This window comes from Elaeis guineensis, chromosome 13, assembly GCF_000442705.2.
Source record: "Elaeis guineensis isolate ETL-2024a chromosome 13, EG11, whole genome shotgun sequence".
In the NCBI taxonomy this organism is placed as follows: domain Eukaryota; kingdom Viridiplantae; phylum Streptophyta; class Magnoliopsida; order Arecales; family Arecaceae; genus Elaeis; species Elaeis guineensis.
The window spans coordinates 49,213,570-49,285,658 of NC_026005.2; the positions used below are offsets into that span (position 1 = coordinate 49,213,570).

The 72,089-nt window shown below is 43.1% G+C and overlaps 3 protein-coding genes across 10 annotated transcripts; 1 reads left to right on the forward strand and 2 right to left on the reverse strand.

Moving 5' to 3' along the window:
- Positions 1-26,440: 26,440 nt before the first annotated feature.
- LOC105033109 (uncharacterized) lies at positions 26,441-40,921 on the reverse strand. 8 transcript variants are annotated; one of them, XR_012136517.1, is made up of 5 exons: positions 39,840-40,908; positions 39,700-39,751; positions 38,625-38,926; positions 27,274-27,404; positions 26,441-27,156 (listed from the first exon to the last, which is right to left on the reverse strand). XR_012136517.1 is itself a non-coding variant. In XM_073248156.1 (4 exons), the coding sequence occupies exons 1-4, from the start codon at positions 39,918-39,920 to the stop codon at positions 27,026-27,028; spliced, it is 390 nt and encodes a 129-aa protein (XP_073104257.1). In that variant the 5' UTR covers positions 39,921-40,902; the 3' UTR covers positions 26,441-27,025. The 8 variants fall into 8 exon arrangements, 3 of the variants coding, with proteins under 3 accessions (XP_073104257.1, XP_073104256.1, XP_010906064.1); XR_012136516.1 differs by having other exon boundaries at positions 38,625-39,751; positions 39,840-40,921; XR_012136515.1 differs by having other exon boundaries at positions 39,700-40,907.
- Positions 34,882-36,625, reverse strand: LOC140853388 (uncharacterized). Its single transcript, XM_073248000.1, has one exon. The coding sequence runs from the start codon at positions 36,610-36,612 to the stop codon at positions 34,894-34,896; it is 1,719 nt and encodes a 572-aa protein (XP_073104101.1). The 5' UTR covers positions 36,613-36,625; the 3' UTR covers positions 34,882-34,893.
- Positions 40,922-48,538: 7,617 nt separating the features above from the next.
- Positions 48,539-51,113, forward strand: LOC105033110 (transcription factor MYB83). Its single transcript, XM_010907763.3, has 2 exons — positions 48,539-49,262; positions 49,899-51,113. Exons 1-2 carry the CDS (start codon positions 48,964-48,966, stop codon positions 50,551-50,553), a joined length of 954 nt encoding a protein of 317 aa, XP_010906065.1. The 5' UTR covers positions 48,539-48,963; the 3' UTR covers positions 50,554-51,113.
- The last annotated feature ends 20,976 nt before the right edge of the window (positions 51,114-72,089 follow it).

Below are 72,089 nucleotides of genomic sequence, written 5' to 3' on the forward strand. Positions count from 1 at the left end.
TGTGGCGGACTCCGTGCAGTACCATCACTCCCTGACAAGCCGCAGTGGCCATAGCCGCCCTGCTCCACTTTCTGTGGCGGACTCCGCACAGCTCCACTATCCTCTGGCAAGCCACAGTGATGGCCACGAATCTGCTCCACCTCCTGCGACGGATACCATGCGATTCTCCTGACAATGGACGCTGCTCCACCCCTCGTAACAGACTCCACGTGGCGGGTCAAGGTAATGCCCACGTATCTGCTCCATTATATTTCGCAATCAATTCCCCTGACCATGGGCGGCCCACTACCAGGCGGTTACAAACGTCGCCATCAGTCTGTTGCCTCCCCCGCCTATAAAAGGGGAACTCAGATACGTTATTCTTTAAGCTCTTTTGCCTTATCTCAAAACTCTGCTAAACTCTCCGTTCGAGCATTCCATTCTTGTTGAGGCAGAGAACTGACTTGAGCGTCGGAGGGTCTTGCCGGAGCAACCCCACCTCCGGTTTAGACTTCCCTTGCAGGTCCCGGCGGCGACCGCGGCTTCCTCAACTCCAGCTTCTCCGGCGCAGGCAGATTTTTGCACCAACAGGATTGGCGCTAGAAGAAGGACCTGTGTCTTCGCAGCACCCTTGTTCTTGAAGGAGCGCTCAACGGAGCCATCTCCGGCCATCTCTCCGTCATCTACTCCTAATCCTCCCCCGCGAGATCGACACCCGATGCCTCCGCACAGGGCGTCCACCCGGCGGTCCACGGCCTCCGCGGCCAGATCTCAGGCTCCGGCCTCCCCTCCCGTTTCTCAGCCAGCTCCTCCTCCCCCTCCGGCGATGGCGGTCGGCACGGAGCAGTTTGACTTGCTGGCACAGCAGGTCAAAGGCCTCGTCGAGGCCGTACAGGCAATGCAGCAGCAGCCGCCGCAGGCGTCGGCGCATCCGGAAGGGGCATCTCCGGAATGCCAGAACCCGACGGCGGGGCGGGCCACCTGGGCCAGCCGCCCCGTCCTTCCCGGGAAGGCGAATCCAACGGTGGAGAGCCCTCAATCGGACCACGACTCCACCCCTGGGAGATCCCTGCCCCCGTTCTGCCAAAGGACCCTCGAGACTTGAAGTCGAGAGGATTTTCTGGACCGGAGGCTCCAGGAGATGAACCGGCGGATCGAAGAACTCCGCCATGCGCCTCCCTCTTACGGTGAGGATATCTGCACTGACCCTCCCTTCTCCCAAATGATTATGCAGGAACCGATCCCGCCGAATTTCAAGCTTCCTCAGTTCGAAAGCTACGACGGGACGTCGGACCCGATCGATCATCTGGAGGCCTTTCGAACGATGATGCTGCTCCACGGTGCTCCTGACGCCATCTTGTGCCGGGCTTTCCCGTCTACCTTGAAGGGAGCAGCAAGAAATTGGTACTCAGCTCTGAAGCCGGGTACCGTATTCTCCTTTGACCAAATGAGCCACCAATTCGTGGCCCATTTTGTCAGCAGCCGACGTCCCCGAAAAGGTTCGGAGTCCCTCATCAACATCAAGCAGAGGGAAGGGGAGTCCATACGGGCCTACATCAACCGCTTCAACATCGCGGCGTTGGAAGTCCGGAACTTGGACCAGTCGGTTGCCATGGCCGCCCTGAAAGGCGGCCTTCAGAAGAATGATCTCTTATACTCCCTGGAGAAGAAGTACCCCAGGGATTTCGCTGATCTGCTGGCTCGGGCTGAAGGATACGCCCGAGCGGAAGAGGCCTTCAGAATGAAAGATGAAGAGACTGCGAGGGAGCGCCAGGCGGGAAATTCTGGTAAGCTCGCAGTTGAGAAGAGGCCAAAGGAAGCCCGGCCTCGCTCCCGATCCCCTCCTGGGCATAACCGCGCCCATACTCCCCCCCGGGCGCGCAGGCAGAGGAGCCCGGACAACAGGTTTCGGCGGGGTTCCCCGCCAGGGAAGTTCCGCAGCTACGCCCCCCTCAACACCTCGAAGGCCCAGGTACTGATGGAGGTCAGGGAGCTGCTTCCTAGGCCGGAGAGGATGCGCACGCACCCCGGGAAGCGCAACCCCAACAAGTTCTGCCTCTACCACCGCGACCACGGCCACGACACCGAAGAATGCATCCAGCTCCAGGACAAGATCGAGGAGCTCATCCGGCGAGGCCGACTCAACAGATTCATCCACCGCAGGCCTGAGGGTAGAGGAGACCGGCCGAGAGCCCTCCCACCGCCCGAACCACAGAAAAGGGAGGAGCAGCCCGGGGACCGGCCTCCTATCGGGACCATCGACTCCATCGCCGGAGGGCCTCAAGGAGGAGCGGGAGAACTGTAAATGAGGAGAACCTCGTCCTGACATGAGCAAAGTCAAAGGCCCGGTTCTTTTAGACCGGATGGGGGGAGAGGCCTTACAACGCCCTAATGTGCCCCCACAGCCCTGTTAGGGACAGGAGGAGAACCTCGCCCTAACTTGAGCAAAGTCGAAGGCCCAGTTCTTTTAGACCAGATGGGGGGAGAGGCCTTACAACGCCCTAATGTGCCCCCACAGCCCTGTTAGGGACAGGAGGAGAACCTCGCCCTAACTTGAGCAAAGTCGAAGGCCCGGTTCTTTTAGACCGGATGGGGGGAGAGGCCTTACAACGCCCTAATGTGCCCCCACAGCCCTGTTAGGGACAGGAGGAGAACCTCGCCCTAACTTGAGCAAAGTCGAAGGCCCGGTTCTTTTAGACCGGATGGGGGGAGAGGCCTCGCAACGCCCTAATGTGCCCCCACAGCCATGTCAGGAACAGGAGGAGAACCTCGTCCTGACATGAGCAAAGTTGAAGACCCGGTTCTTTTAGACCGGAGGGGGGAGAGGCCTTACAGCGCCCTAACGCGCCCCCACAAGCCAGGCTGATAACGAGAACCTCGCGCCGGCTCAAGCAAAATGGAAGACCCGGACTCCTACGGGAGCCAGGTTCCGCCACCAAGGTAAGCTTCGCCCGGACTCCTACGGGAGCCGGGTTCCACCACCAAGGTAAGCTTCGCCCGGACTCCTACGGGAGCCGGGTTCCGCCGCCAGGAAAGCTTCGCCCGGACTCCTACAGGAGCCGGGTTCCGCCGCCAGGAAAGCTTCGCCCGGACTCCTACGGGAGCCGGGTTCCGTCGCCAGGAAAGCTTCGCCCGGACTCCTACGGGAGCCGGGATCTGCCGCCAGGAAAGCTTCGCCCGGACTCCTATGGGAGCTGGGTTCCGCCGCCAGGAAAGCTTCGCCCGAACTCCTACGGGAGCCGGGTTCCGCCTCCAGGAAAGCTTCATCCGGACTCCTACGGGAGCCGGATTCCGCCGCCAGGAAAGCTTCGCCCGGACTCCTACGGGAGCCGGGTTCAGCCGCCAGGTAAACTTCGCCCGGACTCTTACGGGAGCCGGGTTCAGCCGCCAAGAAAGACTTCGCCCGGGCTCCCAAGAAAGCCGGGTTCCATCCGCTACTTCGCCAGCAAGGGTTAAGAATGGTGGCGAGGCTTGGCCACATGACGAGATCGGATGGAAGGGAAGAGTCCCTTCCCACGACGACCTCTAAGCCAAACAGGCCAAACGACGAGAAAGGGTCAACGAACGATAATATTGGTGCTACGCGCGGACAAGGTAACACAAAGTGCTTTTTCCTCATTTCCGATATATGTACTATAGGGCCAGGACGGCCAGAGAAGGAGGGACAAAACGACAAGAGAAAAAGGGGCAGCTACAAAAAGAGGGTGACTACAAAAGGACTCTAAGGAGGTCCTGCTCCCTCTAACCTAGGGTGATCACCTCCATCCCTCGACCAGGACTGCCTCAGGCTCTCCACCGTTTCCTCTAGTTCTTCCTTCTTTTGCAGCATATCCTGGAGTGCCTGACGAAGTCGCCGGCCCTCAGCCTCCGCTTCCCGATGCCACTTCCGCAAAACTTCGGACTCCGCCTCTGCGTCCGCGATGGCCTTCCGCTCAAGCCCCAGTTGGATTTTTACTTGTTGGAGCTCGGCTGTCTTCTCCCCAAGGGAGACAGAAATCCCTTCGACGGTGCCTCTCAAGGCTTGGAGCTCTTCGGTATCTTGGGCGTTAGCAAGCTGCGCCCTAGTGACCAACTGCCCCTGGAGACGAACAACCTCGTCTGTCGCCCGACGGAATCTCCCTTTGTACTCTTCTACCTGCCGGCGCCAGCTGGCCCGCTGCACATCGTGGCTCACCTCAGCATCTTGAAGCTGCCTCTGGAGGTCGGAAACTTTTTGTGACCATATCTGCTCGTCCCGCGCTGTGAGCCGGGATGAGTTTCCTTCCAGTTGGCCGATCCTCCTCTTCGCAGCTGACAGCTCCACCTTTAGGGCGCTGATCCTGGCTTCTTGAGCCCAAGTTCGGTCGCTGGCACTCTTCGTGCATTCCTCGAGCTCCTTTGCGAAGTTCGCCTTCCTCCGGCTGTAGTCCATGATTGCTTTCACTTGGAGACTCCTGAAGTGGGCGGCCTCAGCGGCGGCCTCGGAATAGTATTTTTTCGACTTGCGGAGCTCGTCCTCCAACTTTTTCAGCTTCTTCGTCAGGTGAAGGACCTCCTTTTTTAGCCGTTGGATAGTTGACTTCAGTGGGACACCCAGGGGCAAGGGGAGTGCTTCGGCGGGACACTGCCATCGGAAGAAGCAAACGTCAAAGACCAACTTATTACAAGAAGAAAGGCAAAAAAGAAGGAGCGGGGGGAAGGAAAGGCCATCCAATAAGAAATTCAACTTTATTAATTAATTTTGAAGACAAGCGGAAAGGAAATATGGCGACAAAAGAAAGATACAAGATCGGAGGTCTCAGACCTCGGGGGCGGGGGTGGAGAGCTCGGCCCGGGGGGCGCGACTACGGCAGCAGCAGACGGAGGGGCGGCCTCGTCGTCAGACTCCTCCAAAAAACCGAGATCAAGGTCGGGGTATCGACTGGCCACCCTCTCCCGGCAGAGCTCGAACCCCTTGGTGAACGCCTCCAGGCCGAACTGGACGTTCAGCTCCCTCATCTCTGCGGAGGCCTTGAACTCCTCCACCGCAAGGGTCCTGGCCTCCGAGACCAGAACCGGAGTTTGCTCGAACAGATGGGCGACCTCGGCCTCCGCCTTCCTTGCCGACTCCTCCAAGCTTCGCCTCTCCTCCTCCCGGACTCGTCTTTCCTCTTCCCGATCTTGTCTCTCTCTCTCCAGGGCCTCCCGGAGGGCGGCCACCTCGGCCGTCTTCGCTTGAAGACGAGCAACCTCGTCTTGGCAGCGCTCCTCCGCCCGAAGAAGATCCCTTCTCATGCGGCCCGACGCCTCGACGTAGGCGAAGAGCTGGTGCCCGATCTGCAGGGACAGATAGAGAATCACAACGAAGACCGAGCAACTGTGCCAGTAAAAATCCGCTTACCTCAAGAAAGGACCCCAAGGTGTCCTAGGCCCGCTGCTCGGGATCGGCACGGTCGATCCTCTCCACGACATCGGACAGAATGCAACCATCGAGCAGCCGACGAATCAGAGCCTTGTCGTTGAAGGGGTTCTCCGATCCCCCCTCGGAGCAGACGGACTCGTCTGCAGCGGTTCGGTGACTGCTCGGCCGGCGGGCCACCGATTTTCTCCTCCTCCCCGCGGCGGGCGCCTCCGCAGGGCGGACCTCCGGAATGGGGACCCCGATCGGCGGGCTCCTTGAGGAGGCCCGGGGGGCCGCTGGCTCGGCATCCGAAGGAATGTCGATTGCCGGGGTTGCCTGGGCGGGGGCGGCCAAGCTCGTCTCCTCCACCCTGGCCCTCTTCGCCGAGCCAGAAGTCGTCGCTCCCTTCCTTTTCTGGGCTCTCATGGCCTTGACGAGCATCCGTGTGGCTTCGGCGTCCATTGCTAAAAAAAAAAAAAAAAAAAAAAAGAAGGAAAAGAAAAGAAGAAGGAAAAAGCGGCATCGATCAGTCCAGAGTCAAAAAAAAAAAAAAAAAAAAAAAGAGAGAAGAAGAAAGAAAAAAGAGGAGAGAAAGAAAGAGAGAGAAGAAGAAGACAAGAAAAGGAAAGATATATACTTGCTGGATCCTGAGGGCTCAGGCCGATGTTGAAAAGAAGCTGCTCCCTCAGTAGGTTCGGAAGAGAAGGAGCGGGGTAACTCAGGAGCTTCTGGGCGGCCTGAAGGTCGTCCTCTCCCAGGCTGGGAGCCCGGCGGACGGAATCCCTCAGAGACCCCCAAGGGGGCAGGCCCAGTTTCAGGGTCGGACAGTAAATGAAGAGAAATTTTCCCTTGCAGTTGTGAATCGAAGAAAGGGCGCCCTTCAGCAACCCCTTCTTACCGAACTGGAGGGAGAAGTACCACCAGTCCTTCGCTGAAGGATGGCGTTTGAAGGTGTAGAAATGTCTGAACAGGGAGAGGGAAGGCTGGACCTCGGCTATGTGACAGAGAGAGAGAAACCCTATCAAAAATCTAAAGGAATTCGGGACGACGGAGGCGAGAGAAATGTCTAAGAAACGAAAGAAGGCGGCAACAAAGGCAGGAAGCGGAAGCCGGAGTCCGGCACGGAATGCCTCCTGGTACAAACAAAAGCGACCAGGAGGGGGAGCGCTGGCCCGGTCAGAGGGGCCAGGAAGCTCCAGGTCGTACTCTGAAGGGACCCCGTACCGAGCCCTTATCAGGAGAAGTTCGTCCGGAGTCGACGAACAAGGAATGGCGCCCGGTGCGAAAATCGGGCGAGGCCCTGCACCGAACGCGGGTTCATCCGCAGAGACAGGGGCCCGGGGGTTTGAAGCAGAAGAACTCCCAGAACTTGCGGGGGCAGAAGAATCGGAAGATATTTTTCTTTGGGGGAGAACCTAAAGGACCCTAGAAAAGCAAGACGAGAGGGGAGGGAGACACCGGAGGTCAACTCAGAAGAAAATACAAAAGTGAAAGGAGGAGAGGACCCTAGGCGGTAAGAAGAAGAAGGTGGGCACTAACCTATCTTGCTCTGGAGGCCTGGGGAGCGAGAAACGGAAGGCGCCTACGGCTCGAGAGGGCGTTCGTTAGAGCGGACTCTCGGGGAGATGACAGACGCCAGCAAGAAATCAGAAACGGAGTGGGGCACCTGAAGGGGGAGGACGGGTTTAAATAGGCCCTGGGATCCGGCGCCATAATGATCTCGAATCCCCTCAGGCCAGTCCGCATCCGACGCGTGTCCCACTCCCCGTGGCAGGCGGCTGAAGGCGGCTGGCGGTTGGCAGGGTCATAATTGCGCCGTACCTAGGCCAGTGTACCTGCGGGGTCTTCGAAGCGTCCTCTCGTACCGCCCCAATTTGAAAAGACTCCGGCACGCGCTCATTTAATGCCAAAATATCTGGGAGCGGCGGGGCGCGAGATTCGAAGGGATGGTTCCGGCTGTACTTCTGTGTACTTTCTTCGTTTGAAATTCAAAACTCGGATGTAGGGGGACTGGTGTTGGGTATAAAATACCCACAGCCGGAACCCACGGCAGCTCCGCCCGGACTCCTACGGGAGTCGGGCTCCACCGCCATCAGCGAGTGCAGCTCCGCCCGGACTCCTACGGGAGCCGGGCTCCACCGCCATCAGCAAGTGCAGCTCCGCCCGGACTCCTACGGGAGCCGAGCTCCACTGTCGACATCAGCGCAGCTCCGCCCGGACTCCCACAGGAGCCGGGGTCCGCTCTCAGTATCGGCGGCTGGTAAGCTCAATCCGGACTCCTATCAGAGCCGGATTTCACCCTTAACTTTGTTTACAGTGCAGCTCCGCCCGGACTCCTACGGGAGCCGGGCTCCACCGCCATCAGCAAGTGCAGCTCCGCCCGGACTCCTACGGGAGCCGGGCTCCACCGCCATCAGCAAGTGCAGCTCCGTCCGGACTCCTACGGGAGCCGAGCTCCACTGTCATCAGCAAGTGCAGCTCTGCCCGGACTCCTACGGGAGCCGAGCTCCACTATCGACATCAGCGCAGCTCCGCCCGGACTCCCACAGGAGTCGGACTCCGCTCTCAGTATCGACGGCTGGTAAGCTCAATCCGGACTCCTATCAGAGCCGGATTTCACCCTTAACTTTGTTTACAGTGCAGCTCCGCCCGGACTCCTACGGGAGCCGGGCTCCACCGCCATCAGCAAGTGCAGCTCCGCCCGGACTCCTACGGGAGTCGAGCTCCACTGTCGACATCAGCGCAGCTCCGCCCGGACTCCTACGGGAGTCGAGCTCCACCTCCATCAGCAAGTGCAGCTCCGCCCGGACTCCTACGGGAGCCGAGCTCCTCCACCATCAGCAAGTGCAGCTCCGCCCGGACTCCTACGGGAGCCGAGCTCCACTGTCATCAGCAAGTGCAACTCTGCCCGGACTCCTACGGGAGCCGAGCTCCACGTCGACATCAGCACAGCTCCGCCCGGACTCCCACGGGAGCTGGGCTCCGCTCTCAATATCGACGGCTGGTAAGCTCAATCCGGACTCCTATCAGAACCGGATTTCACCCTTAACCTTGTTTACAGTGCAGCTCCGCCCGGACTCCTACGGGAGCCGGGCTCCACCGCCATCAGCAAGTGCAGCTCCGCCCGGACTCCCACGGGAGCCGGGCTCCGCTCTCAGTATCAACTGCTGCTCCGTCAGGACTCCTACAGAAACAGGGCTCCGACCGTTACCGAGCTCCAGTCGACAGATCCGCGCCTCCTGACAGGCCCTCAAAATGGCCACGACCCTGCTCCACTTCCTGTGGCAGACTCCGCGCAGTACCATCATTCCCTGACAAGCCGCAGTGGCCATAGCCGCCCTGCTCCACTTCCTGTGGCGGACTCCGCACAGCTCCACTATCCTCTGGCAAGCCACAGTGACGGCCACGAATCTGCTCCACCTCCTGCGACGGATACCATGCGATTCTCCTGACAACGGACGCTGCTCCACCCCTCGTAACAGACTCCACGTGGAGGGTCAAGGTGATGCCCACGTATCTGCTCCATTATATTTCGCAATCAATTCCCCTGACCATGGGCGGCCCACTACCAGGCGGTTACAAACGTCGCCATCAGTCCGTTGCCTCCCCCGCCTATAAAAGGGGGACTCAGATACGTTATTCTTTAAGCTCTTTTGCCTTATCTCAAAACTCTGCTAAACTCTCCGTTCGAGCACTCCATTCTTGTTGAGGCAGAGAACTGACTTGAGCGTCGGAGGGTCTTGCCGGAGCAACCCCACCTCCGGTTTAGACTTCCCTTACAGGTTCCGACAGCGACCGCGGCTTCCTCAACTCCAGCTTCTCCGACACAGGCGGATTTTTGCACCAACACGGTGTATGAGCAACTAGGATTAGAAAAACTTCAACCTACTGGGATCACATTACAGTTAGCCGATAGATCTCTCAAGATCCCTAAGGGAATGGTCGAGGATGTTCTGATAAAGGTTGAAAATTTTATTTTCCCTGTAGATTTTATTATTTTAGAGACTGAGCCAGTTGTGAATCCTAAAGGACATATACCTGTCTTTTTAGGAAGACCATTCTTAGCTACGGCCAATGCTGAAATCAATTGTCGAAATGGTCTAATGAAGTTATCCTTTGGGAATATGACTATTGAGCTTAATGTTTTTAACTTAGAGCAGGAATCCTCTTCTCATGCTGATGTCAATGTAGTCCAAGATGGTATTTATGAATCCATTGACATTAGTGATGATGAAGTCGACCTAGAGTCTAACTCCTGGTTAATCCATGAGTCTGAGGATGTCAATGAAATACTTAAAGAAAATCAGATTAATCAGGAATCGACACTTCCCACTGAACCAATCATTGATATGGTGAAATCATCACCTAAACCATCGATAGAGGAAGCACCCATTTTAGAACTGAAACCCCTCTCAGAACATCTCAAGTATGCATATCTAGGACCCAAAGAAACTTTGCATGTAATTATTGCATCAGACCTAGATCCCAAGCAAGAGGAGGAGTTAGTGTCAGTTCTAAAAGCAAATCAAGAAGCAATAGGTTGGACCATAGCAGATATCAAAGGAATAAGCCCTTCTATAGTTCAACATAGAATATACTTAGAGGAAGATGCTAAACCAACAAGAGAAGCGCAAAGAAGGCTTAATCCAGCTATGAAGGATATAGTTAAAAAGGAGATTCTGAAACTCCTAGATAGTGGAATAATTTATCCTATTTCTGATAGCTCTTGGGTAAGCCCAGTTCAAGTAGTACCCAAGAAATCTGGAGTAACAGTGGTCCAAAATGATGCAAACGAACTTATCCCAACTAGAACCCAAACGGGATGGAGGGTCTGTATAGACTATAGAAAGTTGAATGCTACGACAAGGAAAGATCACTTTTCTGTGCCATTTATTGATCAAATGTTGGAAAGACTAGCCGGACAAGAGTTTTACTATTTTCTTGATGGATACTCCGGTTACAACCAGATCCCCATAGTCGCTGAAGATCAAGAAAAGACTACATTCACCTGTCCATTTGGTACTTTTGCCTATAGACCAATGCCTTTTGGACTATGTAATGCACCGGCAACCTTCCAGAGATGCATGATCAGCATGTTTTCAGATATGATAGAACGATTTTTAGAAATTTTTATGGATGACTTTTCTATTTTTGGCCTAACCTTCTCCGAGTGTCTGAATCACCTACAATTAGTTCTAGAACGATGTAAGGAGAAGCACTTAGTTCTCAACTGAGAAAAATATCAGTTTATGGTCAAACAGGGAATAGTTCTTGGCCATGTCATTTCTAAAAAGAGGATTGAAGTGGACAAGGCCAAAATAGATCTAATTGCAAGTCTTTCACCACCTAAATCTGTGAAAGAAATATGTTCATTTTTAGGTCATGCTGGATTCTATAGAAGGTTTATTGCCAACTTTAGCAAAGTAGCACGTCCACTGACTAATCTTTTGACAAAGGATACCAAATTTGAATTTACTCATGAGTGCTTGGAATCTTTTGAATTTTTAAAAAAAGTATTTGTATCAGCTCCAATCATTCATCCTCCTGTCTGGTCTGAACCATTTGAATTAATGTGTGATGCGTCCGATCATGTTGTGGGTGCAATCTTAGGTCAATGGATAAATAAGCTGCCTAGAGTGATATATTATGCAAGTAAAACCTTAAATGATGCGCAGCTTAACTACACCACAACTGAGAAGGAGTTCCTTACCGTTGTCTTTGCTTTAGAGAAATTTAGATCTTATTTGGTTGGGACCGACACCATTGTTTACATCGATCACTCAGCCATTAGACATCTCCTAGCAAAGAAGGATGCCAAGGCACGCTTAATCAGATGGATTTTGCTCCTTCAAGAATTTGACCTAGAAATTAGGGACAAGAAAGGCACTGAGAACGTTGTAGCAGATCATTTGTCCCGAATTCCAGTCGCACCATCTAGTGAACCACCCATCAATGAATCTTTCCCAGATGAGCAACTCATGTCTGTGTCTACTAAACCTTGGTTTGCTGATATTGTAAATTATTTAGCCATAGGTAAGATACCTTCTCATTGGACTAAGCAGGATAAATATAAATTCTTTGCCTAAGTGAAGTATTTCATTTGGGATGATCCTTATCTTTTTAAACAATATCCTGATCAAATTATTAGAAGGTGTATCCCAGATAACGAAGTCATGAATATTTTATCTTTTTGTCATGATCAAGCATGTGGGGGTCACTTCGCGTCTAAGAAAACTGCTGCTAAGGTTCTCCAATGTGGTTTTTATTGGCCCAATTTGTTTAAGGATGCTCATGAATATTGTAAAAGTTATGCTCAATGTCAGAAAATGGGTCGAATCACCAAGCGACACATGATGCCACTCAACCCAATCTTGGTAGTTGAAGTTTTTGATGTTTGGGGGATCGATTTCATGGGACCATTTTCAAATTTCTTTGGAAATGAATATATTCTAGTAGCAGTTGATTATGTTTCAAAATGGATAGAAGCAATTGCATGTAGAACACCCGACAGCAAAATGATCATTAAGTTTCTTAAAGAAAATATTCTCTCCCGTTTCGGTATTCCTAGGGCAATCATTAGTGATCGAAAAACCCATTTTTGTAACCGACTTTTTGCAACATTGATGAAAAAGTATAATGTCACCCACAAATTGGCCATACCATATCATCCTCAAACTAGTGGGCAAGTTGAAGTGTCAAACCGACAAATCAAACAGATCCTGAAAAAAACTGTTAGTGTCAATAGAAAGGATTGATCTTTGAACTTAATTGATGCACTTTGGGCATACCGAACCGCTTTCAAGACCAATCTAGGAATGTCTCCTTATAGGATTGTGTTTGGTAAACCATGTCACTTGCCTATTGAGATAGAACACAAAGCCATGTGGGCCATCAAACAACTAAATACAAATTTGAACGATGCTGGAAACCATAGGAAGCTTCAGTTGAATGAATTAGAAGAACTTAGAAATAAAGCCTATGAAAATGTAAGGATATACAAGGAACGAACCAAAGCATTTCATGATCAATCAATTATGAGAAAAACTTTCAATATCGGACAAAAGGTGCTCTTATATAACTCTAGATTACATCTGTTTCCAGGAAAGCTTAGGTCTAGATGGACAGGACCATTTTTAGTAAAGGAAGTCTTTTCACACGGAGCTATTGAGATAGAAAACCCAAGTAATGGTGTTATCTTTAAAGTTAATAGTCAACGATTAAAACCATTCTTGGAATTACCTGTCGAGACTGTTGAAGATGCCATGGTTCTTTATGAACCAACTTATTCTGATTAAATTGCTTCGAGGTTTGGTCTGGCTGAAGACATAAAACTTAGCGCTTCTGGGAGGCAACCCAGCTTATTTAATTTCTAATACTTTCTTTGTTTTCAGTTTGCTTAGGACAAATAAATTAGATAAACTCCATTGGGGACAATGTCGGTCAAGTTGGGGGGAGAGCTTGAACAAAATCAGGTGTTATCATTTCCTTTTCCTTCCACTATGAGTTATTTTTTGTATTTAATATATTAAAAAAAAAATTGAAATAAATTAATCTAGAAAAGAAATAAGAGTAAGTTAGAAAGTATTTGCTAATAAATGTAGTGAGTCACGGAGAAGATTAGCTGGTTAGACTCTTGGTGGCCTAGGTCATTTAAAGACTATTAGCACTTCCAATTGTACATGCACACTAACAAGGTAAAGTAGGTGTTAATTGTAAGGCCAATTAAGTATTTGAGTATTATTTAAATTAGATAATTTTCTCTACACCCCAATTGAAGAAATTTGAATTTAAGGAAAGAGCTACCTGCCTAAAATAAAATACAAAATACAGAGTAAATGTGGATTGCCCTAAGCCTAGTAACCGGATCTCTTCACCAAAGTCAAGTGTTGAGATTCGCGTCAAATGATGGTGGAAAGGCCAGGATGCTCAGCAAAAAAAAAAAAAAAAAGTGTGAAAGCTACCTTAGTTCTTTGTTTAATCTGGGGTGTATAGAAAATTAATCGAACTAAGTTATGAAAAATGATACAATTGGCCTGTACAAGTTAATACTGAAATACTAAGTTAGTTATCACTCACACAAGTGCTATAAAACTTTAAGTGTACTCTAAGAAAGCTCCTAAGTAGACTGACTACCGATTCTAATTCGAAGCTCATTACTTAGTAATACTAGAAAACTTCTTGAATTTCGATCTTAAATTAATTTGCAAAGGAAGGATCTTTTTGGAATATGATCTTATTTTGGTGCATTGCTAAGGGACTAGCAATGATTAAGTTAGGGGGTGTGATTTATGTCACAAATTGACATAAAAAGTATCAATTAATATCTAAATTATCTAACTTTATTAGGAAATTGATACTTGTTATTATATTTTACAGAAGAAGAGGTCATCAATAGAAAGAACAAGGAAAGAGGATTCCAACGGTGTAAATTTTACGTAAAATAGAGTTAAATTGACCCAGGAAGTGAAGAATGAAGAAAGAAGACTCAATTGGGTCAAACCCGAGTCAAATCAGATCAAAATTGATCAAAAATCAACTGATTTAGTGATCTGGTTAGCCGCCTGGTCCACAGCAACAGGCGCCTGGACCATGGATCCATCGGCGCACCATAAACCAGCCAATCAGCGAGTCTCGGCTCACCGCAACGCATCACGAGCCCGATCCACGCGTGCGGTCCAGGGCTCATGAGGAGAGAGAAGAAGGTCCGAAGGGCAACCTGGTAACTTCACATCACTCGATGGTCCGATCAAGATCCAACGCTCCATATTTTTGCACCATCGGACGGCCACCATCGCAGCCGGTCAAGATCCAACCGTAATCAAGCCAATTGCAAGAATCAATAAACACTAGGACAACACGGGATCCTTCTGCAGCGCGATCCAACGGACGAAATCTTCCAGCACCTTGATCGAATGGTCCGCGACGCATCCGACCTGATCCCATCTCTGCAGCGTGATCCAACGGCAGCGCTTCACCCAGATCATGATCTGACGGCCCAGAATCGCTCCCGGCTTGATTTATTAGATGAATTGGGTCCTTTAGATGAAGATCGGACGGCTGAAACAATTTCTAGGGTTTTTTGATGGATTTAAATGCTTTTTGAGCGAGATTTGAGCCCCTAAATCCTCTTAACAGCCCTCTAAAACCTCTTAGTCCCACATCTAAAGTTTTAAAAACCTTATAACCCCCAAATGCCTATAAAAAGCCCCCAAAGGCCCTTATTTTAATGATCTTTTCCTTCCGATCAAGCTTGTAACCCTAGATAGTGGGATTTTTAGCTTTCTTCTCAAGCCTCGAGCTTTGAGATTTTTGTAATAAATTTTTTATATAAAATCTTATTTTTATGCAATTTTATCTCTTTACATTATGCAATTTATTTTTCTTGCAATTAGGATAGTTTAATTTATGTAATTTAATTTTATGCAATTAGGTTAGTTTAAATTATGCAATTTATTTTTCTTGCAATTAGGATAGTTTAATTTATGCAATTTAATTTTATGCAATTAGGTTAGTTTAAATTATGCAGTTTAAATTTATGCAATTAGGATAGTTTAATTTATGAAATTAGGATAGTTTATTTTTCTGTATTTAATTTTTGCAAGTAGATTTAGATCATGTCTAGCTAAGCATCCCTTCTAGGGTTTGCGATGAAGCTAGATCATGAGTAGGGGTTTTACATAGGGTTCTTTCTTTTTCTTAGGATTTCTTTTTCTTCCTCTTTTGTCAAGAATTTTTGATGAACTACAGTTGGATCAGAGTCCCTTCATAGTTCATGCTTGATTCAGTGCATAGGAGGAGAAAACCCTAAGGGATCCTAGTTACTACTCCCCTGTAAAGAATCTTGATGGGTTATCGTTGGACTTTAGTCCCTTCATAATCTATGCTTGGGAAAGACAAGAGGAGTAGTCGTTAGGATCAATAAGAAAAATTCTAGGTAGAATTCCCTAATCTAGATCTAGTGGATTCAAAAACCCTAGATCCTTAGTCTTATTATCTTTAGCAAACAACTTTCGATTTTCGATTTTCGTTAAAGCTCGCTTGAGCATAGATTTGAAAATTATTTTTAAATCAAGTCTCTGTGGGATCGACCCGTACTCGCTGGTCGTGCTACTCTGCATACTGTGCGCTTGCGGTTTTATTTACAAATTTTAAGATTTGCACATCACTTGCCTCAAGATTTTGAAAAAGGATAAACATCTTTCTGCCGATCTTAAGATAAATCAATTGAGTGCGGCGATCCTTCCATTGAACTGTTGTATCTCTTTCTTGAAACTAGGATGCTTCATGTTGATGATAGCTTTTATTTTCTCGAGATTGGCTTCAATTCCTCATTGTTACACGAGAAACCCCAGAAGCTTTTCAGAAGTTACTTTGAATGCACACTTTATCGGATTCAGCTTCATCTGATATCATCGAAGTGTGCCGAAGGTTTCTTTCATATCTCGAACATGATCAATAGTTCGAGGACTTTTTACCAGCATGTCGTCCACATAAATTTTAATATTTCACCCGATCTATGTCTTGAAGATTTTGTTGACTAGCTGTTGGTAAGTTGTACTGACATTCTTTAAACCAAAAGGCATTACTTTATAACAATAAATATCTTTGTCGGTTACGAAGGCTGTGTGCTCTTCATTTTCGGATGTCATCTGAATCTGATTGTAGCCTGCAAAGGCATCCATGAAGCTTAAGAGTCGGTGCCCCGAAGTTGCATCAACTAATTGATCAATCTTTGATAAAAAAAATTATCCTTCGGACAAGCTTCATTTAGATTTATGTAGTCGATGCATATTCTTTATTTCTCATGGGCCTTTTTCACCATCATTATATTGACGAGCCAATCGGGATAAGTAGCTTCTCTGATAAAGTCAGCTACGAGGAGCTTGTCAACTTCTTCGTCGATGACTTTCTGTCTTTTAGGAGTAAAAGACCTTTTCTTTTGTCTCACCGGCTTAATCTTTAGATCGATATTTAGCCGATGAGTTATTACCTCCAGAGGAATACCTGGCATGTCAGTAGCCGACCAAGCAAAAATATCGACGTTCGCTCTGAGTAGATTTATTAGCTGCTGCCGCTCCGGATCAGACAGTTGCGATCCAATTTGGACCGTTTTCTCAGGATCCTCTTCTTTTAGTGGGATAAAAATCAGTTGTTCGACTGGTTCACCCCTCTCTTCATTTTCTCTTTGGTCCAATTTATCGATGAACAAAGAGTCTTTAGATTGATTATTTTGTGTGGAAACGAGAAAGCAGCATCAGACAAGTTGTTGATCTCCACGCATATCTCCGATTTCATTTCTTGTTGGAAATCAGACTAACAGATGATAAGTTGAGACTACTGCTCTCAGGGTATTCAGTCTAGATCGTCCGAGTATGACATTATAAGTCGAGAGAACTCGGACAATGGTGAATATCACGAGAATAGTACTCTATTGTGCTTCAACTCCTATGGTTAATGGGAGAGTGATTTTTTCTTTCACAGTAACCGCATCTCCAGTGAAGCCGACTAATGACGTCGAGACTCTCCTGAGTCGATCAGTCGGCAGTCGCATTCGAAAGAAAGTCGAATAAAATAAAACATCCAACAAGCTTCCATTATCCACTAAAAATTTTTTTACATCATAATTTGCTATCATTTTTAAAACAATGATAGCATCATCATGGGGAGTTTATATTTTTCGAACATCATCTTTCGAAAAACTAATTACATTATCGAATCATCATTTTTTCGCCGACTCTTCTTCGAAAGTTACCCTCTAGTTCTTCTATCATTCGAAGATCATATTGATTACTCCTGTCGTTGGTCGATTGTTGAGTATCTCTTCAGCTTGCGGCTGAGGTTGTTGGTTGGTGGGAGGTTGAGTCGAGCGATCACGTCGGAATTTTTTGAGATAGCCTCATTAAATCAAGACTTCTATCTCATCCCTGAGCTGGATACACTGTTCGATATCGTGACCGTGATCATGATGGAACCGATCGTACTTCTTCTTATCTCAGCTCCTCAATGGTGCTTTCATTGGTGGGAGGTATCGTAAGTACTCCTCTCCTTTGATCTCTATCAAGATCTACGCATAGAGAGCAGAGAGAGGAGTGTAGGAGTCATACCTGCCATAGTTGTTTGGCTTCAGACTCCGTGTCAAGGTGAAGCTCGCTTGTTGACAGTCGGTCTACTTGATTCGGTCGGAGCTTCACTTTTCTTTTATTTCTTCTTCTGACCTTTTCCGTCTGTTTGGCGTTGGTCAGAAGCAGCTTCATCCGTGCGAATATACTTGTACGTGCACTCCAAAAGTTCAGCATAGATCTGAGGAAGAGTCTTATCTAGAGAGTAGGTGAATCTCGATCCCCTCAAACCTCTCTTTATGGCCGATATAACCATATCTTCATTGAGGTCCCTGACCTCAAGTGTGACTGCATTGAAGCGAGCCACAAAGTCTCTCAATATCTCTGTCTCACCTTGCTTGATTGAGAAGAGATTATCGGATGTCTGTCGCGGCCTTCGACTAGTATTGAGTGGGCCACAAAAGAATGCTCAAGCTACTCAAAAGAGTTGATGCTCCCCAACTGAAGTTCGGAATACCAGGCTCGATCAGCTTTCCGAAGAGTTGTCGGAAAGCCAATGCATAAGAGGGCGTCGGTTGTCTCCTGAATCATCATGAGAGCCTTATAGCTTTTCAGATGGTCGATCGAATCAGTGGAGCCATCGTATGATTCTATTTGCGGTATCTTGAACAGAGAGAAAATTGATTCATCCAAGATGCGTCGAGAGAGAGACTGGGCAGTGTGAAAGTCATAATCATTGGAAGACTTTCGATCTTCCATCTGAAGTCGAGCAAGTTGACGATCAATTTTTCTGAACTTACGTTTGTAGTCGTCGAGCCATCGTTGCTAGAAAACTCTAGAGATAGAACTCCCTGAAGAGCTTGAAGAAGGAGAAGCAGAACGTGTCTGCGGCCGTTTCTCCTTCTTGATACTATGTGCACGAGAAGGAGAATACTGCGAATGATGGGCAGCACGGTGGGAGTGCTGAGAATGTGGTTGTCTGTCTCGATGAGAGTGTCGAGATGGTCGCTCCAGAGATGAGGAGGGTGAGTGCTGTGGAGGACAGCGGCTGTGCTTAGATGGCACTGACTGAGCCACCAGCTGCTCCATCGACGACTGCTGCTGCTGGGTTTGCTACTGCTGGAGGCTTTGGACTACCTCCGTCAAAACTTTCATTTGTTGCATGAGTGCAGCAATTTGTGTGTCTGTGGTGATCACAGGATGCAAAGAACTGGGCTCTACCACTGGAGGTGAGGGAGAAACATATTCTCGACGGGAAGACTGCCTCACCGATCTAGTCGAATGTTGAGCTCTGATTTTCGGCATGATTGATTGTAGTCTTCTCCTATCTGATGCGTCAATCTGTTGCGGCCAATCCCCTATTGCGCCCGTCACCGGTGAAGAGCACCTATAAGATGAAGTCCTCACAGACCGAAATTGTGTCTGGCGGGGACCCTTCGATGGTTAAGTCAGAGAGGGAGTTGGTGAACAGCAAATAAAGAGAATTTGAAATGGCAGAGTCTTCACTCAGAATTGCTTTACCCATGCTGCTCATTTACCTCCCTTTTATATATGATTCTGATGTAACCGTCGAGCACGTGGTCTTACTTCTTATGGTGCTAAATTATCGGGCTATAATCGTGGAGTTAATGGGTTATTTGTGCCACTAATGACCGTAACACGTAGTCGATAATCATTTATAACGGTTAGATATGTTGTGAAGATAGATCGACTATATATCAGTAATAGTGATAAGATGGTAGTAGATCCGAATAAGCATTGGTCGGTAACTCTGATATGTTGATGGTCTTTGATTAACCAAGTTGTCAGTTGCTGATTGATAGGGATCAACTGTAGATCAATGAACTGATTGTAAGTCGGTGTAATGTATTCATGTGGCCGATGTAGAGTCGAAATCGGGGGTCGGTTGACTTGTCCTAATAATATGGAGAAATTAGTATCGGACTATCTATTGGGTTAATCGTTTGGACCCGGTCCCTGTTCGAACTTGATTGAATAAGCTTGTTGGTTATAACATTTGGGTCCAAATTCAGCAATTTTCTAACAATGACGTTTAGGTTATTGAATTATTAGTCATAAGCTTATGGATACGCCAATGGCCTACATACAGTCTGTCCAGAGAAAGCACTTGTTAAAAGCAGAGAATCAGATTTAAAATTGGTTATCACTATTATCAAATGTCTACCTAAAAAATGGTAGAATGAGTTTTTTCATTAATTATTTGATAGTATTGGAAAATATTATGATTGCTTCTGAAAAAGCCTTACAAACCTTCGATGGACTGACATGGTTTTCCAACTGGTACACAAGATAGCCCGTTATTTTTAGTAGAGAATTAATAAGAAGGAAAATAAAGCTAGAGAAGTTCCCTCATGAAGATTGAAGTTAGAGCATCGAAATCCACCATTGGATCATCCACTGGTTGCTTTGAGATGGATGGATGATGGAGTTTGTTGCTCTTTGAGATCCATGTTGTGGGTGATCCAATGGTAGATTTGTGCGAAGAAAGATGAATCATTCTTTCTCTCTACATTGCAATGGCTTTCTCCAAAGAATATTTCTAAAAGAGATTAGACAACTTCTAGAGACCGCTATCACAACCATTGTACTCGTTGAACCCTTGAATCCGAAGAATGCACAGATTGAATGGAAGTCATGTGGGCCTCCCACTAGGAGGCTTGCTGTGCCAAAAGTAAGAAAAACCCCATCTCTCTTTCCTTTTTGTTTTGCGACCCCATGTCCCTACCATGTGACCAATGTTAATTGAATTCAAAGATATCAAATAAAGGAAAGGGAAAGAACACTTGGTAAAGCTCATTTTTTGCTAGAAGCTGAGGGTATTTATACTAGACCAATGACGATGGACTAGAGCTGACTCGGGAAGAGTAGACGCAGTTTCGGGAAAGCCAAGTGGCTGCTCCTCTTAAATTCAGGATTCGACACTGATGTGCAGGGCCGGCCTTGGGGCAGGTCGAACTGGGCGACCGCCCCAGGCCCCAGGCCCTGCATTGATATTCCAATTGGGTGCAAGGATAGCTTTCTACAATATTATAACAAGAAAAATAATTATATAGGTTAATGATGGGTTTTACATACTGCTTAACGAACATATCTATAACAAATTATTGCATGTAGATTAATTTTTCAATGATAATTAATGTTTAAAGTATGTTAATTTTTAATAAAGAAGGCCTCATTTTTTTCATTTGGCCCCAGGTCTAAAACATGTTAGGACCGGCTCTGCTGATGTGGTATGGGGTTGATGCATTGCTTTCCACCTCCTAGGGGGAGGCCAGTAAAAGATGAAAAGGGAGTGACCCTAGGAGAAGAAGAAGAAGAAGAATCATGCTATCCACCCAGAGATGATAATGTCGAGAAAGGATCTAGAAATATTTTCTTATGCATGAAGATTGAAGCTAGAATATGCAAATCTACCATTAGATCATCCACTGGTAACTTCAAGATTGTATAGGTAGAAGAATGATGGAGTTTGTAGCTTTTTGAGATCCATGTGGTGGGTGATCCAATGATAGATTCATGCGAAGCAAGCCTTCTTTGTCTTTACACTGCAATGGTCATTGGGCTGGTGCATCACTTTGCGCCTCACTGGGGAGCTAGTAACTGATGAAAAGAGGGTGACTCTAGTAGAAGAAGAATCATACCGTCCATCTAGAGGTGATAATGTTGAGAAGGGATCTAGAAATGTCCCCCCATAAAGGTTAAAAATTAAAGAATATGAATCCATCATTGGATCATTCATTAGTCGCTTTGAGATTTGTGTAGATGGATAAATGACAAGGTTAGAAGCTCCGTGAAATCTGCGTGGTGAGTGATTCAATAGTGGATTTGAGCAAAAGAGGGTGAATCCTTCTTTCTCTCTACATTATGATGGCCTTTAGGCTAATTCATCCCAATCATGCCTCGTTAGGGGCAGGTCAATAATTGTCATGTCCCAGCCCAAGGCTCGAGCTGAGTGCATGACAGACAGTCATATGTTCTTAGGATTCAACCGTAAGGGACATGCAAGTCCTACTTTTTTTCTTCAAACATTTATAGTATTTTAAACTCAGAAAATGGTAGAGTACTCTTAATAATAACGAGAAAATCTAATCAATTTCTCTATAAAAATATTAATCGTAAGTCTCCTAGATCTTAGACTCATCATTGCTCGATCCCAAGCCCCACGTGCTTCTAGATTTGAGAAAAAAAGAAAAAAAATGAACTTTATAAACTCAATGCATTTTCAATATCTCTAAGAGATTAAGCATAATTAAATTCTTTTTTCAAATATAGCAATTGAAATAATAGATGTATATACCAGTATAATTTTAATTTTTAAAAGTATGCCATGTATAATAGTAAAATATAAAATTCTCTCTCAATTTTTGATGATTACAACTATGATCAGTCCCATGATAAGGCTCAAAAGAAGCGATCTCTAAAATACATAACACGTGATCTATTAGTATATACCAGTGATTAGCTCCATTGGTTAGACTCAGAAAGGAACTAACTTTGATTCACATGATCATGATTAACCTAATAATAAGACAAAGAGATTAATCTTAAAAATAAATATGCAATGCATCGCATGTGCCAGCAATCATCTCCGATTGGCTAGGTTCAGAAGGACTAACTTTACCAATGATCAGCCCCGACTGACTATGTTTAGGAGAAATTATTTTTTAGTCATGTGGCTGATGATTAATCCTGTTGGTTAGATGCAGATCATAATCTAATTAAATTTTTTTTTTATAATCTCCGTAATAACCAATATACTTATTCCCATAACATTTTTCAAAATATTTTCATATTTTATTTTTAGAAACAATAAAATAATTTTTAGTCAAAAGTTCATAGAAACGTAATACCATGCAACATAGAGAAATAAAAAGAAAAAATTACAATAATATCAAGGTATACTATGTTTGATCTATAGTTTGGAATTTTATTTTATGCATAAAATATGTATCCTTCCAAAGGTTCAATCTTCTAAATATTATAATTTTTGTATAATTTCAAAAATAAATAGTAACTTATAGTCATTTGGATCTAAACTTTACAATCTTTGACTCACCACCCAATCTCTAGATCTGATGTTTTTCCAGTGAGGAAGGCTCTAAACAAGCAATTCACAATTTTTATTAGCCTTCAGTTCGAGAAAAATTAGGGTGAATAGAGAGAGACTTTCAATCAGACCTAAATTTGGACCTAATTATGATTTTTCTCTAGGTGGTCCAAACTGATCATCAGAAGATCAATTTAGACCTAATCGAATTGGGAGATCTCTTATTACTAAAATATTTTTTATATTATTTAGACCTAATCGACTTGGGAGATCTCTTATTACTAAAATATCTTTTACAATATACATACATGCATGCATGCGCGTGTATATATATATATATATATATATATATATATATATATATATATATATATATATATATATATATATATATATATATATATATATATATATATATATATATATATATATCAGAAAAGAAGGCTTTAGTGCCAATAAGTTGCTAGGTACCTTGACCTTAGAAAATTTTCCAAATTAGGGTTTTACACCATAAATGCAAATTAAAATTGAATGCCTTCTTTTTCTTTCTTTCTTCTCTCTGTGTCCCTATTTCTCCCTTGCTGTCTCTTTCTTTCTATCTATTTCCCATAGCAACTGTGGGGGCCTAAACAGAGGTTTCCCCATGGTATAAACGAACTGAGAGGAGAGGTGGCATGGTCCGGATGGTCGGCGACGGTGGCCTGCGAGAAGGTGGCCACGGCTTGGGGTGACTATCTGATTGCGGAAAAAATGGGAAAAAAAGGGAGGGGCGTCACCCTTTGCTACCTTAGTGGCAGCGCTCTCAACTAAGGAAGAAACAAAGGAAGGAGAGCAGGGGGTCTCTGGAGGTGATGGTGGCGGCAAGTTGTGGCCGACAGTAGAGGATTTTGATGGCAAAAAGGGTGATGGGTCAAGGATAAAAATAGAGAATAGAGAGAAGGTGGGAGGTTTTGAGTGGCATGTTGACTGGCAATTGCATTTTGGCAATTGCCTGAGATAAGAAAGAAAGGAAGAGGAGGTGGAGAGGGGTTTAATGGTGGATTAAACCGAGGAAGGTGGGGTTCAATAGGGAGAATTTGGGAGAGGATAGGCTCGATTCAATGGCGGCCGTTTGATGGTTGTGACAAACCCAACGACTGGTGGCTATTGGCATTGGCCGCGACATCCGCAACAGCCATGATTTTATGGCTTTATTCCCCCGAGAAATTCTTTATACACCGCATGTGGTGTAGAAAAAATACAATATCCATCTAATTGATCATGAGACTATTATTTTCTAATACGTATTTAATATCTATAATTTTTTATTTAAAATTTTAAATAATAAAAATATTTTTTTTCTCAAAAAATTATGATATTTTATCGTCATATTACGACTTTCTACTCATAGAATGTTATAATTTTTTTTTTCAAAAATTATAAAGAAGAAAGGACATCTTCGTTATTAAAAAATTACAAAATTTTTAAATAACGAAAGTACTCCTCGTTTCCTTATGATATTTTATGGTCAAGTTATGACTTTTTGTATGTAGAAAATCATAATTTAACCGCAGGATATCATAATATAGCTTCAGAATATTATAATTTTTTCAAAAGAAGATGAATATTTTTGTCATTCAAAATTTCAAATGAAAAAGTAGAACTGCATGCATTAAATATGCATTGGAAGATGGTGGCTACGTGGCCCAATCAAATGGGACAGTATATTTTTTTCTACACTGCATATGATGTACAAAGAATTACTCTATCCCTCCATGATAGAAGATCAGGCAGCTTCAATCTCCAATTTTTTTTTTTTTAATTTTGGGCTAACGTTGATCTAGCCTATCGATTTCAATCCAAAACGGGCATAAAATGTGCTGGATTTCACGGTAACAAATGAAAAGGGGATGACTCTAGGAGAAAAAAAAGATTCATGTGGTCCATCCAAAGGTGATAATGTTGAGAAAGGATCTAGAGATATTCCCTCATAAAGATTGAAGCTAGAATAGGCAAATTTACTATTGGACCATCTATTGATTGCTTTGAGATTTATGCAGATGGACAAATGACAGAGTTTGGAGCTCTTTGAAATCCATACAATGGGTGATCCAATAGTGGATTCATACGAAGAAAGGTGAATCCTTCTTTCTCTCTTTCTACAATGCGATGGCCTTTTGGATGATGCATTGCTTTATGCCTCGCTTGGAAAAGGCTAGTACCAGATGAAAATTGGATGGCTCGAGGAGGAAAAAAAGAATCGTGCTGTCCATCCAAAGGTGATAGTATTGAAAAAGGATCCAGAGATGTTCCCTCATGAAGATTGAAGCTAAAACATATGAATCCACCATTGAATCATCCATTGATTGCTTTGAGATCCAGACAAATGAATGGAGTTTGAAGGTCTTCGAGATTTGTGTGGTGGGTGATCCAACGGTGGATTGTGCGAAGGAAGGTGAATCCTTCTTTCTCTCCACACTAGGATGCCCTTTTAGTTGATGCATTGCCCTGCGCCTTGCTTGTGGGGTCGGTAATATATGAAAAAGTAGAGAGGAGGGCTCTAGAAGAAGAAGCAGAAGAATCGTGCCGTCCACCTAGAGGTGATAATGTTAAAAACAGATTGAAAGATGCTCTCCCATGAAGATTGAAGCTAGAGAACACGAATCTACCGATGGATGGTTAATTTGAAATCTCTGCAAGCAAATGAATGATGGAGTTTGTAGCTCTTTGAGATCTATGTGGCGGGTGATCCAACGGTGGATTCACATGAAGGAAGGCAAACCCTTTCTCTCTAAATTGCAATGACCTTTTGGCTGATGCATCACTTTGTGCCTCACCAGCGGTAGGCCGGTAGCAAATGAAAAGAGAGTCACTCTAGGAGAAGGAGAGGAATCATGCTGTCTACCTAGAGGTGATAATGTTGAGAAAAGATCTAGAGATATTCCCTTCTGAAGATCGAAATTAGAGCATGCAAATCTGCTTGTGTGGCACATCATTGAAAGAATCTGTCGTGTTTCCCTATTGTCCAGGAGGCAAGCGCCGATGTCCCAGCGTGTTGCCCTTAAGCAGCATTCTTTGCCACAAGCTCTTCTCCATGATGCGGTAGTACTGAGAGCGAAAGGCCTACCACGTAGGACAAGAATGGGGAAGTGACAACAGCTATGAGGATAAGGATCACGGAAGTGCATGCATTAAGTAATTACTAATGACGTGGGGCCAGGCATTAGTGAGTGATAAGAGAGCCAGCTATGGAACACCCTCCTTGATACATATTTATATTGTCAATATTAAACTTTAGGAGCTTTTTTTTTTTGGTTGCCATTTCTTGTGCAGTCTGAAGGAAGATGAATGGATCAGGTCTATATGAGATAGAATTGTATGGAATAAATGTCCAGAAATGGTGTACCTGCATATAATTGTAGCACTCTCTTCCAATTGATTCCTTTTCAGCAATGGCAAAATATACCAAGATAGGTTAATGGGCAATATGTGATGCATGGCTATCGCATCAGATGTTTCAAAAAGTTTAGATCTATAAACTAATGAAATTTCCAAATTTAGGTAAGTTGGGACATAATTTTCCTAAACTCACAAGCCATTCAAGTCAGCATGACCTGAACCAACATAGTTGATGTCAAACCTCTCTCACTGGTCTCTCTATTTTCTTTTTATAGATAACAGTTTAGACATAAATTATAAGCAAAAAAAATAATTTTAATACTTGATCAGAAACTCTGACTTCATGATAGAGCATACTTATGCATAAGTATGAAATTAAGCATCAGAAAAATTAAAGCACAGAGATAACTATCAACCATAATGATAATGGTAGAGTAGCCCAAAATGTTGAAGGAGATGCACCACAATCACAGAGTGATCCACCTTCAAACATGAGTTAAGAATTAATAATGTAACAGGCTTGCAGACCTTAATCAGCTGCTTTGGTGCACTCTGAGAACCTAAGGAGGCACTTATTGGACAAAGGGCTATACAATAGTAACATTAAGCTCAGGTAGGTTCTTTCATGCCATTTATTGATGGGAAAAAGACGAAAAAGAAAGACCGATCAACAACTGAAGAAGGAAAATTAGATGTGCTCAATGCAATATAGCTGCTCATCCTTAACAAGTGATACATGTACATATAGATCCACAAAGTTTGATGCACATGATGGTTATGGAAACACAAATGGTCATATCATAGCCTTCCAATCTATGTAAAGATCTCTGAAGCTCGCATGAGAGCAGAGGCAAAAATGGTAATTGATAATTATGTGGCTGGAATGGCAAAGGGATAACTTCTTAAAACTTTAACTGAAAACTTTGTTCTCATATAAGCTTCTAAACTCTGTAAACTCAATGGTTAAGCATGCTCCATCGTAGCCATGCATGGCGATACAGTGATGTTTAAGCCTCTTTCAACACTAGCCATACATTTTTTGAACTTACAACTTGCAACACTAAGAAATCATCTTCCCATTCACCAATTTTCCCTCTATCTGGAAGCAATTCCAATTGAGTGCCGATTTGTCATCAAGAGCCTTGTAAGCCCACCTCTTTGTTTGTCTCAAAGAATATCCTCTTACACCTCAGTTCTTGCATTCTGTGTCGAACGAATTATATCCAGCTGTTCATCCTTTATTGAGTTACCCGTTGTTTCTACTTGTTGGATAATCAAGAAACAATAAGCATTGCCTGTTTCCTTTCCCTGATCTTCAAAAAAAAAAAAAAAATTGTTCCACTGTTTCAATTTCAGTTCATGCATCTATAGAATCCTCATTTGGAAAAAAAAAGAAGAAAAATTGCATGGCTCACACAAATGGTATTTACCATTCCTCCTGGAAAGAGAAGAAAAAGGATTAACAATTGGAACCCAATAATTGAAGGAACAATCCAGAATCTCGTTAAGATGTGACTCTTGGACATGTAGACTGGCTTGAACCATTGATATAATCCTCTCCCTGGGTGGAAGAAATAGGAAATAAAATGATCGAGTCAGACATAAATTATCCAAAACTCAACCTAGTGCCTCATCTAATAATGGCAGAAATATTAAGTTTCTTCAGTTTATTTTTTTCTAGTAAGTGTCCAAAACAATGATGTTGGTGCAAAAACCCGCTTGCGCCGGAGAAGCTGGAGTTGAGAAAGTCGCGGTCGCCGTCGGGACCTGCAAAGGAAGTCTAAACCGGAGGTGGGGTTGCTCCGACAAGACCCTCCGACGCTCAAGTCAGTTCTCTGTCTCAACAAGAATGGAGTGCTCGAACGGAGAATTTAGCAGAGTTTTGAGATAAAAAAGATGAGAGCTTATAGAATAACGTATCTGGGACCCCTCTTTTATAGGCGGAGGGGCAGTAGCCTGATAGCGATGTCTGTAACCGTCTGGTAGTGGGCTGCCCAGGGTCAGACGGAGTTTGTTGCGCAGAGTAGTGGAGTGGACCCGTGGCTATCACCGGGGCGTGCTACGTGGAGTCCGCCGCGGGGAGTGGAGCGGCGTCCGTTGTCGTGACTTGCCAGCGGGTGGGAGAATCGCGCGGTATCCGTCGTAGGAAGTGGAGCAGGATCGTGGCCGTTATTGTGGCCTGCCAGGGAGTAGTGGAGCTGCGCGGAATCCGTCATAGGGAGTGGAGCAGAGCTGCGACCGTTACTGCGGCCTGTCAGGGAGTGATGGAGCTGCGCGGAATCCGCTGCAGGGAGTGGAGCAGGATCGTGGCCGTTATTGTGGCCTGCCAGGGGGCGCAGATCCATCGGCTGAAGCTCGACAGCGGTCGGAGTCCGGCCCCTGTAGGGGTCCGGACGGAGTCCTCCTTGCGGTTGGGGTCGTGGGTGGAGCCCGGCTCCCGTGGGAGTCCGAGCGGAGTCCCCTGCAACTAAAGTCAGGTGCGAAGTCCGGCTCCCGTAGGAGTCCGGACGGATCTTACCGGCAATCGAAGTTAGCGACGGAGCTTGGCTCCCATGGGAGTCCGGGCGGAGTCCCCCTGCAACTAAAGTCAGGTGTGAAGTCCGGCTCCCGTAGGAGTCCGGACGGATCTTACCGGCAATCGAAGTTAGCGATGGAGCCCGGCTCCCGTGGGAGTCCGGGCGAAGTCCCCCTTGCGGTTGAAGTTGTCGGCGGCGTCCAGTTCCCGTAGGAGTCCGGACAAAGTCTGTCTGCAGCCGTTGGAGCCGAGGGCGAAGCCCGGCTCCCGTAGGAGTCCGGGCGGAGTCTTCCTGCGATTAAAGTCAAAGGCGAGGTCCGGCTCCCGCAGGAGTCCGGACAGGGCTTACCAGTAGTTGACGGTGAGGACGGAGTCGGAGCCCGGCTCCCGTAGGAGTCCGGGCGGAGTCTTCCTGCAATTAAAGTCAAAGGCGAAGTCCAGCTCCCGTAGGAGTCCGGACAAGGCTTACCGGCAGTTGACGGTGAGGACGGAGCCGGAGCCCGGCTCCCGTAGGAGTCCGGACGGAGTCTTCCTGCAATTAAAGTCAAAGGCGAAGTCCGGCTCCCGTAGGAGTCCGAACAAGGCTTACCGGCAGTTGATGTCGAGGACGGAGCCCGGCTCCCGTAGGAGTCCGGGCGGAGTCTACTTGCGGTTGAAGTTGTCGGCGGAGTCCGGCTCCCGTAGGAGTCCGGACGAAGTCTGTCTGCAGTGGAAGTTGTCGGCGGAGTCCGGCTCCCGTAGGAGTCCGGACGGAGTCTGTCTGCAGCTGTTGGAGTCGAGGGCGAAGCCCGGCCCCCGTAGGAGTCCGGGCGGAATCTTACTTCAATTAAAGTTAGAGGCGAAGTCCGGCTCCCGTAGGAGTCCGGACGAGGCTTACCGGTAGTTGAGGTTAAGGATGAAGCCCGGCTCCCGTAGGAGTCCGGGCGAAGTCCTCCTGGAGCTGATTCTGCTGAAGGCTTCGGCTGTAGGTATTTTATACCCAACACCAGTCCCCCTACTTCCGAGTTCGAATTTCGAATGAAGGAAGTACAAAGAGATGGGCACAGCCAAAACCGTCCCCTCGAATCCTGCGCACCGCCGCTCCCAGATATTTTGGCATTAAATGTGTGCATGTCGGAGCTCTTTTTCTGGTTAAGGTGACCTGAAGAGTCTTTTTGGAACCCCCGCCGAAACGCGATCCCAAGCGTCGCGCTACAAAAATTTACGAACGGTCAATCCTTGATAGCGATGAGGGGGACATGCGGAACACGTGGCATGCCTCAGTTGGCCTAGGTACACCCGCTGCCATAACTGTGCTAAAATCCGCTGGCTATTTAAACCCCCTACTCTTCCTTCAGGGTTTCATTCTGCCGAGAGGACGGCACCTTTCTTTCGTCTGAGAGCCTAGCTACTCAGCTACTTCCCCCGCACCGGTCCTTGCCGTCTTCAGCCTCCCGATTCTTCTCTAAGGGGTTCCCACGCCATGTCCTCTACCCCGGAGGCCATCCTCGAAGGGATGTCTAGGGCTTGGAGGAAGGCGAGGAGGAGAACAGCGGCTGGTGAGGATCTCCATCGTTTCAAAGGGGGCTCAAGGAAGAATTCTTTCAACAACAGGGGTTTAATAACGGGGGCCGCCGATAACGGTATTCTGCCCGAGAATTTCGGAGTAGCAAGGCGGGGTGATACCGGTCAAGAGGGCAGAGCTGTAGTCACAAGCTGTGGCGGGATCCTTGATGCCGTCGGGGCTGAGGGATCGGAAGCGGTCGGCGTCGACGGTGGGGCAGTAAAATTTGTTGCGGGGACGGTGGAAGTAGCGCATGCCGACCTTGCCGGAGCATTTTAGACGGTGGCTGCCACGGAGCATTCGGAGACGGAGCATATCTCTGGCGTCACCGCTGCTTCCAAGGTGACTCCGGCTCTTCTTGAAACAGGTCTTCGTCACTGCTGCCGTTGCCCTTACCGCCCCCGAGAATCTATCCCACCCTTTTCCCCCTAGGGTTGGGACTTCGGAGGTGGAGCGAAACAAGTCGGGGCGAAAGTCGATGAGCCCGCCACACGCACTGGACAACACGGCTGGGAAGGACGGAAATGGGAAGAGAAGTTTGCAGCTTGGAGCGGCCTCCAGTGCATTCTTTCCAAGCCGTGTTCGCGAGACTTGCAATGATGCATATCTTTTTTTCCTTGACCCACCGGGTCTTGTAACGTATATCTTGTTAATTGAAAAATGAAAAGGGGATTTTGTTACCTTGTCTGCATCTTGCATCGAATAGTTGTCTATCGAACTCCTTCATTTTCCTTTCCTCTTTCTTCCTCCTTTTCTTCTTTTCTTTTTCACGTCGTCCTAAGGTCATCGACGACCTCTTTTATTCGTGTAGGGTTGTTATTTACCGAGCTCCTTTTCGACTTTTACGCCGTTCGAAGATACCTGGTTGTCATTTTTCCGTTAATGGCCGCAGGCTCGCATGGGGCCATTCGGGCCCAGGGTCCCTCCCAGGGCTTGAATTCGGGGATCCGAGCCTCTGTCACCCTAAGTGAGTTGTCCTATTTTGCATCGAGAGCTTCCTTGAAAGCTGGGACTCCCATCGGGAGTCCCAATCCTTGCTGTGACAGGGTTTTCTATACCTCGAGTGCTGTTTGTTTTCCAATCGTCACTGTTGCGATCCATTGCCTTCCTTTTTCGCTTGGAGTTTTTCTCCGCTGAAGCCGAGACGAAGTTCGGCTCCCGTGAGAGTCCGGACGGAGAATCCCTCTTGAAGTTGGAGTTGTGGGCGGAGCCCGGCTCCCGTAGGAATCCGGGCTGAGTCCTCCTGCGATTAAAGTTAGGTGTGAAGTCCGGCTCCCATAGGAGTCTGGACGGATCTTACTGGCGGTTGAAGTTGGCGACAGAGCCCGGCTTCCGTAGGGATCCGGGCGGAGTCCCCCTTGAGGTTGGAGTCGCAGGCGGAGCCCGGCTCCCGTAGGAGTCCGGGCAGAGTCCTCTCGGAGTTGATGTTGCGAGCGGAGCCCGACTCCCGTAGGAGTCCGGGCAGAGCCTTCCTTGGCGTCGTGGACAGAGCCCGGCTCCCGTAGGAGTCAGGGCGAAGTCTTCCTGCAATCAAAGTCATAGGCGAAGTCCGGCTCCCGTAGGAGTCCGGACAAGGCTTACCGGCAGTTGCTGTTGTCGGCGGAGTCCGGCTCCCGTAAGAGTCCGGACGAAGCTTACCGACAGTCGAGGTTGGCGACGGAGCCCGGCTCCCGTAGGAGTCCGAGCGGAGTTGTCCTGTAGTCGAAGCCGGCGACGGAGCCCGGCTCCCGTAGGAATCCGGGCGGAGCTGTCCTGTAGTCGATGTCGGCGACGGAGCCCAGCTCCCGTAGGAATCCGGGCGGAGCTGTCCTGTAGTCGATGTCGGCGACGGAGCCCGGCTCCAGTAGGAGTCCGGGCGGAGCTGTCCTGTAGTCGATGTCGGCGACGGAGCCCGGCTCCCGTAGGAATCCGGGCGGAGCTGTCCTGTAGTCGATGTCGGCGACGGAGCCCGGCTCCCGTAGGAATCCGGGCGGAGCTGTTCTGTAGTCGATGTCGGTGATGGAGCCCGGCTCCCGTAGGAATCCGGGTGGAGCTGTCCTGTAGTCGATGTCGGCGACGGAGCCCGGCTCCCGTAGGAGTCCGGGCGGAGCTGTCCTGTAGTCGATGTCGGCGACGGAGCCCGGCTCCCGTAGGAGTCCGGGCGGAGCTGTCCTGTAGTCGATGTCGGTGACGGAGCCCGGCTCCCGTAGGAGTCCGGACTGGGTTGTCCTGTAGTCGATGTCGACGACGGAGCCCGGCTCCCGTAGGAGTCCGGGCTGGGTTTACCACCGGTCGAAGTTGCTTAAGCTAGGGCAATGTTTTCCTCCTAGGGGGGCGCATATGGGCATTGCAGGGCCTCTCCCCTTATCCGGTCTAAGAGAACTGGGCCTTTGACTTTGTTCATGTCAGGACGAGGTCCTCCTCCTGTTCCTGACATGGCTGTGGGGGCACATTAGGGCGCTGTAAGTTCTCTCCCCCCATCCGGTCTAAATAGAACCGGGCCTTCGATTTTGCTCAAGTTAGGGCAAGGTTCTCCTCTTGTCCCTAACAGGGCTGTGGGGGCACATATGGGCGTTGTAAGGCCTCTCCCCCCATCTGGTCTAAATGGAACCGGATCTTTGATTTTGCTCAAGTTAGGGCGAGGTTCTCCTCCTGTCCCTAACAGGGCTGTGGGGGCACATATGGGCGTTGTAAGGCCTCTCCCCCCATCCGGTCTAAATGGAATCGGGCCTTCGACTTTGCTCAAGTTAGGGCGAGGTTCTCCTCCTGTCCCTAACAGGATTGTGGGGGCGCATATGGACGTTGCAAGGCCTCTCCCCCCATCCGGTTTAAATGGAACCGGACCTTCGACTTTGCTCAAGTTAGGGCGAGGTTCTCCTCCTGTCCCTAACAGGGCTGTGGGGGTGCATATGGGCGTTGCAAGGCCTCTCCCCCCATCCGGTCTAAATGGAACCGGACCTTCGACTTTGCTCAAGTTAGGGCGAGGTTCTCCTCCTGTCCCTAACAGGGCTGTGGGGGCGCATATGGGCGTTGCAAGGCCTCTCCCCCCATCCAGTCTAAATGGAACCGGGCCTTCGACTTTATCTAGACGAGGTTGCCCTTCTATTTTTGATACAGTTTGTTTGAATTGTCCAAAGACATATGGGTATGCGATTTTTGATTAAAACGAAGTTACTGGTAGTACATCCGTAAGTTTTCTGAGTTCCACGGTCGCGGGAGGTCGGCTCCTCCGAGTTCCTTAAGATAATAAGTTCCCGCCGGGCTACTTCTTTGACTTCATACGGTCCTTCCCAGTTTGGGACGAGTTTCTCTCGGTCCTGAGGTTGCGAGACAGCAGCTCGTCGAAGTACTAGATCTCCTGCTTTGAAGGCTTTGTTCTTGACCCAGGTATTGTAATATCGAGCAACTTTCTGTCTGTAGGCTGCCATTCGAACCTGAGCGATCTCCCGTCTTTCTTCCAGCAGGTCGAGGTTGGCTCTAAGACTTTGTGAATTTTGGTGTTCGTCGAATGCCACGACTCGTGCCGATGGGAGTTTAAACTCGATCGGGATGACGGCTTCCGTACCGAAGGCTAAAGCAAAGGGGGTCTCCCCCGTAGGTAACCTCTGGGTAGTTCGATACGCCCATAGCACATGATAAAGCTCGTCCGCCCAAGTTTCCTTTGCTTTTTCAAGCCTTGTCTTAATCCCCTGCAAAAGGGTTCTGTTGGTCACCTCAGCTTCGTCGTTTGCCTGGGGATGGACTACTGATGTAAAGTTGTGGGAGATGTTTAGATCTTCACAGAATTCGGTGAATTTTACTCCCGCGAATTGCCGTCCATTATTAGTGATTAGGGTTCTAGGCAGACCGAACCTACACACGATCGACTTTCAGACGAAATCTTGTACTTTTGCTTCTGTGATTTTCGCCAGTGGTTCGGCTTCAACCCATTTGGTGAAGTAGTCGATCGCTACGAGGAGGAACTTCCTTTGCCCAGATGCCATGGGAAAAGGGCCAAGGATATCCATCCCCCATTGTGCGAAAGGCCATGGGGCACTCAAGGGTGTGAGTTCGGTGGTGGGCTGTCTCTGGATGTTGGCGTATCTCTGGCATCGATCATACTTTTTGACATATTCAATCGAATCATGATGCATCGTTGGCCAGTAATATCCTTGGCGGAGCAACTTGTGGGATAAAGATCTAGCTCCCAAATGGTTTTCGCAAATTCCTTCATGTACTTCCCACAAGGCGTAGTCAGCTTCCGAGGGCCGGAGACATTTTAAGAGGGGTAAAGAGTATGATCTCTTGTACAATTTCTCCTCATAAAGGAGGTATTTGGAGGCTTGATTTCGGAGCTTCCGAGCTTCTTTCGCATCCTGGGGGAGGACTCCATCTCTGAGATAGATTATCAGGGGGTCAATCCAGCTGGGTTCGTGGTCAATTTCCATTACGGGCCGCGATTCTTCTGTACTCGGGTGCTTTAGAACTTCAAAGAGGACGCCTTTGGGCAGTTCGGTCGGAGCCGATGTCGCCAGCTTGGAGAGAAGATCGGCTCTGGTATTCTCCAGCCTTGGGATCTGTCTAATGTCGAAGTCGCTAAAGGCGGGAGCGAGCTCCTTTACCTTCTCAAGGTATTTAGCCATACTGTCTTCCCGTGCTTCGTAATTCCCGCTGACTTGCCCCACCACCAGCTGAGAGTCGTTGTGTACCCGGAGTTGACCTATTCCCAGTTCTTTGGCGATCCTTAGTCCTGCGATCAGAGCTTCATATTCCGCTCCATTGTTTGTTGCGGGGAACTCGAAACGCAGGGCGTACTCCACGATGACCCCCTCTGGACTGACCAAAATTAGGCCTGCGCCTGCGCCCGACATGTTGGAAGATCCATCCACATAGAGGGTCCAAAAGTGATCGGAGGGATTAGCCTCTTTGTTGGGGGAGTTTGGTTGGGACTTCAGGTCGTCACCTTTGCTTTGTTCAATTCAGCCTCCTCTGGGATGGTACACTCTACTATGAAATCTGCCAGTATTTGGGCCTTCACTGCTGGCCTGGGTCGATAATTGAGCCGCTATCCTCCGGGAGGATGGTGACGAAGCGATTAAGAGCCGCTATCCTTCCTGTGAGGCGCTGAATCTCCTTGATCGACTTTGGGGCGGTCATCTCCTGGATGACGCGAATTTTCTCTGGATTGGCCTCAATCCCGCGCCCTGATACCATGAAGCCCAGGAACTTTCCTGAGGTTATCCCGAAAGCGCATTTAGTTGGGTTCAGCTTCATTCTATACTTTCGAAGAGCGTCAAAGGTTTCCTCGAGGTCGGCGACATGATTTCTGGAAGACTTGCTTTTTACAAGCATATCGTCCACGTAGACCTCCATGTTTCGGCCGATCTGCTCTTTGAAGATTTTGTTCACCAGCCGTTGGTAGGTTGCGCCCGCATTCTTGAGGCCGAATGGCATGACCCTGTAACAGTAAAGGCCGTGATTAGTGATGAAAGCTGTCTTTTCTTCATCTTCCGACGCCATTCTAATTTGATTATAGCCGGAGAACGTGTCCATAAAGGTGAGGAGCTCATGGCCTGAGGTCGCGTCCACCAATTGGTCGATTCGGGGAAGGGGGTAGCTGTCCTTTGGACAAGCCTTATTCAGCTTTTTGAAGTCTATGCACATCCTCCACTTGCCGTTTGTTTTCTTGACCAAAACAACATTGGAAATCCAATCAGGATAATTGACTTCCTTAATGAATCCGGCCTTGAGAAGCTTATCCACTTCCTCGGCTATCGCCTTCTGCCTCTCCGGGGCATGACCTCGGATTTTTTCTTTTGTCGGTCGATGCTTCGGATCGACTGCCAGATGATGCTCCATGACTTCCGTGTCAATCCCCGGCATGTCCGTCGGAACCCAAGCGAAAACGTCTGCATTCCTTCGGAGGAAATCAATAAGACGCATCCGCACCTCCTCCCCCAGGTTGGAGCCAATTAACGCCACATACTCCGCGTTCCCATCATTCAGGGGGATTGGTACCAGATCTTCGATTGGGCCGCCCCTTTCTTCGGTGAGGTCGTCGCGAGCATCCAATCCATCAACGGGATAGGGGTCAGCCCGATCGCTTCTTTGCAAGGCGATGTTGTAGCAATGTCTGGCCAGGGCTTGGTCTCCCCGGACCTCTCCGATCCCCTGGTTGGTGGGGAACTTCAACTTCAAATGGTAGGTTGAAACGACAGCTCTGAGAGCGTTGAGGCCGGGTCGGCCAAGGATTGCATTGTAGGCGGATGGCGCCTTTACCACCAAGAAATTCACCAGAGCCCTGGACTGCTTGGGATACTGACCCGCGGCCACAGTCAAAGCTATCATTCCCTCCGTCGGAACGGCGTCACCGGTAAACCCTATCAAGGGGGAGCAAATCGGTCTCAGATGACCGCCAAGAGCGGACATTCTTGAAAAGGCGTCGTAGAACAAGATGTCGGCCGAACTTCCGTTGTCGACAAGAATGCGATGGATGTCGTAATTCGCTATATTCAAGGAAACTACGACCGCGTCGTTATGAGGGAATTGGACTCCATGGGTGTCTTCTTCGGTAAAGGTTATGGGTTCTTCAACTTTTTGCCGCTTGGAGGATGCAGCTGGTATGTTGGTTGCCTCCCGTCGGGATTCCCCCGAGATGGCGTTGACGGAATCCGGCAGAGGTCGGTCATCCGGCCACTCCTTATCGGCGACCATAGCCGGAGGTAGTTGTGCAAAGGCCTCGCGAGAAAGCATCAGATGAGGGAAGGAGGAGTGGGTGCCGGAAAAGATGACCGGAAGTGGATCCGTTGAGCGCTCCTTTAAGAACAAGGGTATTGCGAAGACACAGCCCCTTCCTCTAGCGCCAATCCTGTTGGTGCAAAAACCCGCTTGCGCCGGAGAAGCTGGAGTTGAGGAAGTCGCGGTCGCCGTCGGGACCTGCAAAGGAAGTCTAAACCGGAGGTGGGGTTGCTCCGGCAAGACCCTCCGACGCTCAAGTCAGTTCTCTGCCTCAACAAGAATGGAGTGCTCGAACGGAGAATTTAGCAGAGTTTTGAGATAAAAAAGACGAGAGCTTATAGAATAACGTATCTGGGACCCTCCTTTTATAGGCGGAGGGGCAGTAGCCTGATAGCGATGTCTGTAACCGTCTGGTAGTGGGCTGCCCAGGGTCAGACGGAGTTTGTTGCGCAGAGTAGTGGAGTGGACCCGTGGCTATCACCGGGGCGTGCCACGTGGAGTCCGCCGCGGGGAGTGGAGCGGCGTCCGTTGTCGTGACTTGCCAGCGGGTGGGAGAATCGCGCGATATCCATCGCAGGAAGTGGAGCAGGATCGTGGCCGTTATTGTGGCCTGCCAGGGAGTAGTGGAGCTGCACGAAATCCGTCGTAGGGAGTGGAGCAGAGCTGCGACCGTTACTGCGGCCTGTCAGGGAGTGATGGAGCTGCGCGGAATCCGCCGCAGAGAGTGGAGCAGGATCGTGGCCGTTATTGTGGCCTGCCAGGGGGCGCAGATCCATCGGCTGAAGCTCGGCAGCGGTCGGAGTCCGGCCCCCGTAGGGGTCCGGGCGGAGTCCTCCTTGCGGTTGGGGTCGTGGGTGGAGCCCGGCTCCCGTGGGAGTCCAGGCGGAGTCCCCTGCAACTAAAGTCAGGTGCGAAGTCCGGCTCCCGTAGGAGTCCGGACGGATCTTACCGGCAATCGAAGTTAGCGACGGAGCCCGGCTCCCGTGGGAGTCCGGGCGAAGTCCCCCTACAACTAAAGTCAGGTGCGAAGTCCGGCTCCCGTAGGAGTCCGGACGGATCTTACCGGCAATCGAAGTTAGCGACGGAGCCCGACTCCCGTGGGAGTCCGGGCGGAGTCTCTCTTGCGGTTGAAGTTGTCGGTGGCGTCCGGCTCCCGCAGGAGTCCGGACAAAGTCTGTCTGCAGCCGTTGGAGCCGAGGGCGAAGCCCAGCTCCCGTAGGAGTCTGGGCGGAGTCTTCCTGCGATTAAAGTCAAAGGCGAGGTCCGGCTCCCGCAGGAGTCCGGACAGGGCTTACCAGCAGTTGACGGTGAGGACGGAGCCGGAGCCCGGCTCTCGTAGGAGTCCGGGCGGAGTCTTCCTGCAATTAAAGTCAAAGGCGAAGTCCGGCTCCCGTAGGAGTCCGGACAAGGCTTACCGGCAGTTGACGGTGAGGACGGAGCCGGAGCCCGGCTCCCGTAGGAGTCCGGGCGGAGTCTTCCTGCAATTAAAGTCAAAGGCGAAGTCCGGCTCCCGTAGGAGTCCGGACAAGGCTTACCGGCAGTTGATGTCGAGGACGGAGCCCGGCTCCCGTAGGAGTCCGGGCGGAGTCTACTTGCGGTTGAAGTTGTCGGCGGAGTCCGGCTTCCGTAGGAGTCCGGACGAAGTCTGTCTGCAGTGGAAGTTGTCGGCGGAGTCCGGCTCCCGTAGGAGTCTGGACGGAGTCTGTCTGCAGCTGTTGGAGTCGAGGGCGAAGCCCGGCCCCCGTAGGAGTCCGGGCGGAATCTTACTTCAATTAAAGTTAGAGGCGAAGTCCGGCTCCCGTAGGAGTCCGGACGAGGCTTATCGGTAGTTGAGGTTGAGGACGAAGCCCGGCTCCCGTAGGAGTCCGGGCGAAGTCCTCCTGGAGCTGATTCTGCTGAGGGCTTCGGCTGTGAGTATTTTATACCCAACAAATGATATCTGTGATGTTCTTCCTCCTTATTTCTCATAGTGAAATTCCTGATGATGTTGCATCATGTAAACATGGTATTTTTCAATTAGCACTCACTAAATCTGATGCTTTTGGCTTCTAGATTCTAGAAGACATTTATTTGGCCTATGCATCATTTGGTCCATATAGCAAGATAAAACCAAAGCTGTCACATGGATGTATCATTCACCAAATTTGAAGAAAACTGATAAAAAAAAAGTCCTCCCATCAATGCTTTTCAGAACTGCAATCTCCATTTCATCAAATTCTGCATAAGTTTTCCAGTTTCAGCTCCTTCATTTACCATCTCATCAGAAACAATTAGCAAACATAGGATTGTAGAACTAAAGCCTCAAACCCAGCAAATTATCTGTCAGTGTCTGCAGTTGTTCAAGAAAAGGAAAACTAGCAAAATAAATATTTTGCAAGTGGGTTATATTCAGTTTATTAGATGCAGAGAGATCGAATATTCCTGAACAACGGAGATACAACCAACCATGTATAAAGAGGATGCAACAACCAACAGATAATATTATAATGATAGTACTAAAAAGCTAAACAAAGCATAGATAAGCATGAATCAAATCTAAAATTATGTTGATGCCTACTTTTAGTCATCTAATGAGCCTTGTATTCATTTATTTTTTAAAACAAACAACTTTTTTAAGTCATAACTCCAAAATAGAGGGATTTTCTGTTCCAAGGAGATGGAGATGTAGAAATTTATTTTCCAGTATATGGTTGTGTAAAGCGCTGTGTGTGTGTGGGTGTATGTGGAGATACAGCATTACAACCATTTTGGGGGTCATAGCAATTCTGAGAATTTGCAAGGAAATTATGGAGAAAAGGTGCTGCAAATATTACATGGAAAGGTTTAGTGCATCCAGATAAAAGTTCAAAATTGATCATATAGGCATCCAAGAAATTACCAGCAGTTACAAAGAAATGATATAAAACCACACAGAAATAAAGAAATGATATACAAATTAGAAAGGTCAACAAAGAAATCATGAATATTTAAGAAACTGAATGAATAATGCAGATGTTCCACATAGGAATTACAGTAAAGTTTTCATAAGGTACACAGAAAACACAAATTGCATGGAAATGCTATTATTTTAGTTAGGAGCCTGAGAGAGAAAAGACATAATACCTGTGTGGCCAAAGAAAAGGCTGTGGACAACAGTACGCACCAATGACATTCCCTTGCAAAATGATGACAAAGAATGGGAAATAATGGGAAAGACATAGGCAAGGCCCATTTGTGCAGATCAAAAGAGTAGCATGTGTTACCTGACACAAAATATTGTTGTAAACACTCAGGAGGTTCTGAACTAGTTGTAGTTCTAGAACAATTCCTGGTTGGATATTCATTGCTTCTGTACAGCTAATAAGATCCTTTAAAGGTCATATTGTTCTCGATCTAAACAATCTATATGATAGTGAATCTTCAGTAGCTTTTAGAAATAAACAGGAATCCAATTCCCAAAGAGCTCTGCATTAATTGCACAATCCAGATAAATGGATCTCCATCCAACCTAATCCTCCAAGACACCAAATCCTTTTGGAAATCCTACTGAACACCTTACAAGACAGACACACATCTCCACACTTGGTATCAAGATTAACCAGAGCATTATCCACCAAGAAATCAACGCCAATGCAACTCTTAATCAAGTATTGAGTGCACACACCTCAACACCCCCAAGGAGGCACATGCTCGCAGCCGAATCACCAGACGCCACTTGCCCATCCCGTAGCATCGCCGAAATGATTGAGATTGCTTCCAACAACCAAATCTCTCTCAGGCATTTTTCCGAACCGATGATCAGCAGAACAACCAAATCACCGCAACTCCCGCACATTCAGTGAATCGTATGATCCAAAATAACTGTTTCAAAGAGTTCAATAGCGAAGGTTCCAAGGAGGGAGTTTAGGAGGTTGGGCCTGAAGGTTTTGTGAGATGGGATTGGAATTGGCCTAGCTCAGGAGGGTGGAGAAGCAGAGCAGCAGTCCCTTCGCCAGTTTCCCAAACTCAAACTCGGTTTGTGAGAAAAGAAAAAAGAATTTTATCAAAACAAAAAAGAAAAAAATAAGAAAGAAATTGAAGCATGGTTTATAAGGCATCTGAATATTGCCTTATTTTTCTAAATAACCTTCACTAAAATTTGATACAAAGTAGGATATTTTGTGTTTCTTTAATAGGTTATATACTACATTCCAATATATTGCCACATTGTTAATTTAGACATTGCTTGACATCATTTACGAAGATAAAGACGATAGTAAGATTTTAAAGTCCAGTTTCCCAAGTAGGATGTTATCGCCCACTTTAATAAGCTAGCGTTTAGTGCCAATTTTGAGAAGTTGGATTCTCTTTTTGGTATATTGTTAATACAAAGAGCAAGGCTCAGAAGTATTAAAGAGCTAAGTTCAAATGTTTACAGAGTACAACACTAAAACCATAAAACATACTAAGCAATGGATTCCCCACTAAGATCAAAATTAAGTTTCAATTAGTCTAAGATCTTGTTTGGCTAAGTTTTTAAAGTGCTTGTAAGTACTTTCTGATTTTTAAAAAATATTTTAAAGTAATTTAATAAAAATATCATAAAGTTATTTTGATTTTGATAGAAAGCTGAAAAAATATATTTGAAAAAAATTGTAATTTAAATTTTTTTTTTAAAATATTTTCTGACTAACGTCGGAAAACTGTTTTACTTTTTTTTAAATATTTTATCAATATAGTTATCAAATAATAAATAATTTTTTATAAAAATTTTACTTATAAAAATTCTACTTCTCAAAAATTTTATTTTCAAAAACTTCAAAAATTTTACTACCAACAGCAATTCCAAACAGAATTTAAAACAAACGGGTGCTGAAGACCAGCAGGCACCGAAGAGATATCTGTCACACTAAAATTCACATGACGTGCTCTTTTAGCCAAAAGAAAAAAAATCAGCCACCAAATTTGCATTCCTGTAAACATAAGAAGTATTAAAGAAAGATCTTGAGTTCCCCCACCGAGTAATATCCTGTAACAGTGGAGATTGGCTATGATTGGCTTGATCCTGCCAACATTCTTTGGGAAAGAACAGTCCACAAACACATGGCCACTAACCTCAGGCGCCTGACAATTATCACACAAGATGTTCCCCTCGGATATAATTCCAAATCTGCTCAGCAAACACTTGGTAGGCAGTTTATTCCTCAACAAACGCCACCAAAGAATTTTAACCCTCAAAGGCATATTGAGGATCCAAACCCATTTAAAATCAATTCCGTCGTTGGGGAGGAGAGACAGGACACAACCGGCTACATATGTTTGATCCCAACATGATTTAAATTAGAATTCCCCAACACGGCTGATCAGGCCATGCACCACATGGAACAGGGATGGTACAAATGTGCCGCATCATATCAGCTGGGAACATGGGATTCAGCAAATCCAGGTTCCAGGTTCTAGAAGATGCAATGAGATCTTGCACTGACATGTCATCATACGGAACATCGACATTTAAATGTAGGCCAAGAAGCACGTAGAGGAATGAGAGAGAACCAAGGCTACGAATACATATTGATAGAGGCACCATCTCCAATTGCCCATTGGAAGTTGAATTGGATTTTTGAACCAGAAGCAGAGGTTTTGTTCCAGATAGCTGAACAACTTGGGGGCATTTTATAAGAAGACCAGGAATGGTGAAATGGTACTTGGAACTTCGAACCTAACCATCCTCCCCACCTCAATGTACTTTTCATAAACAGTGTGGAAGCACCATGCAAATCCTAATTTTTCTGTCACCGGTGCAAAGGAATGTTGTTAAACAAACAGCTACATTCTAATTCTAATTACTCGACCATAAACAAACGAACTCAATGGTTAGATCCCACCAGATTTCTTTGCCTTTGAAGCTTTTCCTGCCCCTCATCCCAACAGTTTTAGTGCCATCTCTTTTAGTCGTTTGGAGATGGGGATGATTCCTATCTGGAATTGACATCCTGACACAACTACCCAATGTTCGCTGGAATATCTTTTGCTGTCTTCTTTAAATCTCAAAATAATTACGCCAATGAGGCAAGAATAGCACGAGGTTGCGGAGACAAAAAGGCTTGTATGATTTGCTGCATGAGCAGGAAATTTGTGTTGGGATAATAGATAGAAGTAGGGGTACGCACGATTGGTCAATTTGGGGCCAATTTTCCAATCGAATTGATTTGAATTGATTTCCTAAATTTGAAACAAAAAATAAACCAGCCGAACAGAAAAATCCATTCAAATCAATCCAAAAAGATCAGTTCCATCCGATTCGGTTTAATGGGAGTTGGGCTATTGAGCTTCTATCAAATAGGTAATTTATACAATAAGCTAAATAGGTAACTTATATAATAGGCTAAATGGATTGCTATTTATTTTAAGTCTCAATAATGCTAAATAGACAGTTTTTGGGATGGATTAAATGGACAACTTATGGACGGACTAAATGGGCTAAATAGGATAGAACTATAACCTCTTTTAAGGAAATAAAGCAGCTTATGATTTATCACTTGTTTGTAAGTCTATATATATATATAAACCGATTCGATTTAAATCAGATTTTTCAAATTTTAAATCGAAATCGAGCTAGTTTTTTTTATTCTAAAATTTTTAAATCAAAACCAATGGAATTTAAAAAAAATCCGACCCTAATCAAACTGAAATTAGTGGTTTAGGTAGATATTACAATTTAATCGGCCTGATTGCACACCTCTAAATGGATGGTGTTATAAAACTAGGAGAAACTAAAAGAAAGTAATGAAGGTGCCCTAACTATACGTGGATTATGCAAATGTTCATATGTTTATGCACACATGTATCTACATATATATGCATGTTTTTATTGATGATTTTTGATATGTATGCTTCTACCATTGACCTTTTTAACTTGCTTGGATCGTTCTATTTGGAGTTTTTGGAGCTAAAAGATACCCACATCCAACCTAGACATGGATGTTTGGTCAAATTAGGTTCTACTTTGGACTTGCCTCGAAAAGCCACCAAGCATTCATGTGCACAAAACTTTTCACCATGTGCTCTGTGAGACCCACAAATTTCAAAGTCTCCACCTAAGATGCATTGAGTCCTAACGTGTTCGACCTGGTCCCAAGCTTAATTTGTTCGTATACCTAGGTTCCCCACAGAATTTGGACTTAGATACGCTTTAGTGCTACTTATAATTGATTTTGACGTGTTCTGGATTTGGATGGGAAACTTACATGTGAGAGTGATGCAAAGAGGGCATCAAAGATGGATGGACCAATGCATTCATTGTTGGAGCGTGATCCACGACCATGTTCTCTTTTATTAGTGGTAGGCGAATGCATGATCACCTGGACTTGGCCTTGCCACGTCTCTTTCCATCAGTGTAATTCTTTTTTAAAGCGTGCTAACTTTTTGCACGAGCAATGCATCTTATTGAACAAGTGGGTGCACGAGGGGTCGGACCCTCTATTGGCAAATGTGTTTGGAGATCTTACATGTTATTTTTCCAAAATTCTCTCGCTCTCTCTCTGCATTTTGATTGGACTGAGAAGAGAAAGAGCCCGTTCTGTCCGACTACAATTACAGAGAATTCACTCTGATATTTAACTATTAGTACATGCAGATCGCTATTTAATCAAATGACACACTTAGTATATCTACAGGTGGCAATGCTTAATCATAATTTGATTTAGTCTATTATAGATTGAGTTAGATTATCTATGTAATAAAATGATCAGATTCGTGCATGAATTTTTATTTCATTTGATAAATAAATCAGATTTGGATTGATAGATTTTTGATCTGTTGTATATCCGATCTGACCTGATTATCATCCCAAAGGAAATCTAGCTATGCCAAAAATGGACATAAATAGAGTAAACTCAGGTGACTAGATTATATCCGACAAAAATAGTTTAAGAATTAATTTCAATCTATAAAAAATTTAAAAATTTCAATTGACAAGAGGTCAACCTACCTAACTACATCTCAAAAAATTATTTTGCTAAATCGGCTTTTACAAGAGCTTGTAAAAAAGTAGGAAAAGTCAATATGTAGGTTAAAGCCCATATGAAATTAATCAAATTTGGACTCCAAAAGAAATAGTGCAATCCATGTGTTTTTATCCATGTTGAAAGTATATTTCTAACCAATATGTCAAGCATTTGGGGTTTAGGTTCAGCATAGCTTGGCTTTAGCTCTAGTGGTGGTAACGGATTAGGTATTGGTCGGGTCGACCAATATCCGTATCTGTCCCATGAGAAAAAAAATCTATACTCATCATACCATCTTTGGTCGCATCAGGTTAGGCTACAAGGATGGGTTGAGTTGGTCAGATATATCCAAAATCCTCTTCCTACTCTTTTAATAAAAAATCCTAAGCCCCTCCAATCTTTGATCAAGCAAAAATAAAAAAATAAAAAAATAATTAAAATATACGTGGAAAAAAGTCTTACCTTAATCGAATGGGGGGCTAGAGGCTTGGAGCGATCGAATAGGGAAGCTTAGATGATGGCTTGGGTTGTGACTTTATCGGAGCCATGGACACCATCGGCCACCCTCCTCCCCTCCTCTGCCACCCAGTGGCAGTCCTTTGGGCCCTTAAATCGATATCCTTAATCAACGAGGATGACACTCAATTTGACAAAGTGGTGAATGGAATTCGATCCCGCTTTTTCTCCGCTACCGGCACCCTCTTCATCCACCACTAAGTCCCTGTCAACACCAGCAAGCTTGTCGTAGCATCGGCTGCATCGCTTCCTCTACATTGTTGGCACCCTTCTCATCCACCACCAAGCCCCCATCGGGTGTCGCTACGATTTAGATGTTGGGGTGGCGGGATGGAGTGGGGATCCGTCGGACCACTGCTAGAGTTGGGGAGTGTTCGATGTGGAGGGGGAGGGAGTGGGGACCCAAGCCAGGTGGGTTATATTTAACGAGAGAGAGATGTTACTTTTATGTAAGAGAGAAAGATATTATCATGATGGGTTCGAGACAGGAGATACCATTGCACATATCTGATCCGATCCCATTTCAAATATTTTTTTTTTAAATTCATACCCATCCTATCTTTTAATCAGATTAGATAAAACCTATTGAGTTAGAAAAAAATGCCACTCCTATCTAGCTCTATTCATGCCAACTTGATCAAAATTTGATCAAGTTGGACTTATACTAAATCCATCAATCAACCCTAAACCTAGTTTTCCGATAGGACTATGTTATGATCACATTATTAAACTTGAATTAATATAATAATTATTCATATAGGAAGAATCCAAAAAATATATATGCCACCAGAGAAAACCTTAGGAAAAGAGGATGAATCAGACCCTAAGTATGTCACTTTGTTATTAGAAAGGGGATTTTGGCTTCAATCCAATCTCACTTTGTTATTTGCTTTCAAATTGGACGTTTTCAAGATTCTTCATTTGCTATCTTGTTATTGGATAGAATGGAGATCAATTCATCTTAATAAGGAAGGAACAAAGATGGGGTTATGAAGTGCTTGTAACTATAGAATGGGTTGGGGTGTGCTTGTAGTTATTTTATTTTGGTACCTTTATTTGGAGAGCATATTCGTTAACTTTTTTGACCAATTAGATCAACTAGATACTATATTTCAGAACTCTCTCTTTTTGATCAAGGACCAACCAAGTTTGTTTCTTAGGAATTCAAGTTTCGTTGTTTCCTATTTCCTCTAAACAACAGTTTGTTGAATTATTTTCTTGGTAGCACATTGGTCCTATCCCTTTACTTCTCTATCCTTTATTTCTCTCTCATCTCCATTTGGAAGCATGTTTTACATTTTTTAAATGAATTTTTGATTTCAGCACATAGACAAAATACGGTCAAGATCAAGTTATATTTGGTGAAACTTATAGAGTTACAACTTTTCTGAAATTTGATAATAAAGATCCTATACCACAATACTTCGAGCCACTAGATGTGATCTACCATCTTTAATTGTTTACCCACGAAAAAAATATGTGACTTAGAGATCATTGGCTTATGGATCAAGTGGTCTAAAGATATGTATTATTTAGTTTTATTTAAAGTATCCAATTTATAACTACTTGATGCATATGCTAAAGGTGTATATTTTTTTGGTCATAAGCAGTCCAGAGATAGTAAATTACATTCAATAGCTTGGGTCATCGATATCGCATTCTCATCATCCAATTTTAAAAAAAATATAAATTATGAGAGTTACACCAATTGCAACTTGAGGGTGACCTTTTATATATATATATATATATATATATATATATATATATATATATATATATATATATATATACATATATAATACATGCATGCATTCAATAGCTCATATATAAATTGCTTACACACAAAAAAGACCAGAGATGTTCACATTCTTAGCTGATGATGTTGTTAAGCACTACTGAATTAAAATTTCATAGATTGCTTTTATTCTGAAAGTTGAAAGTCCTTCACATTTTCACCAATTCCAACTGACCAATATATGAGTCCGACCTATTGCACTATACTAGCTGAAGAAATGGGGGTTGCATAACTTTGCCATATTCTAAAAATAAAGATGTGGGCAGCTTATATCATCCAAAAAAGGGTGGAGCCTAATGATATTTGATGGAGCGACCTATTCTAACTAACTGACTTAGTTCACATGTCAAATAGTTATAGAACTGTTGCTTTTTAATTTTTTTTGTTATTAATATAGAGTGGTATTCTTCACATTCATCAAACAAAGAGATAACACAGAAGAGGTCAAAAGAAAAAGGAGCAACTAAAGGATTTACAAGTTAATGGGAGAAGAATGTTGAATTGCATCTTCAACTAGAAATTCTAGCCAATTGATCTAAATCTTGGGGCACTAAAAGACGCTAGACACAGCAAGCAAAATAAAGAAAGCACCTGGACTGGATTCCCTTGCTCCCTTCCAAACTTAGACTTGCAAGTTTCCCCCAAAAGGCTTTCTACTCATATTCTATAAAGAGTATTATTCTTCTTTAATTAGATAGTTCATCCCGCTCTTAAAGACTCTATTACACACACACATATACATATCTCATAAAAGTTATACAATATATAACTTTTATAGAGTTACATATTTTTCTTTTAACTTGGATAATAACAATAATATATTATTAGTTTGAGTTATTGGATACAATCTATTATTTGTTAACTACTCACATACTAAAAATCATATAATTCGAAGATCTTTGGCTTATGCATTAATTAGTTTTTTTATAACAAAAATAATATATTGTTTTGTATTATTTATACAGTCAATTTGTGAGATCTCTCGTCATTTAATTTAAAAAAATCATAACTCTGGGCATAACCTGAACTTGGCCATCTGCATGTATATATGTATAGATAGATAAATATATAAATGAATGGATGAATAGATTGATATACCGACATACTACTTTTTGAGTATCGCAGAGGATCCATTTTTTTTATTGGGATATTGATGTGGAGAAATGAAAGTAGATGAAGTAGGCAGGAAGTGACTTGACCAACGTTTCTCCGTGACGAAGAAAGTGATCTATTCCCCGCGGAAGAAAGGACCGCTGCAGAAAAGGAGATAAATAGTGCATAGCATTGATAATACTGCACCTATGATGGCAAGATCCAGAAATGAAATGATTTTGACCCATCATACACTTGAATTAGACTGGACCTCCAAGATAATGCTTAGATTCTTGAGGGGAAAACAGCCATTAATTCTCTCTCTGTGCGTGTGGGTGTGTGTGTGTGTGTGTGTGGACATAAAATTAACGTATTTTCTTTTCCCTGACCTCTGAAGTATTGTTGTATAAACATCCTATATATGGTAATCAAATTTATGCCTGTACTACCATGCAATACTTGGAGACATGTTACTCCAGCGGGTCATACGCATACTTGTACACGATGGCTAAGAAAGAGAGAATGGAAGAGATTATGTGAAGTCCAAGCAAATTGCTTAGCTTCATTTTAAAACAACCCCCTCTCTCCTCTCTCTCTCTCAATATCTTACTCGCCTCACATCCTCTCTCTCTCTCTCTCTCTTCTATGATTACCTTGTGAGTGAAGAAAATGCATCGAAAAGGACAAGAACTGGAGTCAAAGACAAGAAGAGCTCCACCTCTCCTCTCTCTCTCTCTCTCTCTTGTGGACACCTCTAAGGTCCCTCTCCAAACCGTTTTCTGTCCGACCCAACAACAAACACTGGCCTTTCATCCCCTTCTCCTCATTTCCTTCTCCGTATTCTAAGCAAAGCTCACAGACATCACCATCATCATTACTATCTCCCACTCTTTTTCTTCTTTCACCTTCCATATAAGAATTCTTGGCTATGTAACCCAGGCCACACTTGAAGAAGCCTAGCCTCTCACCCCTACCAGATTGCGCGGAGCGCCACCCACCATGAGGAAGCCGGATCCTCCGGCGAAGAACAACAACATGAGCAACAACAACAGCAATGGAGCCACTAAGCTAAAGAAAGGGTTGTGGTCGCCGGAGGAGGATGACAAGCTCATCAGCTACATGCTAAGCAATGGGCAGGGTTGTTGGAGTGATGTTGCCAGGAACGCAGGTTTACAGCGGTGTGGAAAGAGCTGCCGACTCCGCTGGATAAATTACTTGAGGCCTGATCTCAAGCGTGGTGCTTTCTCCCCACAAGAAGAGGAGGTCATAATCCACCTGCATTCCATTCTTGGCAATAGGTTCTCTCTCCCTCTCGATCTTGATGTCCCTACCTAGTTATATATATTTGCATGTAACACTACTGTCATGATCATTTGAATCCTTTAGCTCATACATGGTCAAGTGGTCTACATCATTTAGACAGACTTGTTGGATCTTGTCATGCATGCATTAAGCTATTAATGAAGGCATGTAGATTGTTCTAATTAACATGCATGCGGATGTGTGCGTCATTATGGATCTTGCAAAATTTCGTGATTCTTGAAGTCGCCATGTTAACTAGCTAGGTTATTGTGTTCTATGCATTGTTTTTTTGACATCCTTGTCATCAAAAATAGGTACTAGTTTTGTGTCTCTTCCATGTAACGTAGTTTGGAAGAATAATAAAATGAAAAGGACAGAAGTCCCTACTTCCCACTTGGCTTTCCTAGCAAGCAACACTGGAGGATCTTTTATTTGGAGGAGTTTATTCTCATATTATTCGTCAGATTCCAAAATTATCACCTAAAGACTTAGCTCCACAAGTATCAATTCCGTCTCTCTCAATTTTTTTCTTTTTATAAGAAAAGTAGAAAAAAAGGACTTGTTGGTAAGCATCACTTCTTGTTTGTCAGATTCTTCTATGGTTCTAACCCAAGTTTATGCAAATATTGTAGGTGGTCTCAAATTGCAGCTCGTTTGCCTGGCCGTACCGACAACGAGATAAAGAATTTTTGGAACTCCACTATTAAAAAGAGGCTGAAAAACTCATCGTCGCCATCGCCAAACCACAGTGGATCTCCTGAACCTAAAGTTGGCATGGGGGGGCTCACAACCTTAAACGATCATGAAATGAAGACTATGTGCATGGATTCAGCATCATCATCTTCATCATCAACCATGCAAGGTTTGTCTATAAGCAACCAGTATGATCTATTGCCTTTGCCAGAAGTCAACTGTGGCATGACAGGGTTAGGAACCAGCTACTTTCATGAACCCACATCCTTTCCACAAGTTGGTTTTGGAAATGGGAATTATGGGAGTCATGGGATGATGATGGGGGGAGGCCTAATGGGAGGAGGATGTGAGCTCTTTGTACCTGCTTTGGAGAGTACAAGTACAGAGGAGAATGGCACTAGTCAAAACACGACAAGAAACACTAGTGACCCTTGCCACAGCCACAATAATGATGTGAATAAGATTAATAGTGATGCTGCTGTTGGGAATGAGATATATTGGGAGGGTGCAAACATAAGAATGGAGGAGTGGGACTTGGATGACTTGATGAAAGATGTGTCTTCTTTTCCTTTCCTTGATTTCCAAGCCGAATGATTGGCCATTCCAAAGATCATAAGAGCTCTCATGATTCTTTTCTCTTCCTTCCTCAAGTGAAGATTGGCCCCCCTCATATTTCTCACTCCCTCTTCCCCTTCAAAAAGATGTCCAAATTACCAGAGTATCCTCTGTGCTGTAGTTTCTTAGCTGGTTCAATTTTTGAACCTACCCAAGCTTCGTTCCCCGATGAAGTCCATACTAATAAAGGTCGGAAATGTTCATAATGAATGACCATGAGTCTTCTAAAGCTCTGGCTCTTTTGTTGGCTCCTCTTTCCCTTGTGGATGAAGTTATTATCATAATAACATGATGTTGGGGGTTGAAAGGGCAATTTCTTATTAGAAGAAAATCTTCATGCTTGAGTAGAATACATAGTTTTCAATATGCCGACAAAGGTTGCATCAAAGTCGTTGCAAGGAGTAACTGGAGGAGTGGAAGTCATTAGAAGAGTACATATACTTTTGTAATATTATACTGAATAATCTCTCTCCCTCTCTCTCATGTACCAATGTATATAAAACAAGCAGCTTAATTTGGACATTTTTTTCCTCATAAAAGCACAATGGGTTTGTTGAAAAGCTTGCTTCCTTCAAGTTGGGGTTAAACACTGGCATGAGCACCTGCAACACTTAAAGGTATTTCTTTTGGTTGTGACATCTATTTCTCATCATTCGAGTTGTTAGCCATAAAGTTAGATTCCAATTGCGTCATAATGCCTTTTCCATTTGCTAACACATGGAGCATAACAACCTAATAGAATAATCATGAGGAACAGGTTAAAATGGAAAAGTGGTGGGGAGCATGATGCTTGCTTTTTATACTTCTCTTGGTGGCAAAGATCATTGTCAAATTGAATGCAACATTAGATCGATGTGACATGGCAGGGGAAGTATTGTATTATGAAGCTAGGTTGTTTCTTGCATAATGCAGGTTATAATTTTATTTAGTGTAAATAGGTTATACAATCTAATTAAAGTCTTTGAGAGATCATAATAAGTTGCTCTTGAAATGTTTCTGCAGAACTTACATTTCATGCAAGTATATGCATCAACAGTTGAGCTAAATATTAATGTTCAGTGGTAAAAGTGAACTCTTATACTCAATTATAGTATAGTTTCAAACAAATTAATTCTCTTACTACGTGCTGAGTGGCAAGTATAGACATAGGAATCAAAAACGAGTTTAACTCTCTCAGCAACCGGATCCTTAATTTCTGAAACACAAACCTCAGAAACATCAAACTCGTAATGATACGATAAAAAAATATCTTGAAATTTTGTTCGGATAAGATCAAAGTCACCTGTCTTTTATGTGGTAGAAAATCATGTTTTTCGAAAAAGCAATATATTTTCATCTGAGGAAAAAAAAAAGGCATGATGAAGAAGAAAAGTGTGCCGGAATTGTTGCTGCAAGACTTCGGAGGTGAGGTCGGTTCTGAACCGAGCTGGAGAGCTGAAAGTTGCACCGACGTAAACTGCAAGCAAAACCAGCAAAAGAAGTCCTAAAACTATGGAGTGTTCTCTGATTTAGAATCCTTCGATACTTAAGTCAGCCATAGCTCTGAGAACAGATAGTAGAAATAGAGAAATAGAAAATAAAAAGTGAGAGTTTGAGTGGAGAGAACTCTGGTTCCTCAGTAAAAATTTTAGCAAAGTTTTATTTTTGTTCACCCAGACTTGACTTACTTTCTAGAGAGCACTGTCCTCTTTATATAGAGAGAGTTCGCTTAGGTCTTAAGAAAAAATTGTTCAGACCATTAGAGATCTATTAGGCTGTTAGAGATCCGTTAGGCTGTTAGGCCGTTGGAGATCTATTAGGTCATTTGGTTGTTGTAATAGAATGGCCAGCTATGCAGAGATTACGGGATGGCTGTCTATGTGGCGAATAAGCTGAAATATAACTGAAAGATAGTTACAGTTGAGCTCGATGACAGCTATCAAATAACCATCCATAAACGTGATGGCACATTGATAACAGACCGATGTGGGAAAGTTGACATTAATAACTATCTGAATTGGGCATCATGTCTTGAACGCCAGTAATTAGGTCCGCCATATACCGACGTAAAGTGATGGAGATCAGAATCAGACCAAGATAAGTATCCCACTTGTTAGTAGTTCTGGATAAAACCAATTTAGCAGATAATACTGGAGAGGCAAGTCGGTCTTGGGCGGATGTGACCTGAGAGGATTTTTATCTCCGATAATAATTTGCTGTCACGTGTCTGGATGATGATGAGGTTGGACTTATGATGAGATCGATTTTCTGATGAGCTCAGCTGGAAGTTAGGCTTCCTTCCAGTGATGAACGGCGATTGAAGTTGGTGGTGGGGTTCGAAGGGAGGCTTGGTCTCCTATTTAAAGAGGACCGAGGGAGGAGTCCATGTCCTCTCTGACTTCCGATTCCATTGGGAGATCGCAAGGAAGAGGACTCCGTCAGGAATCCAATTCCTCCCACCCAGCACGTGCGATGCACATGCTGACAATTTCTTTTTTTTTTTGGTAGTGCTTTAATATCGGTGCGAAGATTTTGTTGGGTCCTTTTTCCATAGGGTTGGGCCTCTATGGGTTGGAGTATTATATTCTCTTCTCCTAAAAATAAATTTATCCTCAAAATTTTCTATCAAAATTTTTTGAACTTTAGAGTTTCACAATCATGATCTTATTTTCAAGTTTCTATATGTTCTACTCATAGATTTATTCTCATTATTAGATCTTATTATAAGAATAAAATTCAATACCTTATAACCTAATTCTTATTGTAGATGATCTAAATTGAATCCATCTCTTGTGAATGAAAAAAAAATCAATATCTTAATTCTCAATAAGAATTCTAAATTTCTCTATCAAAATATTAACTGCTTCTAATTAATCAATCCATTACAAAATTAGGTTGCAAATGACTCCAAACCACCTCTTGTAGAACCATCTTCAATATTGAAAGATAACATCAAACTTTTCCAACCAAGTAGAGGAATGATATTGATTGGAGGATTACAAGGTTCAGATTTAGGAGTAAAGAGATCTATACCAAAATATTTTATATTCAAGATTGAGAACCAATAGCCCATTAACTTTAGATTCATATGCTAAAACTTAACTCAGCACAAGATAAGAGAACATACTAATATGAATCACAAAGTGATATCCAAATCAATCGAGTATTGAAAATATTTCTCTTATACGTACTTTCAAAAGTTGAAAATTTATGGTTCAAATCTCTTCCTTGAACTTTTTGATATTTTAATCTTCAATATAATTTCATCATTAAATCATCTAATAAGAAAAAAGCCAATACCACAAATGTTGATCAAAATCAAAACCATTAATTCTAGTAATTCAAATCAATATTCTAATTTCAAATAAGAATATTAGGTTTCTTATTAAAAATATCAACTGCTCATGATTTAATTGTTCTATCACAAGATCATGAAATAACTTTACTATTTTTCAATAGATGAACATTCAAGTATAAAATCTCAAATTGATAAACAATCTCATATTCTTTTTAACAAATAGAGAAGCATAAGTTTTAACTCTAGAAGAAAAGAAAATCCTCCTATATATATTTCAACTCTAAGATCAAAAATTGAAGGCCTACTAACCAAGACTCAAGATGTTAAATATTTCCTTAGCATGGTAGATAAGAGATCTACTTATGAAAATCACATAACTACATCCAAAATAATCTAGAATTAAAAATATTATCCTTTCCATTATCAATAAATTTTTTTTATAAAAAAAATCAAATCAGATAATCTATTATAAACTTTCTAATTCAAAGTGGTAATATTGTTGATTAGCTCAAATTAATCCAATTCATTATGCTTCTGCCGTGCACCCTAATTTAAATCATCAAAATTTCTTTGGATGCAATAAATAACTTTCAATCAAAATACTACTTTATATTGAGAAAATCCAAAATTTAACTTTCAGATAGGTCAAAAAAAACTTTAATATCTCATCCCCAATATGCATCAAGCACATTTATCTAAATCAATCTTTAAGTCAATTGATATGTTCAAAACCACTATATAAATTCACTATAATTCAGTATGAATCAAATCTTAATTCTCATATCAATTTAATTAAATAATTTTAAAATAAAATTCTGTAAGCATAATCAATAAAAAAATCTTTTGCTGCTATGTCAAGTTATAACTTAAATTAAAATATATAAGTAGAACCGACTCAATCATCTTTTTTAGAGTTTTTTCTATCGAGATCTTTGACATCTATCAAAATCTCTCCATAACAATCATGCAAGCCTCCTAAAATTAAATCTCCGTACATTACCAAATTTTATCAAGGATCTCAATGATGAGGGCAAAAAAACTCCAAATCAATTCATAAATCTAAAATTTTAAATTACAGTTTCACATGTCTCATAATTGTTGAATATATATAAATAGGATCTTTTATCTTGATCCAAAGATAACAATCAAGAATTTTATTAGCAACCTGAGCAACAGTGGTAGAAAATTCTTCGATCATCTTAGATACATAATCTTTGAATTGAAGTTTCATATATATCATATAGTATTCAATAGACATAAATAAGATCCATCATTTGGACCTAAAGATGATAATTAAAATTATTAATGATTCTACTGAGATGAATATTCTTTACAATCTCATAATCAATTCTTCAATAAGAAATAGACTTCATTGAAATGTTTGCAATTACATTTTTTTTTTGTTTCTATATACAAGCTTCATACATGACCCTTATTCTAGTATAAACTTTAAAGAATATTTCAATCAGATATCATAGAAAATCTTTTTTGGTCAAACCTTAAATGACATCTTATAAATGAATCTTTATTTTATCACTAAACAATTAATTTCAAAATCAAGAGCAATATCACAGTATTCTCTCATATCAAATTTGAGCTTATAATTTACTTAAATAATAAATGATCAAATTGATAATCATAATGTACAATAAAATTTTCTGCTCAATCCTTTTGCAATCTCTTAAGATTAAAATCTAACTAATCATAATATAATCCATAGATTGTCTATCATATATCAAACCTATGAATCATTATTCATTTGAAATCTATCATAATCCATAGATTGTCTATCATATAATCCATACATATTCAAAAGGTTTAGCTAAAAAATATGAAGACAACTTATACTGTAATAAACATAGATCTATATCCTGATATCCTGAATATCTACTCACCTACACTCATCCTATGTTTGATTTTATGTATCATAATTTATCCACTTATACTATGATACTGTATTAATTATCGTGCCACCAACCCAAGATAACGAGCTAGAGGTCACAGCAACCATCGCATACTCATAAAGAACTCTCCCCACAAGTAGACAAAATATCTCATCATGCTATTATAAAGCAAAAACGAAATAATTAATTAATAAATTAAATTAAAATTTATTTTAATCTCTTAAAAAAATTCAATGATATTCAAAAGATCTTACATCAATGTTCATTAAAATTTTCAATCTAAAACAAGAGTATCAAAATATGCTTCTAATCACTCTCCCATACATATTTTCATATCATCTTAGTTCTCAAGATTTATAAAAATAGTAAAATATAAGATAATGAGTTAGATAGTCCAATAAGCAATAATCACTTCAATTAAAGATATATGTAAGTTGGTACAATTGGTGGCATTACTATATTTAGTATTTTAATAGATACCATACTCGTCTGACTTTCTTTTTCAATTATTCTTAAACAATAAAATGGAATAGAGTTCCTCTATTTTTACTGAGAGTACATAATCAGATAATAAAGTAAATAATTATTTATAAGAAATAAGAATGTAGAGATCATTAGTTCAAAATCAATTTATTATACAGCATTATCAATACATAATTCATGCCAACTTCTATTTTCTTTTCATAATTTGAGTTTTGCTCAATAATTCAATTTCTTCAAATATTTTCATCAATAATTCTCAGCTATGACCATATTATCCCTATAGCAGGATCATAACATTACGTATCATCTTGTGGTGGACCGCGGATCATCTTGTGGTGGGCTTATATCATCTTGTAGCAGGCTACGTGTCATCTTGTAGCATACTGCATATCATCTGACAATAAAATTATAATAACTATGTACCATCTTATGATAAGTTGTTTGTCATCTTACAATATGCTATATATCACTTTGCAACAAGTCCTTAAGAAATTGTGAATCTACTGATAGTTTGTCGCTAGTTTGCTGGCGATATGTCACGAATCTGCTAGTGACATAAATTCTCAAAATTGATCAATGCCAATATATTAGCCCCCATTGGTGGGGTTCTCTATATAGTCAGGTTGAGAGTCCAAGTCATCTCGAATCAAACTCTTTTTATAAATCATGTTTCATGTTTTTGTTCGACAAGAATATACATAATCATATGGTACGAAATCAATCAAGTGTAATACATAACAAGATCAATACTTTCTATCATACTTCATCATAATATTTCAAAATAAGATATATTTAATAACAAAATATCATTCATCAATTTCATGCATAATAAACAATAGGATTCAAAAGTTATTGATGTATCAATTTTATAATTTATCAATAAATCTAAAAAAAAATAAAGTATTACTTACCTCATATGCATTCCAACAAATCCATATAATTCTATAATTTTTTTTAAAAAAATTTTGATTCATAGATCATATCACAGTATCTCATTATCGGACATCTACAACATTATACATAATCGACGGATAGCTACATCTAATAGTCTAGATTGGTCTAGTCATTTAATTTCATCTGATCAAGATCCAATTAGGACTAGGTGATTCAACAAAAATTGAGGATGTTTAAATCAATAATATTCGACAATAGTCAAGATGAAGGTCGGTATATCATTCGATAATCAGAGATCAGTTTGATCAAATATTTTATTTAATCAAGATCAATAAAGATGCAAGGATTCTATAAAGATAAATAAAAATCAGATTTTATAATATTCAATGAAAACTCGGATGGTACAGATATGCTGTTCAATCAACAAAGTGGTTCAGAGCTTGGCTATTTGGGTCAAATCGGATTCAAAATAATAGGACTGCAAATCTTTCATTGAGTTTATAAATTAAATAGAAAGAAAGTTAGAAAGAAATTAATGAGATATAACAGGACTGATCGGACAATACTATCAGCATCTCGATCAGTCCGAGCAAGATAATTTTATCAAATCATGATTGAATTAGTATATATATAGTTCAATAAAAATTATAGATAATGAAATCTAGAAGAATGCAGTTTGGCCAGGGTCAATACCGACAAGCTATTCGATGATCATGGATCATAATTTCTCCACTAGGATCATTCAAATGCATCAATCTTCTAAAAGATCTAGAAAATCTCAGAAAAGAGAAATAATCTAGAGAAAGAAAATTATAGAGAGAGAAACTAGAGAGAAAGTGGAAAGAGAAAGTAGAGGGAAGAGAGAGAATTTTTTTTTGCTTTTCTTATTTTCTCTTTTCTTTCTTTTTTTCTTCTTTTTTCTCTCTTCTTCATTGGTGGAACAGGGGACATACTTCCCCTATCTTTCCCTAAAATCAAGGGTTCAAGGCCACGATGGTCATCGTCGAGGATGCAAGTCTTGTTGGTGTAGTTGGGCATCCCTCGATCAGCAGCCAACAGCAACTACCGTCACTGAAAAATGGAAAGAAAGATATCAAGAAATAAGACTTTCTTGTTTGACTCTCTTCTCCCGCAAACTTAAGGGGAGTCCTACCAAAAAAGGATAGTCGGCGGTGCGGCCCACAGCGGCACAATCATGGCTCACCGATTCGATGCTCAACAGCAATGGACAGTGCCAGTAATCAAGGAAAAGCAGACAACAAAAATAGAGCATCCACTTCGCAACTAAATCTAGTGGTTTGCCAATTAGAATCTTTGCTCAAAAGGCCATAAAAGAATGGGGAGGAGGGTTAACCAACAAGGGCTGACCTCGTACCTAGTTTTTCGATGATGCTTGGCCTGCGATTCTGGTGAAGTCAATGAAAATCCCAAAAAAAAAGGAGAAAGTTGGACTTCTTTTCAATGATGAATGGCGATCGAAGTTGGTGGGGTTCAAAGGAATGCTTGGCCCCCTTTTAAAAAGGATCAGGGAAGGAGTCCGAGTCCTCCTCGGCTTCCGATTCCGTCATGAGATCATGAGGAAGAGACTCCATTGGGAGTCCAATTCATCCCACCCAATATGTGCGATGCATGTGCTGACCATTTCTTTCTTTTTTCTTTTTTTATGGTGCTTTAATATTTGTGCAAAATTTTGTTAGGCCCTTTTTCCATAGGGTTGGGCCTTTACAGGCTGAGGTAATATAGCTTTGCTCTTTGGTGTGACTATAATCAAATGGGTTAGAATCTAGTCTTCTTTTGAGTCTTTAGTGGGGCAAACATTGGTTCATGCTAATTGGTAGCATATGTAGGCAATCATTGGCATATATTGTTACAAGCATGTTTTTCATGTGATTTCTATGCTAATCTCCTTCTAGACCTTTGGTAGGATGGATCATTGGCATATATTCATTGTCGTCATATTGTAGTTAGGAGCTAATCTTTTCTGGGGCTTGCCATGGGCCAATCAGAAAAATAATCATAAAGGTTGGAAGAAAGTATGAATGATTACATACATTGATTTAGAATTTTATCTTTTAACCAAATGTATTAAATATTTTTCAAATATGTATTTTATCCTCTTCAAGATGTTTTTATTTGTAACCAAAACTCTTATATTACAAGCATTGATTTTTTGTGCATACTATGCTTAACCAAACTAGAGGTAGAGATGATTTCTTAGACTTTTAGCTCACTTTTATTTCTTTTGTCCTTTTTAGATGTCAACAAATAGCACAGATGGGATCATGGGCCGTAAGTGAGAAAATTAGGACTTAGAAGTGAACCTCATTGAAATAAATGTTATGTGGTCGACATGGATCAAGTTTCAATAATATTGGATCTTGTTTTGTGAATATTGATCCTTCAAAGAAATTTATTATCTTAGTCTATCTGGACTGATGCTCTTTGAGATTTTTTTTAGGCCTTGTATATCCTACATATCAAACCCTACAAGCTGTGTGGCCATCTGTTGTGCTACTACGATGGGGCGTGACAAAAACTGTAAGTAGGGCTGGAAGTAGGCCGGGCCGGACCAGGCCAGACCCCAGTCCGAGCCCAGCCTAAAATTTTTTATCAGGCTTTGGGCCGAGCTTAGGTCCGAAAATTTTTAAAAGATCTAGGCTCGAACCCAACTCGAGCTCGGGCCCAAGCCCGATCCGAACAAATTGGGCTAGCCCACCGCCAACATCAAACACCATTTGTACTTTAGAAAAAAAAAAAAAACAAAAAAGGCAACACTATTGGTGAGGTCGGAGCGGTCCTGATTCCCTCTTAAAAAATAAAAAAAATAAAAAATCAATCCTAACCCATTCCAATTGCTAGCCACGATGACGATGATGTCTACTAGGCCTCCGGCAATGGTGACGACCTCCTGGCTCCTCGAGCTCGAGCTTTGACTGGGCGGCACCATCGATTTCGGTGAAAATGATGCCAGTCTCAAGGGCGTGGGTGTGGGCGGTGAAGAGTCAGATGGCAGCGACTGCAGTTAAGATTGGTGTGGGTGGCGAGATCGGCCGCAAGCCTCGCCGACACCGTCAAAGAGCTTGTTAGACTCTCTGAGAGAGGTTGAGGTGTTTGAGGGAGACTGGACAATGGAGTTTGGAAGCGGCAGTCGGAGGGAGACAGGGGCTTGAGAGCAACGGTCTAAGCCCGAGAGAGCGGCAGTCGGAGGGAGACGGAGGCTTGGGGGCGATGGTCGGAGGGAGGCGGGGGCTTGGGAGCAGCGGTCGGAGGCCCAAGGGAGCGGCAGTCTGAGGGAGAATGGGCACGATGGAGCCATGAAGGTGGACCTATGGAAAGAAGAGCACCTGTGGGAGATTAGAGGGGGGAGCCCGATGCTGCTGAAGACCGAGAGGAGATCGACGGTGAAGACCGACAGCCGGTAGGAGAGCAGGGAGGATCGGGAGTGAGGACGATAATGGTCGACGGACGGAGTCGGGCTTATGATCGGGCTTATAATCAGGCTTATGATCGGGCTCGGGCCCGAACCAGATCCGGATCGGGCCAAAGGTAGGCCCGAGCCCGGGCCGAAAATAAAAAGGATCTTATATTTTGATCCAAGTTCGATCTGAATGATTTCGAATTGAGCCCGAAATTCGATCCGAAGCCGGTCCGGGCCGGCCCGATAGATCTTGGGCCGGCCCAGCCCACTTCCAGCCTCAACTGTAAAGAAAGTGAAGACTAGATGTGATAAGTGTCAACATAAACTAGGTAGTTACCAAACTGTTCACATTGTAATGTATAAATACCGGAATATAACTCTGGAGAAGGATCATTGGCTAGTCAAACACTAATCATTTTATTTACTTTTATCTTTACCTTTTACCATTCTTTATTTACTTGCTTTATTTATGTTGCACTAAATTTATCTCTGGCCATGGTAGTTAGCTTAAACCCATAGCCCTGGCTACTAGCTACCATCTCCCCGTATAGAAGATAATGCCTCAACGGTGAAATCCTTTGGAGCTTAAGACACCAGGAGCCACGCTACCAACCCATTTATTCTCTTTTCGATTTTTGACAATGGCAGCATATATGCACTGTACGACTCAGCCAGGGATGCATGCGCAATTCCAACTGGCGGAGAACCCAATGCCAATAAATACAGATGTTAAAACAGATACTACGAGGAGATATTTTTTTATAGCTAACAGTTTTTATTGACGGTCAACGGCGATCAATAAATTTATCATCATAAAAAAAAAATATTAATTATTTTAATAATTAATAATAATAAATTATATTTTTAATAAAAAATAATTTTATTTTTTAATTTAATTTTAAAATTATTAATGATGAAGTTATATTATTAGCGATAGTAAAATAATTAAGTAATTTTATTTTTTTAATATAATTTTAAGATTATTAACGATGAGATTATCTTACTAGCGATGGTATTTTACCATCTTTAATAACTAAATAATTTTATTTTTTAATTTATTTTTAAAATTATTAACGATGAATTTATTTTATTAGCGATGACAATTTACCGTCGCTAATAACTCTAAATTTATCCTAGGATTTTCTCTCCGTCCTGCAGACTTATTAGCGATGGCAAAACCATCACTATAAATTTAAATTTTAAAAATATCTATTAGCGACGATTTTAGTGATGAAAGCTAGTCGTCACTAATAGTCTGCCCAAAATCTCCCTCGGGTCCCCGACTGCCTCCCCACCTCCTCTCTTCCCCTTGCCTTCTGCCCCCCTTCTCCCTCGTCGCATCGTTGGAGCCCCCGACCTCCTCCCCCCAGCCCCCGCACCGCAGTCCCCGCCTCCAATCCAGTGTCCCCTCGCTGGATCGTGTGTTCCCAAGCCCTCCTCTCACCGGATCGCCCTCTACCTCCCCTCTCCCCTCCCGCCTCCAGTCCCCCTTCTCCCCCGCCACACTACCGAAGCCCCCGACATCCTCCGCCTAGCCCCCGCACTATCGTCCTCACCTCTGATCTGGTGTTCCCTCATCCGATCGCATGTTCTTGAGCCCTCCCCTTAACGGAGCGTCCTCCTCTTGCCAAATTGGGGCCTCTGCCACCTCTCCCTTCATCAGATCGCCCCTCTTCTTGTCGAATCGAGCCCCCCACCGCCTCCTCCTTCTCCCCCACCCCTCCCCATGTCGGACCGAACATGCGGCCGTCTCCCCCTTCTCCCCCCACCCCTCCCCCCTTCGAACGCCCAGCCGTCGAAGTGCTGCGCCACTGACCCATTATCAGATCCGCACTGCCACTGGAGCCGCCAGGTGATTTTTAGCGACGGTGATGACGACGTCTCTGTTGCCGTCGCCACAATCCGTTCCCACCTTTTTAAATTTTTAATATTTAAAATTATATTTATCTGATTAATTTTAAATTAACAATATTTAAAATGAAATATTATTAATTTGAATGAATAATATTTTAATTAATAATATTATTAATTTAAATAATATTATTAATAATATTATTCATTCAAATTAATAATATTTAAATTAATAATATTATTAATTTAAATAATATTATTAATGATGCTATTAATAATATTATTTAAATTAATATTATTTTTAAGAGGTGGAACTACTTTGAGAAGCTCTCCGACGAGAATAGTTCTACTACCTTTGATGGTAGAAGTTTGAGATCGGACCATCGTCGGATCAGTTTTAGCCTACTCATCGACTTCGGTGGTAGCCAGAGTAATTCGATGATTGGACTCTAGGCCCTAAGCCCAGTCCAAAGTTCGTAAAAAATTTTTGGACCGGACTTAAGGAGGGGTGTGGCTAGGCCCACCCCGACCCGTTTTTAACCCTATTTGTAATCTTGCTCAATACTTTAGAACATCTAAGATAAAATTTATCTGGATGCCATGCTGGTGTGCTCGCACGACCTAGTCGTCTGGCATGCTCTGAGTCTGCATGCGCGGGATACGCATCCCAGCCATCTCTATTTATAATGATGTCCTTTACTTAGAAATCTACTATTTTAAAAATTTTAAAAGTATTGCATTGTATATAATGATAGACCCACCTTTTGATTAATATATATATTTCACGGCATCTATGTATTTATATATTTTTGTACGAATCGAAGAATTATGTATATTGATCAATTGACTATCCAATTTTGACAGTTTGGGAATTGCAATTAATTCTGCAGGTAATTATAGTAATCAAACGGTATATTGAAGATTCAAGAAAAAATTCGGACAGTATTTTTCTTTAGTTCTTCTCATACATCTTCAGCCGTATGGGGAGAACTAAGAAAAAATACTGTCAAAATTTCTTTCAGCATTTATTGCGTATCGTTTGATTACTGTAATTGATCTATAAAATTAATATAATTTCTGAATGTGATAGAACTTTCTATATCTATTAGTTGATGATAGGATATATTTGTCATGTAAGCCATTTTAAATAATAAAATATTTGATATGCATTTTTTCTTGTATTTGTATATACAGAATTTTTAGATAGTATGCCATGGACCATAGTTGGATAGACTGTCGAGTAGTCAATGAGATGATTTCTGTTGAATATAAAGAGGGTGTCAAGTACTTCTGTGATTATACTTTTGAGAATACTGCACTCTTAGTTCAAGAACGGACTCGAGCAAATATGAAGAACGTATGCAAGTATCCTCTATTAGAGCTGGTTGAGGTGTCACCTGAAAAATTTTTGAAATCGAAAGTATATTACACCTTAACAAGAGAGTAGTTGAAGGATATATGTGAATGGTATAAAAATCTTAAATTTTTGGATGGTTATGCAAGTAATCTATCTGGGTGTGTCAATATCAAAGATTACAGATTCTATAGGCTAAAGAGCCATGACTGTCATATTTTTATGCAATGATTACTCCCATTGGCTTGGTATGATCTTCTTTCCAACTTCAAATAGAATTTTTTGATCAAGCTTAGTCTTTTCTTCAAACTTATTTGTGCTATCAAACTATCCACCAACCACATCTCCTGTCTTGAGGCTGGCAGTGTAGAGACTATATGCAAGTTGGAGAAGATATTTTTTTCTAATTTCTTCGACTCCATGGAGCATCTCACGATTCATCTGGCATATGAAGCTAGGGTGGGAGGATCAGTGTAGTATAAGTGGATATATCCATTTGAAAGATATTTGCACAGTCTCAAGAAGAAAGTGAAAAATAAGATCAAAGTCAAAGGTTCTATTGTGGAGGTTTACATAATTGAAGAAATTTTTAATTTCAGTCGATATTACTTTAATCTCAGTGTGCAGACAAAGCTCACTCAAATAGATCGAAATGATGATGGTGGTGAGGGATCAGAAGCGGAGATCTCAATATTTGCCTATCCCACTCATAAATTTGGGTATGAGGTTCATCAGATATTAGTTGATACTGAAATTCGACAAGCAGAGACATATTTTACTAAACTACATGGAGATTAACATATATATTAAGTAAGTATCCATCACAATCTCAATTTTTTAATCACTTATTATCATATACTTATCTTATGCATTATAGGCAATATGATGAGATGCTAAGACGGAACAACCTGATGATAGGCGAGGAAGAAATCTCCACTCAACGCTTACAAAATTTTGTAAATTGGTTCCATTAACTAGTAAGCGATCATTGTCATTTTATTTATTTTAATTTTTTTCAATTTATTCTTTTTATAATATGTAGGTCATGCAAGAGGTGAATCTATACCTAGAAAGCTAAGACTAATAGGTTATAGGCCAATAAAGTATGTAACATATTATAATAGCTGTAATATAAATGGTTTTAAATTTCACATACAGTAATGTAGATATCATAAGACTACGATGAATAGTGGTGTGTATATAAAGAGCAATTGGTGGGTAGAGATAGAGAGTGACTACTATGAAATCCTCAAAGAAGTGATCAAGTTGACCTACCTTGGAGGTAATAGTGTCATTCTATTTAAGTACCGATGGTTTGATACTGACAATTGTATGAAGATTGATCCACAACATGAGCTTATTAAAATCAAGCATAGATCAAAAGTATATGTCAATGATCTCTTTATGCTAGCCCAACAAGCTGTTCAAGTGTATTATACTCTATTCCCATCAAGAAAGAGAGGAAGGAAAGAATAGTGGGGTGTATGCAAAATCAAGTCTCGGATCATTCATTACGTGCTCAAAGAAGAAGAACCCAATTTATTAAAATACTTTCAAGAGGATGAAACATCTGAAGTTCATCAATTTTTCATAGATGTAGAGTTGAATGGTCTGGATTTTCTCCTATGTGATGGCCAACATGAGGAGGTAGATAATTCTAACTTTGTTTTAAAGGACAATCTATTCCAAGAAGAGGAAGAAGAGGAAAAAGATAAAGAAGTGGAAGAAGAGAAAGAATCAAATGAAGAACCAAAAGGGTATCAAACATTTGAAGAAGTCGATGAGTAGTGCTCTCGCTTGCGATGAACTTCTCCATCTCTGACTCATTTTAAATATTTGTCTTGTATTATCACCCATCTGAAGGATACCGAACATTCAAAAGATACCAAGAAGCTAGACCCACCAACAGATGTCAACCTTCATCAGAGAGATCAGAGTTTACATAATATCGAGCACGAAAAGCAACCAGATGTGCATAATATGCCGGGGGAACTGTCCAAAAAAAGATGTTATGTAAGATTATTAGTTAGCATCTGTAATGTATTAGCAGAAAATAATTCTCATCCAGCAGCACATGATAATATATTGGTCTGCTGGTATAAAGTCAAGGTATCATGAAATATAGTTAAATAAATATAATACATGATTATTTTATTTTGGTACATAGTTAAGCCAATATGATATATAGTTATTTTTATTTTCAAAAATTATAGATCATGTCTTCCTGAGATCGGAGCCATCGCAGTTGAGGAGAGAGCTCTCATACTATCAGCTCGCATGCTTCTACTCCACATATACCATACGCTAAACTCTAATACTTTAGATATTCTTCTTTATGTTATTTTATCCTTTATTATCTAATGTAACATTTATTATTATATCTTGATACTCTCAGATTCGGATGATGTGGGGTCACTAATGACCCCACAGTCACACGAAGCTGTGCTTGGCTCTTAGAGTCAGAGGTGTGGTAGAAGACCCGCCCGGCTCGCGGCACCTCCGACTCAGCTGGAGGATAGAGAACTCATTCACGTTCAGAGCCGCATATAAGTACCATATATCTTCATTGAATATATTTAAAATTTAGCCATTTTAAAGTCTAACATTTATTATTCAAAATAAATTTTATAGCATATTTACAAAACCTGGGGTACCTCGTATGGTTATTGGTATCATCCAATGATTGATGCTGGGGCCGGTGCATGAGTTCTCCAGTGGGCCATCGGGGGCTCGTAATACAGCCAGGGAGATGTTCTTGGTAAGTCAAAAATATTTAATTTTTAAATTTATAGTAGATTTATATTCTATTTATTAATATATGGTTGCTTCTACTTGTAAGGGTATTATCAATTCGAGACTCCTTAGGATGAGGAGGCTGACTGTCGGACTTTCGAGGAGGTGGCTACACGAAAGTTTCGGAACGGACTGTATAGCCTTCAGTAGTCCGCCATAGAGCACTTTAGTTCCAAGTCACTATCAAACTGAAAGTTTTACACACATCACTGAATGCAAATGGATATATGGGAGGTCCTCTGCGATCAGTAGAGTACTGAGTACTCTGATAGGCAGCAGAGGGCATGGTAGAATCGATTCGTCTAACAGCATCTGATCAAGCATACTGGCGGCTCTGTTGGCACACATATTGTGACCGATAGATTGATAAAAATTCTACAGTTAAATTAATTTCTTATTGAATTAATCATATGTATATTTTAATTAATTTAATTTTATTATTTATTTATTATCGATATGGCAGTTGGGTCGTACACCAGGATAGCTGCAAATATGGGAGGCCACATACCAATCTAGAAAGATTGATGATTACTTAGATCCTCGATCTCGATAGACCATGATAAAAACTTAAAATATTATTTATTAAATTTTTATATATACTGATATATATGGACTAATGAATTTTTAAACTGTATAGATGGATTATACGAAGTATCTCATATCATGGTACGGTAAAAACCCATCCCCTCAGCCCCTTTTTGACTTCGAGGGATAGCTTAGGTCTATCGGAGGGATGAGTAGGAGCCGGGTCATAGGATTTGGCCACAGCTTTGACTCTCCACAAGCTCGAGGATCTTCGTCGACGTCCTCCTCTCAGGGCTCGATGAACCAGACGTGGACTGACACACATGTGGAGGTCATGTAGAGGCTTTGAAGCTAGCGACTTTAGAGCTTTCGAGATGTCGTTTGCGATACAGTCATTGAGATTCTTCGAGATCTATATCTGCGCAATCAGCTGAGCTCATTATCACAGCTATCACAGCAGATAAATCTATTAATAATTTTTTTATTTATTTTAAATTTTTATATTTAGAAGCTTCACATGTGTAAGCTTAAGTCTGAAAAAGAGATATAGGGGGTAAAAATTTAATCTAATTATACAAATGATGGGCCAGAGGTGTTTATAACTCCATATCATCAAATGGAACGTATAAAAATAATTTATTCGAGAATCGAAGTAGTATATCGAAATATTATTGCTATATCGAGATATACTTTTTTGTATCGAAACTTATTAATAATATTTTATTTTTATTTGTTATAGGATGTCGGAACATCCAGCTTTCATCCACCAGCTATTGGAGATGACGTACAGGAGCAGGAGGACGATAATGAGGAGGATCGTATATGATTTTTTTAATATATATACAATTTTGATACTTGTAAAGCAGTATCTGTATGTAACATCGTATAATTTATATTTTTAATATAATATAATTAATTTTATATTTATGATTATATTATATAATTGTTATCTTATTTATAACAGATTTTAAAAAGTATTATTGCTTGTTACTGTGATTAAAGTAGGTCATAAAATATTTAATTATAATTTTTTTTAAAAAAATTATAAACTATTAGCGACGGCATTAGTGACGTAAACTGCCATCACTAATATTTTTTAAAATTTTAATTAAAAAAATTAAAAAATTATTAGTGAGGATAGTAGTGATGAAATCACTATCATTAATATTTTTTTAATAGTTTAATTAAAAAAAATTAAAATTATTAATGATAGAATTTTGTCGCTAATACTGTCGCTAATTATCTTTATTAGCGATGACAGACTTGCCATCACTAATAATGACAATTAACGACGAGATTATTTCTATTAAATTTTTAGCAACAGTATGTCGTCGCTAATAATATTAGCGATGGCAAACTGATTATTAGTGATGGTAAATTATCGTCACTAATAATTTTTTTTTTTCCAGTGAGACACCTAACTTAATATCTATATTTTTTCTCTAGATGGACATGGATATAGTTGGAGATTAGTTATATTTATATTTTCTATGCAAATATGGATATAATTTATATACTACTTGGATAAATATTAGATTTTTAGCAAAAGTCAATGATGAAAACTAATATTAATTATATAATAATGAAAGATGGGAATATAATTTACAGTATAGATTGCACACGACATGCCTGTAACTAAAGATTTAAGATATAATTATTTAACCTCCATGAAGACCAATCTGGTCAAGGGTTCAGGTCATTGGTTGAACCATATTTATATTAAAAATTTTAAAAAATTATTTAAAATAGAAGTTATAGTATGAAATATTAATAATTTTTGTATCAAATAATCTCATTACTCTTTAATATAGTATAAATAAAATGTAATCATGAATTACCTATTTTTAGAGAGACTGTGAGAAAATATATTTGAATGTAGAAATATATAAACAAATTAGCTAATATTTAAAAATATTTTTAGCAATAAATTTTGAAAATATTATAAGAATAAATTTTTATTTTTTGTCAAAGAAAAAATATTTATTTTTAAAAATAAATAATATGTAAAATATCTCAATATAATCAAATAATTATTTAATGACTTGAATATACATAAAACATCGATATAGAGCAAGAATAAATTTTGTGGCTTCATGGTTGAGAATTTGTCATTTAAGTAGAAGGTGATTGGTTCAAATTCAATCGGGGAATTTATGTTACAATTCAAATTCGATCAAAGAATTTGCCATTTAATGATTCGATTTGTACCTTCTTTCTAAATAAAGTCCAAAGTATCAAGTGTGATGCCCCTATGTCTCTATTGCCTTACCTCAAATATTTGCATCCTATTTTTAATAATCATGACCTTCCATGCAAGTTTTAGTACAAAGGGAAAAAAATGAAGCACTTAGATCATGAATATATTTATTAAATTTAGTAAGCATATACATTATTGGTATTATAGCTATCTGACAACTGTTTCCTTCTCTTGGATAAATGTGTAATATCTGTCAAATACTATTTTTCTTGTAACATATCTCCTTAAGTTACCTATTACTGCATACTTCTGACAACTTAATGAAAAGGTTCCATATAAGGCTCAAGGGGACAACTTAGAAAATTGTCAACTATTTTCTCTTAATAGAAAGTGAGGAAAACACCTGAGTCTAAAGTCATCTTGAGTTCATTCATGTGTCATGGAACAGTAGGTAATTGAATAGTATTGCGGCCAATCGCCTCGTCGCCCGATCGCCGGGAAGCGTGCACCTGCAAAAACGAGAAGTCCGCACTGACCGGAGGCGGCTCCGGCGGGGACCCTCCGACGGTCAAGTCAGAGAGGTGACTGGGCAACAGTGAAATGTAGATAGAGAGCTCTGAGAGAGGGAGAGAGAAAGAGGGGCGAGCCTGCGTTTGCGGGAGAGACGGAGCGGATCGATCCCTCGCACTGTTGCCTTCCCCGGTTTATATAGTGGAGCACAGTATGGCGCCGTCATTAATGGCGCGGACAAGAGAGGACCTGTCAACTCACTGTGGGCTGTCAGAGCTGCCGTGAAAACGTCATGTCGCCATGCGGCCGTCCAATCACCAGGGTTGACCCGGCTCCCGGTGGGATAATGCCCCTAGGTAACTGCGCCGCATGTCCGTGTCAGAGCTGACGACGTCTGGCGGTTGTACGGTGGTTGGAGGAGACAGCCGACCCTTGGTCGGTGGCCAGCAGAGTGGCGTCGGGTTCCTCCATCAGTCGGCGAGTTTCATGTGAGTCGGCCTCTGGGTTTGGTCGGTCGGGATGGATACGCCCGACATACCTCCAGTCGGCGACGGGCCGTTGAAAAGCCGTCGGTAGCGTCCGTTAGTCGGGCACTCCCGGCTTTCAATCGGGGCGTTCCATTCGTTAATCGGTCGGTCGGCCAGTCGGAGACGGTCAGTCAGCCGCTGACGGTGCCCGTCAGCCGGCTATCGCGACCGACGATCGGTCGGTGTATCGGTCAGTCGGAGTTGTCCGTTGGACCGTTAGTCGGTCGGGCCATCGATCGGTCGGGCCGTCGGTCGGTCGGTGGATATCGCCCAACAGTTGCCCCCCCCTCCACTCCTAAGTCGGGTGGTGAGCTGGCCGATGCCTTCATTCAGGTAGCAAGCCCGGACGACTGGGAGTGGATTTGTCGCATGCGCAGATCCGACCGTACCGCCGGCTGATCCGTGGTCAGACACCTCACGAATCCCAAGTGATCCGGATGCCTGGTCGATGTCAGAAGTCGCGTCGGCGTCAGGTGTCAGACGCCGCGTCTTGTCGTCGTCAGACGTCATGTCGGTATCATAAGATCGGGCGCCGGACGATACGGCGTCAGACGATCGGATATTCGGCGTCGATCGCGGGTGAGGCATCCCATCGGGAATGCGGACCGGTGCGGGCGGCCGACTACGGAGCCAACCCCCGCGCGCCGCGTGTCCAGGTGGTTGGCCGGTGTCTCCTCCGGCATTTAATACGGGCGGTGCGGTCGTTCCGGGGCGGGGCGCGCCGAACCCCCCGCCAATCGGCGGGCGCCACGCGTCGCGCATCCGCACGCCTTCGGTCGGCGCGGAAGCATCTCGGCCGTCAGTCGGCCCTATATATATAGGACCCCCCGGACCCAGGGCCACATTTGCCATTCTGCTGGGGAGACTCTGTCCGGGCGATTTTTCGATCGTCGCGGGCAGAGCTTTTCTTCGCCTCCGGAGGGTTCGCCTGGTTCGTGACCCTCCTTCTCCTTCTTCTTCCTTTCTTCTCTTTCTTCCCTTTCGGTTCCTGTGTGATGACAAGGAAACCGACCCAGGGAGGTCGGTCGGGGAACCCGACCGACGACTCCCGATCGGCTCCGGAAGATGAGGTCTCCTCGCTTTCGGGGCCGAACGTCGATCAGCTTCGGGAGCACTATCGCATCCCGGAGCAGTTTTGGCTCTCCGCTCCAGGGGCCGGCGGTCGGGTCAACAACCCTCCGCCCGGCGATCTGGCGCTGTACGTCGAAGACCTTCGCGTGGGTCTTCGACTTTCGATTCCGGAGGTCGTCCGAAATCTGCTTGACTACTACGGACTCTGTCCGGCGCAACTGGCACCGAACTCTGTTCGGTTAATCATTTCTTTCGCGCTGTTGTGTCAGCTCTTGCCGACCAACCCCCGTGTTTCACTCTTTCGGGCCTTTTTTGTGCTCCGACCCCACCCTAAAGCCCGAGGGTGGTGGCTCTTCAACCCCCGGAAGGGTCTTGCTTTCATAACTGGTCTTCCATCGTCCATTCATGGATGGAAGAACCAGTTTTTCTTTGTTTCCTCTTCTTCTTCCTGGGGCTTTCTTTCTCGTTGGGGTATACCCCGAACAGAGGCCAACGACAACAGTCGGGTGGATGGGGACGATCGGGAGGACTTCCACCGACAGAAGGACATGTCGGTACCGAAGCAGAGGGAGCTTGTTACCGAACAAGCTCTCTATGACGCCGGCTTGAGTCTGGTCCCCCGAATAGGTATCGCCCGATCCTCCGGCTTCTCTTTTTGTCCGTCTTTTGGTCGGCTTTTGGCCCAGCCATTAACTCTCTTGTCGGTATTGC

What these genes read in the sequence shown, in the direction of transcription:
- LOC140853388 (XM_073248000.1), bottom strand. Translation starts at nt 36,612, where the DNA reads ATGCTTTCTCGCGAGGCCTTTGCACAACTACCTCCGGCTATGGTCGCC.
- LOC105033109 (XM_073248155.1), bottom strand. Translation starts at nt 39,920, where the DNA reads ATGAATATCCAACCAGGAATTGTTCTAGAACTACAACTAGTTCAGAAC. An exon ending in CCTTTTCTTTGGCCACACAG is followed by an intron (nt 27,405 to 39,699) that starts GTATTATGTCTT and finishes TCTTCCACCCAG; the next exon opens with GGAGAGGATTATATCAATGG. An exon ending in TTCTCTTTCCAGGAGGAATG is followed by an intron (nt 27,185 to 27,273) that starts GTAAATACCATT and finishes AAATTGAAACAG; the next exon opens with TGGAACAATTTTTTTTTTTT.
- LOC105033110 (XM_010907763.3), top strand. Translation starts at nt 48,964, where the DNA reads ATGAGGAAGCCGGATCCTCCGGCGAAGAACAACAACATGAGCAACAAC. An exon ending in CATTCCATTCTTGGCAATAG is followed by an intron (nt 49,263 to 49,898) that starts GTTCTCTCTCCC and finishes CAAATATTGTAG; the next exon opens with GTGGTCTCAAATTGCAGCTC.